Raw genomic sequence first — 72,089 nt, 5'->3', positions numbered from 1 at the left:
TAATTAAGCCATATTAATGCTAAGTATCTGGTAATCAAGAGACTGGGTGACGGACATGGACCTATTTCCCTACAGGTAACAGATTTTCTATTGTCCTGACTACTTCCTAGGACTTGTACTGTGTGCACAACAGAGTCAGGATAAATGAGTTAGATAAACAAATAACCTAACAAATAAAGCCCCAAAATCAGTTTCTGTATAAATTAAAGTTAGATTTATTGTAACCAAATGACTTTTTTCTATTTTCTGATTTCTCAAAATGCTTCTTTGATTTGAACTGGAATTTTTATTTATTTCTCTACATTATTTTGCTGAAATATTTGTAGTTTTTTTTTAGTAAAATCAATTGAAATAAAAACTAATTTGGTGAATAGTATCACAGCAAACTCTCATTTTGTTGCTAGAAAGTGGTAGGTAGGATGACCTTAATTTTGCTCATATTTTATTGTAACTATGATTAGAGAGGTTTTACTTAGTTTCTATAGATTTATCTCCAGATACTCCAGATAACAACAATAATTAAACCCCGTAGAAATTTATTAGTGCTATTTCCACTATAGTAGGGCTCTGGATTGAGTCTACCACCTTAAACTCAATAAGTGCCAGGTAAGAGATCAGCCCTGAAAAAAAAAAAAAGCCTATCCACAAAGCTGCAAAAGTTTATTTCACAGGAACCTTTCTACAGCTGTTCTCATCATTCATTCACTTGACTAGTCATTCTGTCTTCAAACAAATTGGATTATATATTGCAGTGTACTATATTAACAAATATTAATAATATATTAATAAATAATGTTCTGAGAATTTCATTTCCAAGTTATAACATAGAACCACTAACAAAGATATTCCTCTCTTGAACCAACTCTCCCATCTATTAGTGTGGACTAAGTGTCACCCAACATATTAGAGACCATTGTAAGAAAAGGTAAAATTAAATTAGAAATCATTTAAATTCAAAATAGTTTTGCTGAAAAGAAGCTGCATCTTCATGATCACACTGAGACACAGATGCATATATAAAAACTAATGATCATAAATTAATAGTAATAGATATACCTAATAAAGTTTGGTGGGGGTTCTTAGGCTCTTCTGGTGGTTAAACAATGTTTTTTTAAGTATTTAAAATAAAATAATGCTATTTTTTTTCTGTTCACTACCATAGTAATATTTACAAATACCTAAATTTAAAAAAATAAAGTTGAATTCTTTTTTTTTTTGTGGGTCTGGAGATGTAACTCAGGAGCATTTGACCTTCGAGCTACACCCTCTGCCCTATTTTTTATGTTCTTTATTTTGAAACTGGGTCTCACTGAGTTGCAGAGGGCCTCACTAAGTAGCTGAGGCCATCTGCGAACCATGATCCTTTAGTCTCAGCCTCCTGAATGCTGAGATTACAAGCATGAGCCACCACGCCCGGCTCTGACTTATTTTCTTAAATTCCTTTTTGTAAGAGCAAGGAGCTAGGGCTAATATAAAACAATGAGATAATAATGTGTGCAGTGAGTGACCCCTGACCATAGAATAAATAAATCAACCTCCTTAAACATCTGCTTTCATTGAAGACACACATCTTGACATATGACATTTGTCTTGTGCCCAAAGAATTAGCTAATTAGTTTGAAAGAATTAAATATGTTTATGGATTCATGCCTTCTCCCCTAGAAATAAACATATATTTCTCATTAAAAATGTCAGAGTCAAGCTGTTACATAATTTAAAGATATAGAGTAAAAGTCTAAGATAATTTTTCATTAGGATTTATTGTGTAAAATTTTCTAAAATGAACAATTCTTATTCCTACTACATCCTTAATTTTTGAATCAGGCAACTAAAGCTTTCAGATTGAAACAGGGAAGGAGGAAGGATCAACAGATAATCAAGAGAGGATCATGAAATGAAATGGTACCTTTGAAAGCATGGAACATTACCATTAGACAACCACTATTATTATTTTTATCTTCTTCATTATTGCCATTTTCATTATTTTTTAAGATATTGCTTTCACACTCAGGAGAATAGTGCCCTCAGTTAAAAAAAGCAAACCTTCAAGATTTGTTATTTGTTTGCACTCTTAAAACTCATTCATATCCCAATTTAAAAAAGCAAATATAAAAGCACAGGAAGGTAGTGCTACCAGGTTTAGTTAGGCAGAACCAAAATAAGTAAACCTTTTATCAGGTTTTTCTATATTTTTGGCACTGGTGATTGAACCCAGGGGCATTCTTACTCAAAGATACACCCACAGCCACTTTTATATTTTATTCAGAAATAGGCTCCTGGTAGGTGCTGAGAGTCTTGCTAAGTTGTTGGGACTGGCCTCAAACTTGTAATCATTCTGTCTAAAGTTCCCAACTACTAGAATGGCAGGTATGAGCCACCATGCCTGTTCAATTATTAAATTTGGCATAGTATACATCATACCAAGAGTGTATGTTATACCACTGAGTACTTAATATATAGGCCACTGTCTTTCCAATTCACCTTTTATTCCTTGAAGACAGTAATGATGTCTTAGGCATCAGTAGACAGATTATTTTTTAAGTCTCATTAATCATGTTTTTCAACTGTATTAAAATCAGCTGGTCTTTTCAGAAAGTATTAAGGGGCTATATGAAACCAAAAAATCTAGCCGGGCATGGTGGCGCATGCTTGTAATCCCAGCATTCTGGAGGCAGAGACAGAAGGACCGCAGTACAGGAATGGCCTAAGCTACTTAGTGAGGTAGTGAGATCCTGTTTCAAAAATAAAAAAGACTAAAAAATAAGGCTGGAGATGTAGCTCAGAGGTACAATGCCCCTGGGTTCTATCCACAGTACCAAAACAAACAAACAAAAATTCAAAATCTTGGCACATCATTCAAGAGATTCACTGTTACAAATGATAAATATGATATATACGTTTTCTGTAAAATCAGGTTTGTGTAGAAAATTTCTCACACCTATTTCAATGATATTGGTCACTTTCTTTGTGTTAAATACTCTCATTTCTGACATTTATTTCCATACACTCTAATACAGATGTTCAAAAAGCAAATAAAATATGCGAGTTTAATCTGAACATTAAATTTTGAATATTAAGAATAACTAATTTAAAGAAGTAAGGCTAGTGAAGGAAGCTCTTTGAATCCTCAAAATCATTACCCTAAATTCAGTGATATCTGTTCCTTGCTTATAATTCTCTGCTTTGCTATCAGGACATCTTAGTCACCCATATGTAAGCATTTGACTATCTTTACACTTCCCTCACACTATTCATAGTTTTATCAGGCTGGGCGTGGTGGCGCACACTTGTAATCCCCGCGCTTGGGAGGTGGAGACAGGAGGATCGTGCAGGTTCGAAGCCAGCCTCACTGGCTTAAGAGACTCTGTTTCCAAATAAAAAGTATAAAATAGGTCTGGGAGTGTAGCCCTAAGGTAGAAGGGCTTCCAGGAACCCCAGTGCCTCAAAAAAAAATCAGTAAATATTTCGAAAAATATTTTTCATTTAAATACCTCTTTTGTAGTGGAAAACTTAAGTCATGTATATATTAGATATGTTAGGGACACCTGAAGAAAGCTGTTTAACTTAGAAAAGCCATTGGAATTACTGTTTTTTTAAATTTCTTGCTATGAATTGAATGATCATAAAAAATTAGAACATTTCTTCTAATAAAGCTTAGACTAAAATTTCTAAAAAAAAAATACCTCTTTTGTCTACTTTTCATTTTCACTTTTAGCTCAACCTATCACATAAGGACCTCTCTTCTTTCTGAGCCACTGTAGAAACCTTCATGCCTTTTGTGTTTTCTCCATCTTAAGCAAAAGTCTTCATCTATTCAGCACAATGGTTCCAGAGTTATTTTCCTAATTATTACTTCTAATACCCTACTACTTTCCAGAAAAAAAAAATGCCCCAAGTTAGATTTCATTACATTCTATTTATCCTGTGAATCTGTTCATGACATGACTTCTGATAAACAAATGATAAAGATATAGATGATTATACACAAAAGTGTTAATAAATATGCTTCAACTATCACATGGGTTCTACTTAATGTTAAAAACATATTTATGTGAAATTTAATTTTCACTGAGTGTCCTGTATTCCTTTTGCTAAATCTGGCACACTATATCAGTGTCTATTTAAGCTTAGAAAAGTCATCAATCTGGAGCTCTCATGATTTGCTCCCTATATTTAGGATTGAGTTTTCTATCCTTTTCTATTGATAGAACGTTCATTATTATTCCATCTTTTTATATATATTCAAAACACATGCGTTCCACTTATTTCACTTATGCTAATATCCTATGTCTCACAAGTTACAACCTACTTATTATCTACTCTTATCACTTTCCATGAGCTCCCTCCATCCAACTGTTCGCATGTATATGTATATACTGTTTATCTCAAGCCATAATTAACTTAGAAGCAGAGTATATATCTGATGTACCTTTTAGTTTCAATCCTACTCCAGTTTAGCCTCATCCTTCAGCTTCCAGTGAAGCTTCCTCTCAAGATACAGCCCGATTTGAACCAATACCTGCAAACGCAGGTAAAGATTTTTCTGCCCCTTGTAAAGATAAATATGAAAGTATGGAATTAAAACCATTGTCAGAGAGCTCAGGATGTAGCTTAATGGAAGAGTGTTTGTCTAGCATTCAAGAACACCTGAGTTAAATCTGCAGTACCACCAAGTGCACAGGCACATGTGCAGATACACACACACACACACACACACACACACACACACACACACACACAAGGTGGACTTCAAGCCTACCATATTAACAAGGTTTTGTCTTCTTCTGACTCTTGACATATGACTCATCTAAAACACTTCAGTGGAAGATGGAGAAAGACCTCTCTTATTAACGCAAATTAAAAGCCCCAAGACATCTTTCAGTGTCCTGAATATACAATATTGTTCAAAGTGGACACTTGTGTTTTCATGACCATGACCAAATATTTAAGTGAATGATTTGGAGGAGGAAAGATTTGTTTTTGGCCCACAGTTTCAAAGGTTTCTCTCCATGATTGGCAGGAACAGCACCACAGAAAAAGGGCATGTAGAGGAAGACAGCTTCTCACCTCATGGCAGCATGGAGGCAGAGAGGTGTGCAGGATAGGGCCTGGAGAATAAATGTCCTTCTAGAGCAAATCCACAGTGACTTGTTTCCTCCAAAAGGGCCCTACATCCTACAGTTCTTACAATCCCCTAATAATGACTTCAAGTTATTAATCCATCAAAGGATTAGACCATTGATGAAATCAGAGACTTCACTATGATTACTCTCCAAGCACCCCACCTCTGAATATCACTGCACTGAGGATCAAATCTTCAACACAGGAGATGTTGGAAGATGTTAATGATCCCAGTCATTACTATACCTTTTATTTGTATTATCATCTAGAGGATGCTTTCTTATCCTTATTTTCTTCCAACTGCTTAATGTTATTGTCTACATTTCAAATAAAATATTCCCCTCCTCACTCTAAATTAGGTCTACCTATTTGCTGTCATATCACCATGCATTATTCTTTTTATGATTTTTTTTATCTCAAACAAAAGGTTAGGACTTATTTTTCTAATTAATGAATATACTTATCCGCCAATAGTATGTAAAATGTATGGCAACTTTATTTAGAAGAGGAACAAAACATTCAGAATGTTTATAAGTAGACTACATTTTAATATCCTCTTTATATAAGGCTAGTGCATCGTATCTGTAGTCTGCATTTTGTTAGTTAATTATTGGCAATTCAAGCTAGGTTACATTTTTGTACATGAGAAAAATTATTAATATAAATAACTAGATTGATATTACTTACACATCTTAGAGATGTGTTTTAACAATAATTTCTAAGAGTCCTTTAAAATTGGTTTAGGGAAAGCAGCACCAATAGAATGAGTATAATCACTTAATTTGCATTTTTCTGAAGGCTTACATTTAAAATTGAATGCCTATTTTAAAGCATCATTCTTATCTGGTAATAGTATACAAAAAGTAGTAATTTTTGTTTTTACATTCAGTCTAAGTTTAATTTTTATTAATTAGAGACCTGAATGTAAGTGGAGCTTATTTATACATTTTGCAATACCTTAACTCGCTGATAATGCTCTCCTAAAAAAATAAAATTATTTTGAGAAAGAAGTCTGCAAGAAACTAGGCATCTTAAATACTATATGATGATAACTAAAAGAGATGCCACATACAGGTAAAACTGACAAATGTTTCAGAATTACACGAGAAGACAGGTGTAGCGAAGCTATGTCATCTTCAGTTCCCAAGATATTTTGCATTTTTCTAGAATTGTCTGCTTGAGACATAAGTTAGCAACCAAATGATACCATTAAAATTCAGTCAGCATCTCAGGCTAGAATTTCACCCTGTGTTTAACTCAAATCCTTGGTAAAACTTTTGGATGGCATTTTTGCATAATTTCCAAATGTTCCCACACGCTCTCAGAATTTTAGTTTTCTATTTCCTCATCCCAACACTTTACTAACAAATAAAATAGACTAGGAAAGAATACTATAATTATGTGCATTTGAGTGAGCACTATGTCATTTTAATTTACTATGTCAGATAATGGTATTTGTCAAATTTCTCACATTTTCTATTACTTTCCATGTTTGAGATAACAAGGGTAAACAAACAGAACCGGTTGATGAAGTAAATATAGTTCACATAAATATGCACAGCAGCTAATGAGAGAGAGAGAGAGAGAGAGAGAGAGAGAGAGAGAGAAAGAGAGAGAGAGAGAGAAGATGCAGAGAGAGAAGCTATTTGGGATTTTTGGAAAGTAGATCATAATATTTTGTACTCATTTTAGATACCTCTGACTGATTACAAGACCAAATTAGTTGAAGGTTCCCAGATGACAACCCTTGCCAACCATTCAATGATGCCTATCACAGATGGTCCTGATATTAGTCAACTGAGAATTACTTAAACCACTCATCATCCTTTAGATTACCCATCATTTGGATTAAGAAACAAAATGATAATATCCTGTATGAAAGGAAGCCATGTCTTTTCTGAGAAACATTCCACAAGTCTCTACTTAAGCACAACTATGATAGTGTTGAAAAAGAGTTTTGTGAGAGTAAGCCTCACCAAACACTAATAATCCAGCTTCACAGGGATAAAGCCTTATATGAATTAGTAAGTGTTAGTTCAAAGGCTGAGAACTGGCCGGATAAGGATCAGGTAGAAAAGTTTTATTAAGTCATCAGCAAGTGGACAGGCTGAGGCCAAAACTCTGGCAGCTGCAAAACGCAGGGTGAGAGAACAATTAATAGGGCAGAAATCTGCAAAATTGGGAAGATCTGTAGAGCCTCGGAAGCTGTGCTTGAGAAATCAGAGTGGGTTTATAAGCTAGCCAGGTGAGGCCATCTTATATAACCAGGTGAGGTCAACTGCTCCTGGCCATTAGGTTTTCTTTAGCACAGCACAGCCCCTGCACACAAACAGGAAAGAACAAAGGACAATTGTCCTCTGGAGTGGGAGGTAAAAGATAGCTGCAACCAATTACTGCCACTAGGCTTTATTGTGATTGGATTATGATATATTTGTGTGCTTGCCAGTCTGGGGGTCTGGGGATGGATCCCAGGGGCATCCGGTCTCCTATCCACACTCCGGGCTCTATTTGTATGTTTTATTTTGAAACAGGGTCTCACTGAGCTGTGGAGATCCTCAAAAGTAGCTGAGGCTGTCCATGAAACACTATCCTCAGGTCTCAGCCTCCTGAATGCTGAGATTACAAGTGTGGGTCATCATGCCCAGATGGATCATAATAGCTTAACAGTATGAGGATGTGAGTGTGTGTGTACTTGCATGTATGCGTGCATATTTCTGTGTAGAAAAGATAGCAGCAGGAGAAAAAAAGAGACCAAACTTGCAGATAAAAACAGTGAATTTCAATATGTCAGAAACCTAATCCAGTTGTAGCTCATGGTAAGCACTGTGTTGGCACATAGGAGGTTTCAGATATAAAATATGGCTGTAATGAAAGAGCAAAAGATAATTTATGGTAGAGCAGGGACATTACAGGGTCAGTCATTTACCAAGAACATCACATCATAAGATAACATCCTTTTGTTGTCTAATAAAATGCATGTTAAAAGCCAAGAGATGAGTGCTTCTAGTTTGTAAATTGGGACTTTTATATGATGTTTAAGTTTCTTTGAAATTAGGCTCCAATAAAAGCTGTTTAAAATGAACACAACACTTCAAGAATAGTTGAAGAGAGTTATTTTAACTTTAAGCTGTCTGCAGATCAGGAATGATTCCCTTGTTAAACAATTGGTAGTATTCTAAGTGAAGCTATTTTCAGTAAGAATTTCACAAGTGAATATAAACAAGCTATTGCCCCTAAAGACAGCTTTTAAAAAATTCTGTCAAATGTTCTTTCTTTCATTCTCTTTACTGAGTGAATTATTTCAGCACTGAGCATTTTATACCTCATGTATCTTCATCTTCTAGGCTTAAAAAAGGTAATAATTTTCTGATTTTACTTCTGTTGAAGAGGTATACTTAACGTGTCAGGTGTTAAGTAGATTGATGAATATTTCCAGCTCTGCCTTATAATTATTAGAAAATGATCATAGAATCATTGAATCTTAGAATTAGAAAATAATCCCTCATGATCATTTTATTAGGGGAACAGTTTAGGCAAACAAAGCATTATGCATAGGCACAGTGCATGAGAAGAGCGGTATTTGATTAACATGAATGTATTTTATCAGTTCAAGTTAATATTTATTATGAAAGTAATCATCGAAAAAGAGAGTGTGCGTTTTGTATTTTGTCAGGGATGCTATGGCAACAAACAATTCCACAAATTCAGTGTATTAATAATCTGTTGTTTTGCTCTTGATGTTTTTGTTGTTGCTTTTCCTATTACTAGGGATTGAACTCAGAGACCTTCTACCTCTGATGAACACTACAAGCCCCTTGTTTTATTTCCTCTCTTTTTGTTTTCTTATTTTTAGTTTTTATACTTTTGTTGGTGCTTTATAGTCTCATATCACAATGATAGTGAAATACATCCACACAGCCCTTGGTGAATTTTCCCTGGCTCCCTCCCTACTCCCCCGCTTCCTATACAAATTACTGTGACTGTTACTGGTATTTTCACATATATGCATAACATCAGTGGAAGTGTTTTCTTCAGTAATTGTCTCTCCTCTACCTCCTCCCCAAAACCACCTCCACTTCACTGGAGTTTCTCATCCATTATCTAAAGATCCTCTTACATCCTAATTACCCCCTAGTTTCCCCATATGAGAGAAAACTTAATGACCTCTCACTTTCTGGCTAATGTGTGTGTGTGTGTGTGTGAGTGTGTGTGTGTGTGTGTGTGTGTGTGTGTGTGTGTGTGTGTGTGTGCCAGGACTAATCTCAGGGGTATTCTACCTCTGAGCTACACCCCTAGCCCTATTTTTTTTTTTTTTTGAAAGAAGATCTCGCTAAGTATCTGAGGCTGGCTGTGAAACTGCGATCCTCCTGTCTCAGCCTCCCAAGTACTAGGGTTATAAGCATGCGACAGACACCAAGCTTGGCCGGCTAAGCCCTCTTAATGTATCGTTATTTTTTATTTTTTAATTTTTTAGCACTGCTTAAAAGATCCAGTATTGTTATTTTTAATTTTTTATTGGCACATTGCAGTCATACATCTTAATGAGGTACAAGATGGTAAAGGCACACATGTATACATCACTCATTTAGCTCTTCTCTAATGTTCACCCCAATCCCTCCCCCCTTCCTCTTTCTCATGTTTCACTTAGTGATTCACGATGTTATGTTTGCAAATGTACATCATGTACATTAGGGAATTTGTCTCTTTCCCTCTCCCATCCCCCTCATTAGGTTGTCTTATTTGCTCATCTATAGTTTCTCCTTCTTCATCTAGAGTTCCTCCTACAACCATTTTCTCCCCAGTTTCCAAATATTAGGGAGAGCATCTAATTCCTTACTTTTTGTGACTGACTAATCTCACTTAGCATAAATTTGAAAGAAGGACTCACAAAGTTGATAATTCTGGCCTCAGATCTGTGATCCTCAGCCATCTGATTTTTTTTTTCATTCAAAAAATTGACTGCAGTTCCAGAGAATCTCTTAAGCAATTGTCTTCCATAAGAAGGCATAATGGTTCTGCTCTAGAAGCCTTATGCCAACTCCATGATCACTATAGTAAATGAAGTGAAACTCCATCTCAGCATCTAAGCGTCTCAGCAGGGAAGTGACACTTCTCAGTTTTACCAATCTAATAGGTACAAATAGTCATTTGAATTTGTCCAAGGACCAAGGAATGTAGAATTATATTTTCTTCCAATAATCAAGAAGCAAAGGAGACTTAAATGTATGAGGGGGAAAATAAGTCAAAGCAATTTTAGAATTAAAATTAGTATACAAATTGTGGTAACAAAATACATTTTAGTAGACATGTTCACAAATACACTATTTGTCACAAAAATTATTTTATTTTACATACTTAAGAAGCTTTGTTGCTCTTCAATGACACTGAATTCAGTAGGCTAATTCAAAAAGAATTTTATCTTTAGCCACATATGGTAGTATATATTTATAATCTCAGTACTTGGGTCAATGAAAAAGGAGGATCACAGGTTCAATACCAGCCTCTGCAACTTAGCAGGGCTCTCAGCAACCTAGCAGGACCCTGATTCAAACACACACACACACACACACACACACACACACACACACACACTAAAATGGGTGTAGCTCAAAGATAGAATGTCCCTAGATAAATTTCCAGTTCTCTCCCCAAAGTGAATAAAAGATAATTATTGTTATAATCAACAACTATTTAAATATTATTTTATATTCCTGAAAATAATTTAATTTTCTTCATAGATGTAGAATGATTTAAATAAAAATATTAAATTTATTATATTATGTATACTATCTTATATATAATATGAATATTATATCATATAAATTTATGCTATTCAAATAAGTATATGTCATATTAAAACAACAAATTTTTCATTTGCATAAATTTTTCCCAGATTATCATAGATATTCCAGAAAAATAATGCTTTTACTCAACATATTTCTTATTTTTTTATATTAGTAAATACTTTTTAATTATTTCAAGATTTTTTGTTTTAGTATTTCCCAAGTGAATAATTATTTCAAGCTAGAATAATGATCATTTTATCATTTTATTTTTCTACTTTGCTTTTTATGTTTAATTATATTGACCTCAACTTTCTCTAAAATATCCAATAATACTAGGTACATTTTTCTTTTGTCTCTAGCCTTTTCTGCTAAAATGAATTTAATTTTTGTTTTGGGTCCAATTTTTTACTAAAAGGACCCTCTTGATGTTAGCTTTGCCATTGGTATGGATGTTGAATGTATCAAATATTTTTCTAACATCTATTAAGTTCTAATAACTTTGTTTTCTTTCTGAAATCTTAACATAATGATTTACAATGATATATTTTCTAATATTCAGTCTTCTAATTTGTAGTAAGCCTAGCTGATCTTCTTACAATATTTTAATTGATTTTTTTTACTAATATTTTAACAAAGTTTGCCTCTCCATATGGAATATTAGGGTCAGATATTATCACTTTAAAATGATTTCTATAGCACTTTTTAGGTTTTTAAGAAAGATAAAAGAATAATTTTTACTTTTAAAGAAATTCCAAAAAATCCTACCTAATACCATGTAGTTTTGTTTTTAATTATGTTTTCAAATACTTGGTCTATTTATTTTAGTTTGGGAAATTATTTCTTTAGTCAATGCAAATAATTTAAGTTGTCCTATAAATTTATGTTCTATAAGTATTTTCCTTTTTGTGCTTTTATTAGTGCATTATAGTCTCAAATCACAATGTAAATCATGTTGACAATGACATACATGAACATGTTCTTGGTGCCTTCCCTCCACATTTTCCTCCTTTTCAATTTGGTGTACCCATTTTGACACTGGTATATATTCACATAGTCTATAGTTGTGTTTCTATTAAAAAACCTAAGTTTACTTCTAGCTCTGTCCTTGTATCTCCTCTCTGGCTCCTCTGAGGTTTTTCCTTGTCATCTAGACTCTCTCTTGTATCCCAGTTACTTCCTATCATGCACATATTAAAGGATCCTTCAGTCTCTGTGATTGGTTAATCTCACTACATTAGTATTTTCAACTTTATATCACAGATATGAATATAATAATCTTTATTTTTTCTTCTTTAGTGCACCAGTATTCTATTCATTCTTAATAATTGTGATGGTTTTCAAATAGAATGACTCCTAGCCCCCAAGTTGAAAACTGGGGTGGAGGTATTGATTTTAATGACAGTAGTAGATGAATCCAATGTAATGAATTTTTCTGGGTATGGCTCAGGATGGTAAGGTTTGACTGGAGAAGGTGGATCTGTGAAATGTAGCCTTGAGATTATATATCATTCCTCAATCTCCTGACTGCTATCTCTTGCTTGCAGGCTCCAAAACATGAGAAGCAAAGCCTTGTGGTCTTTCTCTCGCTTCACTTCCTGCCACCTCCATGCCTGAGAAGCCTGATATGGCCTTCACATGGACTGAACCTGCAACTATGAGCAAATATATTTTCCTTCCTTTAATTTACATAGTCAGGTATTTGGATTATAGCTATGAGAATGCTAATAATACAATAATATTTCAGTTAAAAAAATAACCTTTTTCTCTTTGCATTTTGATCTCTCTATTTAAGGAACTTGTACTAATTTACCAAGACTTGTTTTTTCTGTTGATAAAATATAAATTATTCTTATCAATGAATATGATAATTTATTTATTAAACTAATTTCATCTATTATTTTATACCATCAAGTACTAGGGAATGAGATTTGGTGGAGCAAGTTGGCTGTCTTTAGAACATTCTGCAAATATAGTCACTTAATGATACCTTCATTTCCCTACAAATAAAATAAGTTTGTTCTTTATGGCTGAGTAAAATTCCATTGTGTACATATTAGATAGTTTTGTAATACATTAATCTGTTGATGGACATCTTGGCATAGTTTGACAATTGTGAATTTTGCAGCTATGAACATAGATATGCATATATTAATTTTGTAATTTGGTTTCCATTCTTTTAGGAAGATACCCAGAAATGGTACTGCTTCTCCCTAGTATGTAGAAGCTAGGGAAAAAGGGTCATGGGAGGAACTCTATACTAGAAAGGAGAAACCATGGATGAGCAAATAAGTTGACCTAAGTGAGGAGAATGGGAAGGGGAAAGAAGAAAATTCCATAATGTACATGATGTACTACATTCATAAGCATGTCAAAATCAATCAGTAATTCAAACATAAGGAGGGAGGGGGAGAAAATGGTGTGGCAAATCGGGAAGAACTAAATACGTGGTGTTTGTATTTATGCCTCTAGAATCTTGTACCTTATTAAGATGTATGACTACAATGCACCAATGAAAAAAATTTAAAAAGATTTCTTCAAAATTCAAAACTACTTGCCTTAACTCCACTTAGTTTTCTTTTAAACAAAAAATTGCCAGAATCTTTGTATTCTATGACTTATATCTACTCTCCTCACAGGATTTTTTAAACCCATTTTATTTTAAAAAATGACTTCCATCATTTATCTTAAAAGGGTGAAGAGATAAAACTATCTGTAATCTTGTATTGAAGTATTATATATAAACTAACATACCTCCATCTTTTTTTCAGATTTTATGATCCTTCTTCCTCATTCCTCTTGCTCTAAACAGAGATTAAAAAGTGATTTTAAATGTCTAACCCACCATGTACAAGCTTTTATTCAATCAATGTTCTATTTTTTTACATTACCTCAAAATTTTACAGACATACACTCTGTGATTAACTCTTCTCTCTTCTCTCTCTTCTTTCTTTCTTTCTTTCTTTCTTTCTTTTTTTGGTGCATTGTAGTCATACATCTTAATGAGGTACAGGATGGTATAGGCATACATGCACACATCACTCATTTTAGCCCATGCCCAATTTCCATCCCATTTCCTTCCCCTCTCTTTTTCTCATTTTTATTTAGTTTTTATTCCCTTCTTTCACTTGAGTTTTTCACAGAGTTCTTTGAGCAAGGAAGTGAATTATGAAGAAAAGGTCAATTGCTTGCTCTTTTAAATTTGATTGTTTCATTCAGATTTACTGTTTGTTTTTAATTAACTTTATTTAGATATAATTTGTATAAAATTAAAGATACTCATTTGTAAGATGCAGTTGAATGAGTTTTGACAAATGTATACTTCTTTGTAATCACCTGGTATACAAGATACTGGATTTTCCACATTTCAGTTAGCCCCAAAATATCCACATACAATATTTAGTCCATCCTCTTTCCTCTCACTTTGACCCAGCTCACACCCAAAGTCTCTGACTTCTGGCTCAAAGAAATCATTTATTTATTTCTATAACTATTTATTAATTTAGCCTATATGGAACATAATATAAATAGACTTATGTGATATTTTGGAATTGAGTTATCTTTAATGCATTTAAAAATATTTTGGTGCATTATAGTCATACATCTTAATGGAGTACAACAAGATGGTGGAAGCATACATGCACACATCACCCAATTATATCTTACCCAATTTCCATGCCATTTCCTCTCCCTCCCTCATGTTTGACTTAGTGATTGATTTTGATATGTTTGTTAGTGTACATCATGAACATTAGAGAATTTCCCTCATCCCCCTTCCCATTCTCTCATTAGGTCACCTTATATCTCCTTCTTCATCTAGACTTTCTCCTATGACCCATTCTCTCCCTAATGTTCACATATTAGGGAGAGCATCCAATTTCTTACTTTTTGTGACTGACTAATCTCACTTAGTATAATGTCCTCCAATGCCATCCATTTTCCTGTAAATGACATAATTGTGTTTTTCTTTATGGCTAAGTAAAATTCCATCATGTACATATCCCAGAGTTTTGTAATCCATTCATCTGTTGATGGACATCTTGGCTGATTTTATAGTTTGACAATGGTGAATTGTGCAGCTATGAACATGGATACACATGCATTAGTTTGGGAGTTTGTTTGCTATGCTTTTGGGTAGATACCCAGAAATGCTATTGCTGGACCATATGGTAAGTTTGTTTTCATTCATCTAAGGATCCTCCATACAGTTTTCCAAAGCATTTGCATTAATTTGCTGTCCCACCACCAATGTAGTAGAGTTCTTCTTTATATTTTTGCCAGCAGTTGTTGTGTTTTGAATGATTGTCATTCTAGTGGGAGTGAGGTGAAATCTCAGGCTAGTTTTGATTTGCATCTCCCTGATTATAAATAATGTTTATTTTTTTTGTATATTTATTGGCCATTTGGTTTTTTTTTTTTCTTTTGTGAAGTATCTACTTAGTTCACTTGACCGTTTTTGATTGGGTTATTTGTTTTCTAAGTGCTGAGTGTATTGAGTTCTCTACATCTTCTAGTTATTAGTCCTCTTTTGGAGGAGTAGGTGGCAAAAATCTTCTCCCATTCTGTTGGCTCTTGGTTGAGATTCTTGACAGTTTTCTTTGCTGTACAGAAGCTCTTCAATTTAATGCAATCCCATATATCAATCTGCCTTTTAGTTTCTTGTGCTTTGGGGTCATGTTGAGAAAGTATTTACTTGTGCTGGAGCTTTGCCTTCTTCAAGGAGCCTCAAGATTTCTGTTCTAATTTCCAGGCCTTTGATCCATCTTGAATTGACTCGTATGCAAGGTGAGAAAATGATTTATTTCTATTTTTCTCCATATGGTTTTGACAGCACCATTTGTTGAAGAGGCTATCTTTTTCCTCAGTGTATTTTTTTGGCCTCTTTGTCATAAAATCAATTGGTTGTAAGTGTATGAATTTGTTTCTGAGTCCTCTATTCTGCTCCACTGTTCTATGTATCTGTTTTTGTGCCAGTACCATGCTGTTTTTATTACTATGGCTTTGTAGTATCATTTAAAGTCAAGTATTGTATTTCCTCCTGCATGGTTTTTGTTGCTGAGAACTACTTTAGGAATGAACTTAGTAATTTAATGAGTATTGCAACAAATCTGTAGATCACTTTTGGAAGTATGGCCATTTTGATGAAATTCATTCTGCTTATCCATAAACACAGAAGATCTTTCCATCTTCTAATGTCTTTTTCAATTTCTTTTTTTTTTAATGTTTTATAATTTCCTTTGTAGAGGTCTTTTACCTTTTTGTCTATTTTAAGTCTATTCCTAAGTATTTGATTGCTTTGTTAGATATCCTGAGTTGAAGTGTTTTCTGGGTTTTTTTCTCAGTGGATTTATGATTGGTATACAGAAAAATTTCCATTTTATGCATTTTAATGCTATTGATTTTTATCCATGATGGTATAAGAATACTAGCTATGTATATATAATGATCCTATACACATCTATTTCTAAATGTATGGCTATCTCAGAGTTTGCTTATCCATTAAATTATCAATGGACATTTGCTTGTTTAAATATTTGAATATGATGACTAATTTAAACTTAATATTTGCAAAAGTAATTAAATAGGAAAATATTCTTATTTAAGGGATAAATTCCAAAAAATAAAATTGAGGATTCATATAATAATATGTTTAACTTCATAAGAAAATTTCAGGTTTTCCATGTTGGTTGTTTAATATTTAACCATGATAATGTATAAGATAATTAGTTCATCCAAATGTGTGGCAATATTATTTTCAACTGTTTTTCTATTATTAGTTAATTTAATAGCATGCAGTGATAGCTCACTACATTTAATTTGAAATTCCTAGATTAATAATGATACCTATCACCTCATTCGTATGACTCTTTTTGTTATATGCCTCCTCAAAAGTTTTGGTCCACTTTTTAAATTAGTTGTTTGTTTTTCTATTATAAAGGTCTAAGCATTCTTTATATATTCTAGATAAAATGTTTTTATTGGGTATGTATTTAAATATTTTCTCTCACTCTTGGAATTGCTTTTATTATTATAACAGTATGTTTTGAAATATCCATGTTTTGATGAATTTTGACTTACCACTTCTTTTGATTATGTTTTTGTCCAATAGTGTCATATTTCTGCTTGTCAATTTTGGTCTATTTTCCACTTTGGGTTTTTGTTTGTTTATGATATGTACTGAATCAAAACTCACATTGCTATGTGAATATTTATATCAGTCTCACTTCTTTTTAAAATATGTCATTTCTCCCATTGAATTACAATAGTGCCATGGTAAAAAGCAATCAAGCATACAAGTGTGAATCATCTTCCAGTCTGTTATTTTTTCTATTGACATGTATATGTATTTCTCTGTGAATGTAATAATTTAAAATTTTCTATACATTTATAGTAAGTCATAGGGTTTCTTTTCTTTCATGAATACATACATATTTTGTATTGTTTTTACTTACAGCAATTTTTAGCTCTAAATCATCCATTTTGATTTTTCTTACAAGTTTCTTTCCTTGACCTTTCTCTTTGTTCTCTATCTCATATAAGCAGCTTTGTAACACCAGACAGGGAAGCCAAAATGCCCTGCCTTGCGACATGCCCAGAGAAAAGAGGCAGACTAAAACTTCCAACATGCTGAGCCTCAATAAACCTTTACTTTTTGTAAGCTGATTACCTTAGGTATTGTGTTACAGTGATGGAAAGCTAATCAACAGTGCCCATATTCCTAATTTTGTTTATTTTATTCAATCAAGTGGTCGTTTAGATTTTGTTAAGTGGTTCTAAAGTTAACTTCCCTTCTACATATTATGCATGCTCCTGAAAGGAGAATGCTGTGATGTCTCAGCTAGAGGTCCAGAATGCTAGTAAAGTACACAGTGGTTAGGAACTATTTCTCTTCACCCTGACTGTTGGTGAAAGTGATTTCTCCAGCATCACTAGGTGACCAGTATCTCTGTTTTTCTCGCAGCTGCATAATATGTGCTCTGGCCACCCCCAAGTAGTCTGAGCTCTGGACATAGGCTTCTCAGCCCTCACTAAGGACAAGTGTTTGGATAGAACCTTGCTGAGCTCCCTCCCTTCTATTACCCCGCATATCCAGGCTGCTTCAGTTCCTCTCCTGCATATCTGTGCCCCTCATCTTAGCATAACAGCTTTGTTATACTTGGATTCCATGTGACTACATTGCTATCAATTTTCTTTCCCCAAGCAGAGAATTGGAATAATATAGATACTTACTGAGGGGCCAACGTGACTCCATCTTGTATAAAACTCAGTGCTGTTACTCTGGAATATAAATACCTGCTGAATCCTGTTTAACCTTTGAACTGTTTTCCTGAAAGTGTAACTTTTTAATTATGCCTTCCTGAAATTGTAACTACCTCTTGAATGTAATCACTACTCTTTCTCTTTTTGTTTTGGGATAAACCGCAAACCTGCTCAGTACAAAGTTTGACCCCTCCCTTTGGAAAACCTAAAGAAGACAAACTGGTATCCAAATATAGACATACGTGGGGGCTAGCCAACCAAAAACTGATACCTGTCTCAGTTAAGGGGGCTTAGCCAATAGGAAAAAGGTCAAATATAGTTAAGGGTTTTATGGTTATTCCTCTATAAAAATGGGCCTGGCTGACTGGTTAGGCATGCAGCTCTAATAACTGGCCTAGAGATGTAGCCCCAGCTAGATAAATTATTATGCTAAATTCTTCAAAAATCCTTTTAATAATTTTTTTAATAATCTGTCAGTGTGTGGCTCTCTTCATCCCCGCATAATCCCAGACCAACATTACCTCTTCAGTTTCCCTTCTCTTTGAGGAGCGTTAGGTGCGGGCAGAAATTAAAGGGCATGAGAGAGACCAGGAAGTGCAGTAAGTTTTAATGTGGTCCTCTCGGGGATGGGGGCTGGACCTCCCAGAGACCTGCAAGCCCCTCTGAGGCTGGAGAGAAAATGCCTCTCTTTTAAGGCATATGTCTCATGGATGGGACTATGTGTGGGAATGCTGCCTCTCTTGTGACATCATCTGACTCATGATATCACCTGTGATATCGCCCAGCAGTCTCCTCCTTCTTTTCTGGGGTTCTGCTCCTGCAGGAAGGGGGAGGGACCCGACTTGTCATCCCAACCTTTTGGTGACAATAGGAGGAGATTCAAATCTTAAACTACTTCCTGCTGTCAAGGGGCATTATGCTGGGAGAGGTTGGGTCCTCCAGAAGTGGGAAGGTGGGAGTATGGCTGCAGCATGAGTCAGAGGTTACCCTGGACAGTTTGGTGATGTGTGTTTGAGGAGACTTTAGCAGATCAGGAGTTATGGCAATTTGGCATCTGAAGAGGGAGGGCACTGTAGTATGTAAACAAGTGGATCTGCTAAAATAAAAACATCAAAGAGAATTATGCCAAAAAAATGAAGCTTAGTAGGCCCCAACACTGCAAGAGAATTGGTCATGGGACTGTTGTAAAGGAGCCTTATTTATTTATTTATTTATTTATTGGTAGTACGGGTGTTCCTCGAAGCCCTTCTACCTCCGGGCTACACTCCCAGATCTATTTTATATATTTTTTATTTGGAAACAGGGTCTCTTAAGCCAGCAAGTCTGGCTCTGAACCAGAGCAATCTTCCTGTCTCCGCCTCCCAAGCACGGGGATTACAAGCATGCACCACCACGCCTGGCAAAGGAGCCCTTTTTAGCTGAGTAAGATGATGCCAGTTGGGGTCCCCCAGTAGTTTGGCTATGGTAGGTATGTGAAGATCACTGTGAATGGCCCAGTCCACCATGATTGGAGATATTTTGGTTGGAGCAACTTGAGGAGGACTTGATCCTCTGGATTAAGGGCCTTGACTGCAATGTGTGGGAGCTGCTTCTTCAGTACCAGGTTGGAGAAGATACGGGTCAGCATGTTCCCTAAGAAGGTGCCTATGAAAAGACCAAAAAGGAAGATAGGAAGACAAAGGGGGAGGGGGGTCCGAAGGGAGAGCGTGATTACACAGGAAAGGGCAACCATATAATAATTCAAAGGGGCTCATAATGGTGGGGCTTTTAGGGGTGGCCCTTACATAGGCCAGAGCTAGTGGCAGGAGTTGACGCCATGATACTCACAGCTCTTGGTCTGGTCAGCTGAGATAGGCAGCTGCAAGAATCATAAGGCCTTGACCAGGTCAACAGCTAGTTGTTGGGTGTTTGTGGGGAGATGTAGGCCTATATAGCACACCTCAGGCACTAATAACTGGGATTTATGTGAGGCTACCCTGTAACCCCTACTTCCAAGAAAATTAAGGAGAAGGGCAGTGTGCCATTTAGAAACTTCCAGCGAGGGACTATAAAGTAAAAGTTAATCCACATATTGGAACAGAGAACTAGGCTCCAAGGGGCACTGGAGGAGGTCCTGTGCTAGAGCCTGTCCAAAGAGGTGTGGGCTATCTCAAAAACCCTGGGGGAGGACAGTCCAGGTTAGTTCTTGAACAACCTGAGTACTGGAGTCCTCCCAAGTGAAGGCAAAAAGTGGATATGACTCAGGATGCAGAGAAATTGTATAAAACACATCCTTTAAGTCAAAAAAATGAAAAGTGGGTGGTATGGGGGAAATCTGAGATAAGAGGGTATAGGGATTAGGGACACCTGGGTGGATTGGGACCACTGTAGTATTAATTAAATGGAGATACTGGACTAAACAATAAGTCCCATTAGGCTTTTTAACTGGGAGAATGGGAGTATTATAAAGGGAATTAGTAGGGATAAGCAGTCCCTGGGCTAGGAGATGAGAAATAATGGGTTTAAGCCCACATTGGTGAAGGAGAAATATGGGAAAATGAAAGCAGGCAGGGAAAATAGTGGGGTTATGTAGGACAATCTGGACTGGGGTGTGGCGGGTTGCTACAATTTGGGTGCTGCTATCCCATACTATAGGGTCAACCAAATCTATTTGAAGGGGAGGGTTGGCTTATTGGTCATCAACTCTAGTTGCAGCCATTAAAATTATATTAGAGGAAACAGAAACCATGGGGAAATTAAATGAAAGTTCAGCCCCAATTTTTGTTAAAAAGTCTATACCTAAAAGGGGGCTAGAACATGAAGGAATAATCAGGAATGGATGGTTAAGCATAAAAGTCTCTAAATGGCATAAAAGGGGGCCTGTGGTACGTGGGCAAGAGAGCATGGTGTCAATCCCCTGAACCCCACAATTTGGAGAGGGAAAATTGGTCTTGAGAAGGAAGGGAGGACAGAGTAGGTAGCTTGCATATCAATCAAAGAGATTGTCATACCCACTACCTAGAGAGATACCCTGGGCTCAGCTTGAAGGTATAGTATCATGTGATTTCTCTTTTTTATTCCCTCACCACTGTCATTATTATCCCAGTGGGAATTCTCAGAAGGAACTGCACCTGTTCCGGTAGAAAGCTGTGGATTGGTTAGGTGAGCCTCATCGGCCCATTTGCTCTCAGCCTTAAGAATACAATCTCACTCATCTGGAGTTAAAGAGGAGGGTAGAATGACATGAAGATCCCGCCAAGTTAAATCATATGCTTATATAATATGTTGGAATTCCTTAATAAAACCAGAGGGACTGGCGGAAAAAGAACCCAGTCTCTTTACAATTTGAGCAAGGTCAGGAAGGGAAAAAGTTACATGGACATGGACCAAGCCTTCTGCACCTGCCACCTCACAAAGCAGGGCCAAGAGAGAAGGGGGTTCTCTGGAATTGGTATGGTGCCCTACAGGGGTAGGCAAGGGGGAGGTAAGGTTTGGTCCCTTAAGGGAGAAAGGAGTGGGTTAGAATGGGAGGCTTCCCTGGAATAAAATGATGACCACAGTGGTAAGGAGAGGTCTTGTGGGTCAGGGTCATTGGAAAATGGGTCCTGTAACTCACCCGGGTCAGTCTCCGGCATACACGTCATCACAAAATGGCGACCGTGATTCAGCAGAATTGCAGGCCTGTGACCCAGAAAGACTACTAGGTGGTGCCTGTGAGTTGCCACGTGGCGACCAAGATGGCAGCTGCAACTGGCGGGAATCCCCAGTGAGCATGACTCAAGCAATAGACCTGGGAGGGGGGGGAAGGGAAAGCCGGGAACGCATACACAGAAAAGCCTGTATGTACATAACCTCTGACCATTTACCTGCCCATTGGCAAAAGTTACTGAGATCAATCAACATTTTAAGATCTAATGTACCTATTTCAGGCCATCAAGAACCATTATCCAGTTCATAAGTGGGCCAGACTTTGTGCAGAAGAATATGAGCCGCAGCCAGGAGTGGTGGTGCACGCTTGTAATCCCTGCGCTTGGGAGGCAGAGACAGGAGGATTGCACAGGTTCGAAGCCAGCCATGTGTGCTGGCTTAGAAGACCCTGTTTCCAAATAAAAATGTAAAAAATAGGTCTGGGAGTGTAGCCCGGAGGTAGAAGGGCTTCCAGGAATGCCAGTAACACCAAAAGAAGAAGTAGAAGAAGAAGAAGAAGAAGAAGAAGAAGAAGAAGAAGAAGAAGAAGAAGAAGAGGAGGAGGAGGAGGAGGAGGAGGAGGAGGAGGAGGAGGAGGAGGAGGAGGAGGAGGAATATGAACTGCTCGAGGCATTTCCCCGGATAAACCTAGAGTCTGGAGATTAACCAGAACATGGCCTAGTGTAGATTAAGAGTCTATTTTTGATGGCTGACTTCCCTCCCATGACTAATCAGTGGGTGAGGATGAAAACAGGAATTTGGCATCTCAAGATTCTGCCTAATGTCTGGAAATAACGTGGTTTTTTAGAGAAGGATATCTCCGTTCCCTTTAAACAACCGGAGCGCAGCCTGGCTACTCCCAGAGAACTTGGAAACCAAATATTTGGGTTTTATTTAACAGCCATGAGCCCAAGTCTAAAAGAGGCTAAAAGCCAGAAACCACTTGTCCAAGGAAGGGGAAGCTTACCACAGCGTAGTGTTATCAGACAGTGCTGACTAGAACTGAAGCGCTGAGAGGCTGCAGAGCTGGGGGCACACTGGGGAGCTGTTGGCTATAATTAGGACTGGATGAGGTTTAAGGTGGCAGCCAGGGCTTGTCTGGGTGGTTTCCAGGACAGTGGCTGGCTCTCTGGGCTAGATGGAAGTCAAGATGGCTGCCAGCTGATCATAAGAGGAGCATCTAGCTTGGTGGTAAGATGGCCGCTGGCTCCCAGAGCGAGCATGCAGCTGGGGAAGATGGCCATCAGCTCTCAGGGAGAGAGTGCAGCCAGGGAAGATGGTCACCGGCTTTCGGCGAGCATTTGGCCAAAGAAGATGGCTGCTGGCTCTCAGGGAGAGCGTGGGGCTGGGCAGCATGGTTACTGGGTCCATGGTGTGAGAAAAAAACAACAACAAGAAAACAAAACAAAAAAAATGGCTACCAGGCGCCTGCCAGATGCTTAGGCCAGGCCACGTGGCATGCAACCCCATGGGTTTGACCGGGTGTGTGGTGTTACGGATTGAGAGAATATGGTTGTGGGGAAACTGTTCCTGGGGACCTTTGCTAGGGTCCTGGACACAACTGTTCCTGGGGACCTTTGCTAGGGTCCTGGACACACTTTCCCTCAAACCACAACAAAACCCCAAATGACCAAACACAGAAAAAACCGCGGGTTCTTGTCCTGAGCTAAGGATAAATACACATAGCTTGGACAGTTGCTGAAGATTTAAAGAAGTTTATTAAAAAGATAGAAATAGAGAAAATAGTTACAGCCCCATGCAAGAATAGCATGGGGGGAGGCTGGTCTGAGCCAATCCACCCCCCCCCAAAGATACAGCACATGGATGGGACTTTTTATACCCTTGACCTCCATCTTGTTTATGTAATTCTGACATAGTGAATGTCCCTGTAAGGTATTTCACCCAGCAAGGTGTGGCAAGGTGTCTCCTTTCATGAAGGTCGATACCTAACACTATCTTAGCTAGCTTATCTAATCATGTAGATCTGTCTTTAGACAGAGAAAGGCCTAGTTCTCCTCTCCTATTGACTTGTTAATTACTTTTAGATAGGTTAATTTACATTGGAATAGTTGCCTGCTTTTAGGCAGAAACCAAGTCCTTACACAGATTTGCCCCTCACCCAATTTTTGAAATATATTAAAAATCATAGCTTTCTCAATCTTCCTAGGCCATTCCCAATACTGGTACATTCCCGCCTCTGTCTAGTAACTTCCTGACACCTGTCAGGCCAAAGGTAGATACAGAAAATACATTTTGGCATTTACAATTTTACAAACATTTAACATGAGCTCAATTTCCATTAATTTTTCCCTCATTTTTTTTTTACATGAATACCCCTTAGCAAAGGAATAAGGATATCGAGTCAGTCATAAACTGCTTCGAGCTGAACAGGGAGGAAGTTGGGGGCCCCAGCTTTAGGGTAAAATTCATGCATATAGTTGGTATGGGGGAATCAGATGGGTCCGTGCCGTGTGTGTCTATGACCATCCATAGGGCCTTGATAGATGCCTGTCAGGTTCTGTCTGTAGGAAAGCTTTAACCCTATGAGACAACACTCACAAAACAGGTTAACCATGAAAACCCAAAATATAGCACTTAAATAAGAAATTAAAGCCTGTTTTGCTGACTTAGGCTGAAACACACAAAAGTGGGATGTATTTTTTTTTTTTTTTTTTTTTGCTCCACGTGGATCCAGAAATTACTGCTGTGGAGACCTGAAATAGGCTTTGGAATAAAGATTTTAGATGATTTTATGAGTACCAGGTCACCTGGACAAAATAGAATTTACCCTTTTCCTCTGGCACTGTTTAAAGTTTACTTAAAACTTGTTGGTGTGCTGACAACAGGGTAACATTGTTATCTAGGATTATGTCCCAGTCAGAAAAGACCTAAAAGTTTCCCTTGGCATATGAGTGAATCCAAGCTTCCAATCTTCACCTGGACATGTGTCTCTAAATTGCTTGCCTGGTGGACTTAACAAGCTTTTGGAATTAATTCCTAAAGCAAATTTCAAATCCCTGTATGATACAATTTAGTCTCCTGTAACTTTTCTTTTTCTGATAAACAATCTTGAAGCCAGTTTTAAAGAATTACAGACTTTGGTGTCTCCTGATTTTATTGCCAAAAGTAATCCTCTAGCCTTTCTATCTATAGTACACCCCTGCTGCTGAACTCTAGCACTTTTTTCTTGGGAATACACAAGATGTAGGCTTATTAGAAACTTACACCCTTTTAATAATCCATCTTCATCACATATGCAAACAAACATACCACAAACACTCTGCAACTTACCACAAACACTCTGTAACTTGCTTTAACCCATTTGATTTTCCTATCTTGGTCCATTCTTTCCCATTTGGGACAATCTTAGGATAAACCTTACAACATGCTTTCTTAGTCTCACAAAATTTCCTTTCGCTGTATTTACCAACATATAAAGAAATATATCTATAAACTCTCTATATCTGTCTTTTGTTGTTACATACACGCAAACAATAAAACCATACCATTTAATAATGTTGTTCATATACCAGCAATTAAAGAAACCCAGTTAAAACACTTAAGTCTTACTTTAAACTTTATGTAGTTAAGAGCATTTTAAAGCATTGCATTTTGCATTTTCCTAACTTAATAACTGAACTATAGATCACATGGAAAATTAAGACATTAGATAAATACCACTAGCACCTTAAAACCTTAATTTTGTAAAAGGAATAATATTAAAGACAACACATATCCTATTTGATCACACACCTTAAAAACTGTATTATAAATTACCACAAAAATCCATGACATCATGAAAGCATCCCTAGTGTCTTAAAACATTGATTGTGTCAAAGAAGAAAATAACTTTATTTAATCACATCTCACAGGAGTCTACATGGACAACTTTTCTGAATTTAACATTTTAGCTAAGACTGATTGAGATAAAAAAATATGTATATTTGAGCAATAACTTTAGTGCAGCCAGCAAAAGGAAAAAACAACTTTTGTTTTCTGACATTATGTCTCCTTGTTAGCAGAGGAGCTGAAATCTCTGGTATGGCTAGGAATGGGAGAACGGAAGGTCACCCTGGATGCAGCAGGCAGAATCTTGAGTAAAGAGATGGTTTAGGGCTGGCCTGATAAGTCCCCTCTACCCTGGCTAAGTTTTGAACCTTGGGCCAGGAAAGAAGGGCAACGCCTTAAATCTGGCCTCCAAGATCTCACTGCTATCGCCTAAGGCTCTTTTAGTCCTATTTCAGCTGGTGGTAGTTGGGAGGACTCACTGCGAACCTAGATCTAGGGACCCCAGTTTCTTCCAAGACTGGGGGTGCTCAGCCATTTAATGGTCCCCCTTTGCACCATGAGCCAGGCCTTGGAGGGCCTTTTTGGCCTCCTGGTTGAGAACATTTACTCCAGAGATGCCCTTGCTTTCCATCCTTAAACAGACTTGATCCTAGGCTTCTGTGCTTAGCCAGAGTCCTTTTATGGCTTTTGTCCATCTGTCTTTCCCTTTTCAAGTCCCTGTTAAACCGAATTGGCAGCCTGCAGTAGTAGACTTTGTCTGAGGATGGCCTCTAGTTCTACCGGGTAAAGATTTAAGAATGCCAACACCTATTGTTTGAGTTGGTGATATCGCTTAAACCCAGCCCATAAAAAGAAGAAAAAAACTGCAGAGTGACAGATTGAACTTTAAACTCTCTTTCTTCACACTACCTTAGCCAAGGTTGCCACAATTGTCTCAATCCTGCAATCATTAAAGAAATCTGGGTGGTCTCTGAAGTTAAAGAACAAGCTGAAGATAAGCTACTTCCATCTATCTTTTCTCCTTTTTACCAAATAGATCGAATAGTGTTATAATTTAACCCTCCCTCATGGGGCCACGTGTCTCTGTCCCCCAGTGCATACTGTGGCCATACTTGAGTGCAGAAAAAAAATGAGAGCTTTTTTTTTTTTTTTTAGCGTTTTGGGATCAAACTTTTCCCAGTTTTGGAGACCACATGCAAGTGGAGATCTGGCTTCCTCTTTGGAGTGCTGGAACCCCATCTGAGAGAGAAAGGGTGGGGTTTTAGTGGCCTGTCTGGGCAAGATCACCCCCCCTTCCCAGAGCTTCCCAATCTAAAACCAATTACCGCAGCATTTAGGATATTGCTGGAATCTCATCTTAAGACAGAGAGAGGTATTCTGTGCTCAGAAGATCATCCTTCTGTACCTGCACCCTGTGTGTGTGTGTGTGTGTGTGTGTGTGTGTGTGTGTGTGTGTGTGAGCGTTGAGGGTGGCCTCATTTCCCACCAGTTTGCTGCCCACATGTGGGATATGGAATGGCCAGAGTCTGGGCCAGGGTCTGGTTGGAGTTCCAGAGTCCGGGAAGGGCAGGACACTGGGCCGGGCTTGAGGAAGCACAGGCAGAGGGAGCAGGGAAAGGAACCCAGGTGCTTGTCCTGGTCTGCTGAAGGTCAGGCCTAGGTGGAGCAGCAGGGATGGAAAAGGGTGGCTTATGGTCTCCAGTCAGGGTGGGCCTGGGGTGGTGGAAGCAGTCCTGGAGTGGTGGCGGTGGCAGTCTAGTGAAAATGTGGCAGCAGGCAGGGGGGGGTGCATAGTCCCAGTGGATACATGCACCCTGGTGAATCTGGGAAGGCAGAGGTTTCTGCCAAGGCCGTACAGAGCATGCCAGGGCAGCGGCGGTGGCAGGGAACTTTTTTTTTTTTAAAGAAGAAAAAAATTTTAAACAATTAAATTAAATTAAATTTAAAAAAAATAATGGTCCCAGGGTGGGCACCAGATGTTAGGTGCACATGGGAAGTAAAAGGCATGAGAAAGACCAGGAAGCGTGGTAAGTTTTAATGTGGTCCTCTCAGGATGTCCCGAGACTTGCGAGCCCCTCCAAGGCTGGAGGGAAAATGCCTTTATTTTAAGGCATACCTCTTGGGGGTGGGACTATGCGTGGGAATGCTGCCCCTCTGCAACAGGGCCTGTCTCACCATATCACCTGCCATATCACCCAGAAGAGTCTCCTCCTTTTCTAGGGTTCTGCCCCTGTGGGAAGGGGGAGAGACTCAACTTGTCAAGGAGGAGGGAGCCTTGAAATCTTACTTTGCTACCTGTTTTTTGGGTTTTTTTTTCTGTTTTTGGTTTTTCTTCTCTAGTCTTTATGCTTCCAGTCTAGAAAATGAAAGCAGGATTACGGATTACTTTAATTTCTTTACCACTCTAATTTTCCATGAACCTTGATTACCTTGATTGCACATTTAACATTTGTTTTCTGTTTTCCATCAGACCCTATTGTGTTACCATACTAAAAACACAAAACAAAACAAAACAAAATAAAAATTTTTGTTTGTATCATCGTTCTGGGGATGTAACCCAGGGAGGGTTATGTTATAAAGCTAAATCCTCAGCTTTATTTTATTTTTTTAATTTGGAAACAGGCAGGGACTCATAAAATTGTTGAGAGCTTCACTAAGTTATCTTTTCATCTTAGCTTCCCATTTACTGGGATTACTGGCACTACCATGCCAAGGTAGGAAAAACTATTTTTTAATGATAAAACTATTGTTTTAGGATCTGGAGGGAAATTCTCCAAAATAGTGTGTACATGTATATATCTATCACTCAATAGCTCAATATAATTTATAATTGCAATCTACTAATAAAAGTATAAAAATAAAAACTGTTCACAACATATATAATCAACATGCATAGAATGTAACCCAAAAAAGTAACAATTTCTTGTATGATGTGTGTAAAGCTATTAACTGAAGAGGCAGTTGTGTTAAAAATTTATATTTTTTCCACTAGAAATAGCAGTATTATGTACTTAGCAATTATTCAGAAGACATTACACCTGAGAGGTTGAAGCAGGTAATTCCCTGGTTACTCAAGTGTCCTTAATATGAAATAGCAAAAAAAAGTCCTCATAATTAGAAGACTTCATCCTCATTTATACAAAAGTACAATCTTCAAAGATGCTTTTGCACCTGGATTCATACCTGTTATGAGAATTACAATAACAACACTATGTAAATTATTCATATGTAATAAAAACAAGTATCTGAGTCAAAAGCACCATACAGGGTGACAATTTTGGGACTTCTTTCTAGACCAAAACTATATAAAATTCTTTCCTAAATAGCATTTTAATAAATATCAATTTCACACATATTTTAAATAATTTCATTGCAATATGTAAGGTAAACATTTTTATAATATAGCAAGTATTGAAAATTACTTAAGGTGTGTTTGATGTGGGAAAACTTACTAGCAATTTCTGATAGAAAATGGGCAACTTGATTAATCTTTTTTATTTAACTTTCAATTAACCAGAGTACTTAATAACATCCTCTCTCTCCTCCACAAGTTCAGAATTTAAAATGTAATTGTCAATCAAATAAAGTTCAAAGGGTAAAAAGTGGTATGGCTGACGGGCATGGTGGTGCACGCTTGTAATCCCCATGTTTGGGAGGCTGAGACAAGAGGATAGCATAGGTGCAAAGCCAGCCTCAACTACTTGGTCTACTTGGTGAGGTTCTCAGTAACCCAGTGAGACCCTGTTTCTAAATAAAGTATAAAATAGGTCCAGGAGTGTAGCCCTGAGGTAGAAAAGCCTCTGGGTTTCACCCCCAGTACTACAAAAAAAAAAAAAAAAGTGGTAAGGCTTTCAAAGCATATTAAATCTTTGAAAGGCCTTAAAATTAGCTCAATCTCCCTTTGCAGAAGTTTGAAACTTTTTTTACTCTATAATAAAAATAAGTTTAAAACCCAGACTACACACAAGAATAAACAAATAGGTCAATTGAAGAGAGTTGAAAGCACATGAATAGTCATGGCAAATACACAGCTGGTCCTTGACAAAGCAGAAAAGGGAACAGGATCAAAACAGAGTATTTTCCCCCAAAATAGTGCTGGAACAACTCAATATCTAGGTACAAATATCAAATAAAAATTAACAATACAGACACAGATCTAAAACTTTCAATTAATATATGCTAAAATGGATCACCAACCTTAATATAAATACAAAACTATAAAACTTCTTACATATAACTTAGGCAAAAATATTAGTAAAATACAAAAGTGTAATGCATCAAAGAAATAGTTAATGGGTTGGACTTCCCTGAAATGAAAAACTATTACTCCGTGGAAAATGACTGTAGAAAGGAAAAAGAGGCAAGTTACAGCCTGGGAGAAATATATGCAAAACACATTTCTGAGGAAGGAGTTTTTCCCAAAATATGCAAAACACAATTTAAACTAAACAATAATAAAACAAAAAATCCTTTTTAAAAGTGAGCAAAATATTTCAGCAAACACCTTATTGAACAAGACATACAAAAAGAAATTAGGTATAGCAAAGGTACTCAACATCCCAAGTCTTTAGGCAATTATAAACTAAAACACTAACAGACCACTATATGCCTATTAGAACGGCTATAGTCTAAAGCACCAATATCACCGAATGCTGGAACACATATAGAATAAAGGAAGATCTCATTCAGTGCTGGTGAGAACATGAAATGGTACAGCAACCATAGAAAACAGTTTGACAGTTTCTTCCAGAATCAGGCATACTGTAAAATTAAAACCTAGCGATTGCATTTTATATTTACCAAAGTTAATAAAAATGCATGGTCCCACAAAAACTCACACACAAATTACTATAGCACTCTTTTTTTCATAGCTTCCAAAATTAGGAAGCAACATATGTGTGCTTCAGTTGGTGAGTGAATTAACTTTGGTACCCTGGGTGAGTAGAATATTATTCAGTGCTAAGCAGAAATGACCTATCTAGCATGAAAAGACATGGGGAAAAGTATGCTCCTAAGTGAAATAAACCAATCTCAAAAGGCTACATTCTGTGTAAATTCAATCCTATAAAATTTTAAAAAAGGCAAAACTGTGGAGAGAATATAAAGGTCAGTGGTTGCCAGGGTTAGGAGAGAGAGGGATGAATAGATTTTTTAAAAAATGAGGTTTTAGGATAGGGAAACTATTCTGTATGATACTATAAGGGTGGACACATACGTTTTTCACAATCTGTAGAATCAATTCTATTGTAAACTGTGTATTTGAGTGATGACAACTGTGTATCAATGTAAGTTCAGTAATTATATCAATTGCAGCACTCCAGTGTGAAATGCTGCTAGAGAGGGAGGATTTTTCTGTGAAGGCTAGGTTATGTAACAAAACTTTCTTTAAGTTCTACTCAACTTTTATATTAGCCTGAAAATACTCTAAAAGTAAAATATTTTTTTATGGAAAAATGCCTAGTCTACCGTCATTTTTCTTTTTTTTTATTGGTACACTATAGTTTCACATCATAAGGTGGGTCTTATTGACAATGGCATACATTCACACAGTACTTGGTGCCCTCCTCACCACCTTCCCCTCCGCCCTGTCCAGGAATGAATGTCCAGATTGACCATGATACATTCACACTTATACATATATTCTAATGTAGCTCTTCTGTTAATCAATCTCAGCCTTCTTCTTCTCATACACTTCCATTCTAGCTTTGCTGATATTTCCCCTCCATTATCGGAAGTCCCTCTGGTATCCCTAATACACCTTAGTTTGGGCATATTAGAGAAAACATATGTCCATTCTCTTTCTGTGCTTGGCTGATCTCACTTAACATAATCTCCAGGTCTTTCATATTTTTGCAAATGATCTGATTTTGTTCTGTATTGCTGAGTAGAATTTCATTTTGTGAATTTCCCATAATTGTGCAATCCATTCATTTGTTGATGGAGACCTAGGTTGGTTCCATATTTTGGCTATTATAAATTGTGCTGCTATGAACATGGGTATGCATATGTTACTGTAGTTCTCTGATTTCAACCCCTTTGGAAGGATACTTAGGAGTGGTATAGCTGGATCATATGGTGAATCCATTCCCAGTTTTCTAAGGAATCTTCACACTGATCTCCATAGCGGCTGAACTAGTTTGCACTCTCACCAACACTGTAAAAATAGTTCCTCTTTCCCCACATCCTCACCAGCATTTGTTGTTATTTGACTTTTTTATGCTTTCCACTCTGATTGAGGTTACATAGAATCTCAGTGTAGTTTTGATTTGCATCTCCCTGGTGGCTAATGATGTTGAATACTTTTTCATGTATTTATTGGCCATTTGTATCTCTTTTGTGAAGTGTCTATTCAACTCAGTTGCCCATTTCTTGATTAGGTTATTTGTTTTGCTAGTGTAGTGTCTTTTGAGCTCTTTGAATATTCTGGATATTAGCCCTCTATTAGAGTATGGCTGGTAAATATTTTCTATTCTGTAGGCTTTCACTTTAGGTTCTTGATGGTTTCCTTTGATGAGCAGGAACTTTGTAATAAAAACACTGTAGTAATTTTTCAAAGTAAATAATATGCTGAAAGATAAATAATAGATAATCTCTGATAGGTAAACTATAACAGATGAAATTTGTTTTGTGTATACTTAATATAAATAATATGACAGATCTCTAAAAGATAAGATGAGAAAAAAGAAAAATGTAGCAAATGGTACTAAAAATCTCTAATTGATTCTTAGATTCGATTAATTGAAGGTATTGGTCTGCTATTAAAGGGAATAGTACTTAGAATATAACCTGTGCTAGTCAAAGTATAGTGAAAGTTTAGCTTGATTCTACATGTTCACATGAATATGCAAAGTCACTCATGCCATAGTGAGCGAATGCAAGTTAATTATAAAACCCTTGGACAGAGTTAAAACTTAAGCTTGTATTACCAACAGAATTGCCTTTTTCATTGGGAGATGTTAAGACATTAGTTTTGTCCTGAGATAGAAGACAACTCCAAATTATTATTAGATCATATGCATATTTAGTAATAATTATTCCATGATTGATAAACTATGCAGTGATGACAAATAAACTCCTACTCAGTGGTCCAGTATGACAAAGGTTTCTGTTATCAGTATGTAATATCTAAAGAAGATTCCACTGAAGGTTCTGTGGAGCTGCTGTATTCCATGAGATGTTTCAGGGACATCAGCTGGATCTTTTGTTGGAAGGTCTAGCATTCACAGTTTCTTATATTCAGGTGCATGCAAAAAGATGGGAAACCACCTGGGAGAAGATAAATGAAATTACTAGATACAGAATTGACTTAGTTTTCTTCCACCCACAATCCATTGGCCATAATGAGTAACACTACCCAGCCTAAATACCAAAGGAATGGAACATGTAAGTGCCCCATGTGCTCAGGAGATAAATGATGTAATCTGAATACAATGGAGATTTTTTTCTGCCATAGATACCTCTTTTTAACATTTTATTTAGTAAAATTTATTTTTATAATAATAATTTGGAGCCAGTCATGGTGGCACACCCTTGTAATTTAATTACTTGGGAGGCTAAGACCAGAGGATCAAAGGATCACAGCCAACCTCAGCTACTTAATGAGGCCCTCTGTAACTTACTGAGATCCTGTTTCAAAATAAAGAAGAAAAAATAGGACTAGGGGTATAGCTTGGAGGTAGAATTCCCCTGGGCTCAATCCTTAGTACTGAAAATAATAATAATAATTTAGCTTTGTCTAGTAATTGGTTTCTACTTTTTAGATCCCATTTGTCTAATACTGTTTACATTTAAAAATAACATAAAGTAATGTTTAATTTACACTACCTCAATTATATTCAGAACTGCAATATTACTAGATTAGCATTTTAAAGATGCTCTTAAATCATTTATAAATACAAAAGAATGGAGGTCCCAGAAACTGTGACTTGTATTAATGTTTTTAACTACATTTAAGAGATTGGTGACTGCATCGATTGATAAGCATTTTCTGTCATTTGTTTGTTTGTTTTTAATTACAGTAGTTTATAGGAGACTGCCCTATAACATGGCATTCCTGGGGATTTATTTCTTCTGCTGACTTGGGTAACAGTGATTTCTTCAATTGACTCTGGGATTTATATAATCACTTGCTTCTGAACTTCCCTATTTTCTGCTCAGAAGCATATAATGTGTAATATTTTAGCATTCCATTATGACCATTTTCTCTGAAATCAAATGCATATGCATCTCCTTCCAAGCAGCATTGCTCCCTTTGTGATCATTCAAATATCTGAGGTCACACAGCATCCATTTGTTTCCAAATACTTCCATTAGTTGTGTGACTCAAGATTTTCAAGTATTTTCATTTTCCCTTCCTTTCAGCCTATACAATTGCTTGTTTTTCCTGAGCCTATTGCAGATTCCAAATTTATCCCTTTCTGAGGTAGAGGTCTCAGAGGTTTTAATGTCACATGGCACATATGTATACTGGTATTTCTCTCTCATCACCTTGAATCTTCATGCATTATTCATACTGCATTAATCTTTCAAATTCCTTCAACTCCAATTTTCTGTCCATGAAGAACTTTCAATTTTCGGGGGCTGCTCTAGGTCAAAATGTAAACCAAACCAAGATTTTATTCAGTATCCAACTACTTGCATCTCTATTTCCTTAACCCTGTGTATAGTTTTCATTTATTCAGGTTATTCCTTGATTCCTTTACATTACCATGCTCAAAACCTTTCACCAGCCAGGCTTTAATTTAACCATCAGCCAGAATCTGAGTCTAAATAGTCACTTGCATATATCTTATTCCATTCTAAAAGTATCTTAATTGTAAATGATTATACAAGTGCGCTGTTGCCAAAAATAGATAGTAGATAGGAGGGTAGACACCACTTTAATATTACCATATTTCCACAGTTCTCACACAAAATTATTTGGTAGATTTAGTACATTGTGATCTTAACACAGTCCAATTTGTGGGGAAAGACTTATTTTGACCCCAAAGACAGGGACCAGTTAGTACTATTTTCATGGAAGCGAACCCCTGTAACAGCAGGAACCAGATGTTACTATTTCTTTATGTCTTCATGGGCAAAGAGATAGAGAGAAGTGCGCAGATGAGAAGGAAAGAAAAGCTGCGAGTATCAATGGGATTCTCTGCAGAGCACCTCTTTATAACTAGTAGCAAGATTGGCAGGTAAGAGGCAAGCAGAATTTCCTGTAATAGACTACAGGAACCAGCCAAAGAAGCACTATTTCTTGCTATTCATTTGACTTCTAATTTAGCAATTATAATCTGGATAAAAAAGCATAATGTTTATCTTCAAAAGTGATTCTAAGTATTAGTAAGCTTCAATAGTTTGCAAGATCATGGGGCTGTTTAGTGTATCTTGTTTTCTAGCTTCTGTGCCAGTATGTTTATGATGTCATGCTGCTGCCAAGCCTCCAAACTCTCCCAAGACATCTTCTGTGGTAGAAGATAGACACAGATGAAAGAATTTTATTTTTGAAGACAAGTTTGGAATTGCCTAGACTGGCAGGTGTACTATATATTGCACAGCAGATCCTCCTCCATTTTTATTCTAGCCCCTTGGTGTCATATAGGAAGTTCTTAGCAGGATAAATATTCAAAAGCAGCACAACACTTGCAGAGGCAATGCCAGGCTTTAGTGTGAGAATTACATCCATAGCATAGACAGAAAAGGCAGCAATAAACATGTTCTGGTACCTTTCCAGCAGAAAATAGACAACTTTTATAATTTTCACCATATTACATAAGCTAAAAGATATTCTAAACAAATAGGCTTGCAGTCAAAATCAAAGACTTTATGTCTTAACTATATCTCATGTATAATATAAGATATGATTACTACTAGCAAAGATAACTTGAAATACTAGTAATTATCAATGAGACTTATCAGAGAAAGGCCAGGCTGATATGAGGGCAATGATATGGGGGTCTAAAGTAAAATAGTTGGGACATAAATCCAGGCTAGAGCTCTGATTAACAACTGTGTGATTTTTGAAGTGTCATTTAGTCTGTGAAAATCACAGCATTCTCATCCTCAAATAAATACATCCAACACCTAAAGATTATATATATCCATATATATATATATATATATATATATATATATATATCCATATATATTAATTTTATTCATATAGCAGGAAGTGACAGGAATATACTGCAACCCAGATTCATAGAGGACATATGAATAATGTTTTTCCATGAGAGACTTGAACAGAATGAATCAGTTTAATGCATTTACCACAAGTGTGGCTTAAACTGTCATTTTTTATTTTTTATTTTTTATTGGTGCATTGTAGTTATACATCCTAAAGAGGTATAAGATATTAGAGGCATACATGCACACATCACTTACTTAGCTTTTCCCCAATTCTTGTCCTATTCCCTCCCTCTCCTTCCTTCTCATGTTTGGCTTACTGATTGACTTTGATATGTTTATGAATGTACATCATGTATACAGATCAATGGATTATAAAACTATGGAATATGTACACAATGGAATTTTACTCACTTATAAAGAATAAAATTATGTAATTTACAGGGAAATAGATGGAACTGGAGAACATTATGCTAAGTGAGATTAGTAAGTCACAAAAAGTAAGAAATTGGATGCTCTCCCTAATATATGGAATCTAAGGAAGAAAAGGGACATAAACTGTCATTTTTTGTTTAATCTGATTAGAACTTCTTTGATGCTTTCTTTTTTTGTGATATTGTGGATTGAACTCAAGTTCAACACCTCTAGCCCACTGCATTTTTTAAAAAAATTGAATCAGAGTTTCAATAACTTATTGCACACTGGCCTTGGATCTGTGATCCTCCTGACAGACTGCCAAGTACTGGGATTATAAGCATGTGCCACTACATCTGGCCAGTATATATTTTATTTCAACTAAGTCAACCACTCTAAGTAGGTCAGAAAATTTGAGATGAAGAAATGACAATAATAAATGGCTCTAATTTTCTGATATAAAACTACAGAAATGATCAAAATCCAAGTTTATACAGAAGCCTATGAACATTCCTTTCCTGGGAATATCTAAATTCCCTTTTGCAGCATTAATAGTTTGATGGAGCTTTGTTTGTTTTTAATAAGGACTCCCAAAAAGTGTTCAGCAGACTCTTTGCCTTGTATATTCAATAAATAATTCATCTTCCAATATTGTGTCTATAAAAATAAAAGACCTCAATCAGAAGCAATTGTTTTTATAAGCCTTGAGTGGAAATATCCTGAAGATTATTTCTTTTTCTATATTATGACTTTCTCATAATGTGGCACTAATCAGAAAGGCTCCAGTGTTCCTGACATTCTATTTATTGCTTAATTTTTCCTCCTGCCCCAATAAAACATTTATTCCAAACAGTCACTATTGAATAATGGATACTCTGAGTAAAGCTGTTTATACTGATTGAAGGACAATTATTTTAATATTGCAGCTGCTGACAGTTCCATCTCAATCTCCAATCATGTTGGGTTTTGTTCTGATATATTGTATTATTTAGACTCTGTTCTTATACACGTGAAATTATCTCTCATCTCGGAAGTTAGGCCAATGGACAGTGGTGTTGTATAATAGAAAATTCTAGCACTGTGACCAGTCGCAGTTACCCAGAACTTCATGTGCAAGCTCCATCTGTGACCTCCAAGTGGATTTGAGCTACCTAGAGAAGGACTATTTATATGTCCATCTTTGTTTCTGATCTGATCATATCACTACAAAGAAGGAAAACTTAATTAATATATTTGCATTTATCAACATTTCTTATAAAGAATGAATTTTTCTAAAATAGGTTTCAGAAGCCAAGCATGATGGCGCACACTTGTAATCCAAGCATTTGGGAGGCCGAGACAGGAGGATTGCGGTTCACGGACAGCCTCAGCTACTTAGTGAGGCCCTCTGCAACTCAGTGAGACCCTGTTTCAAAATAAAAAGAATAAAAAATAGGGCAGGGGGTGTAGCTCGGAGGTTGAATGCCTGCCCCTGGGTTTCATCCCTAGACCCACACACACACAAAAGCAAATATTTAAAATAGGTTTCAGATTATCATTAGATATCACTGTAAACTTCTTAAATTTGGTCATCATGACTAAATTTATTGAGAGTCCAATAAACCAATCAATAAAAAGCAATACAACAAAAATATTTGCTAAGGGTTATATACTCAGCACTGGGGAAAGTATCACAGAAAGTAAAAGCATCCTCCTTTTGAAGAATTCTCTGTGAACTGGAAGCAAATTAAAAGCAAGATCAATGGCATGATTAGAAAAGATATTCATACAAAATAACTCTCAGAAAAAGAAGAGTGCAAGCTTCAGTAACTAGGTAAGCTGTCTTGTAACAGATGGTTCTTCAGACCTGTGTAGGATTGGATTAATCAGAGAGAAGGAGCAGAAAGCATGTGGCTGGGGTATAAGTATGGAAAAAGTAAAGATATTTTAGTTGTGGATGATTGGAGTAGAAGATTGAGGCTTTCTGGCTCCGTCAAAGGGATTTTGAGTGGAGGTATAGGATGTAAGTTGACAGAGAAGACTTTTAATTATTGTAGAAGGTTTTCACTGAGTGTCCAATCAACTGGAATCCACACATAGTATCTAAATCTATATTCAGTCTAAAATATTAGAGACACTGATTATGATACAATTAAAATAAAACTTAATATGGTGTGGCAAAAAGATCACTGATCTAAAAAAAAGAAACTAGTTTGGTCATGATTTTTTTTTTTGTTGTTTGTTTGTTTGTTGCAGTACTGAGGATGGAACTCAGGTGTATTCTACCTCTGAAAAACACCCCCAGCCCTACTTTTCTATTCTTTATTTTCAAAACAGGTTCTCACTGAAGTGTAAAGGGTTCACTAAATAGCTGAGTCTGTCTGCAAACCAAATCGTGGGATTACATGCATGCACCACAATGCCCAATCTCATGATTCTATTTTAACTGGCTTCTAAATATTTGGGAAGTTCATTAAATTTTAAGTACTTGAATTTTCTTACATAAAAAATGAGAACATCAAAAATCATATCCAATGATGTTCTACCTATAAAAATAGTATCAAATTATTAAAATATCTTAAGTGAGGAGAATATTTTTCAAATAAATTACTTATTTTCAAAAACTTTTAAGCTGGGCATGGTGGTGCATGCTTGTAGTCAAAGCATTTGGAAGGCTAAGACAAAAGAATCACAATTCATAGACAGCCTCAGCTACTTAGTGAGACCCTGTTTCAAAATAAAGAATAAAAAATAGGACTGGGGGTGTAGCTCAGAGAAGAATGTCCCTGGGTTTCATCTCCAGTACTGCAAAAACAAAACAAAACAAAAACTTTGCTTTGTTTTAATACTCTTATTGATAACTGATTTGCTCATAGAATAAAAATCACATTTTCCATCTTGGTTAACATTGCTGAATTTTCAAATTTTCTTCGAATATTTTTATCTGTATTTTGGAATTTACTATTTTTTCATCTATTTAAAAGTTAAGGGAAACTAGCAGGTCATGGTGGCACACACTTGTAATCCAAGTACTTGGGTGGCTGAGACAGTAAGGATTGTTGGTTCAAGGCTAAATTCAGCTACTTAGTGAGGCCCTTTGCAACTTAATGAGACCCTGTTTCAAATTAAAGAATAAAAATAGGGCTGGGGGTATAACTTGGAGGTAGAATGCCCCTGGGTTCAATCCCCAGTATCCCCCAAAAGTCATAGAAACTATGCAATAGAGTATGCTATATTCTGACAAAGTAATGGAAAATATTTCATGTTGTTCTAAGTATCATAGAATTTCAGTCTTTTAGATATAAGAAAAAAAGGCAAAATTAAACACAAAAATAATATATATATATATATATATACTTTATATATGTATACTAAAATTAAGAAAGTGTACCAAAGCAACTGGTAGAAACCTATAACTGACAATATGTTGAAGGGTGCTGTGTAGAAAGTGGCCAGGGAGAGTGCTTGAGAGGGAAACACTTGAGATGGGACTTGAACATTGAAAGCAGCCAACCATGGGAATATCAAGGAGCGAATTACAGAAAATTGAACAGTGTGTTGTGTGTGAAGCTGGGAAAGACCTTAGCATGTTCTAGAAATCAAAGTGGAGTAAAAACAGAGCAACTGAATAGAAGAGTGACCTCAAGCAAAATTGACATATAGACATCAGTAAGGATTCATCAAGGATCAATCTAGGGAGCTAAAAGGAATTCTTCTAGATATATTAGAATCCCAACTCAAACTAGACAAAGTAATTCACATGTGGTGAAGCATGTCTGTAATTCCAGTACTTGGAAGGCTGAGAAGATCACAGGTTCAAGGACAGTCTCAGCAAAGTAGCAGGTCTCTTGGCAACTTACTGAAACCCTATTTTTTTGGCTGGGTTTAATCTCGATTACCACCCTCCCTCCCACACACATATCCACCTATACACACACACACACACACACACACACACACACACACACACACACACACAAAATAGGCACCGTGATAAAGGGGATAAATTAATATACATCATTGAAAATTCCCAAGTGAAATTGGTTTATAAGGACAATACGATGTATGGTTGAAAAACAGATTGTTAAAGCTGCTTCTCTCTCTGTTTCTCAGGGCAGCTTTCCTTCCTTCCTTTTATTCTTAACTATGCTTGCTACGCACATACATTGAAAAAGATGGTCATCCATAACTCTCACCTTAAAACTTCTTTTCATTCTCAAAAAATAAATCTAGAGCCGGGCGTGGTGGCGCACGCTTGTAATCCCCGCACTTGGGTAGGCGGAGACAGGAGGATCGCGCAAATTGGAAGCCAGATGCGGTGGCTTAAGAGACCCTGTTTCCAAATAAAAATATTAAAAAAAATAGGTCTGGGAGTGTAGCCCGGAGGGAAAAGGGCTTCCAGGAACTACAGTACCACCACCCAAAAAAAAAAAAAAAAAAAAAAAGAGAGAGATCCTGTTTCCAAATTAAAAAAAGTATAAAATAGGTCTGGGAGTGCAGCCCGGAGGTAGAAGGGTTTCCAGGAACCCCAGTACCACCAAAAAAAAAAAAAAAAAAAAAAAAAAAAAAAAATTATGTATGTATAAGTATATATATAATAAAAATAAATAAATACATAAAAATAAAATAAATAAATCTATACATTTTCCATTCTAAATGATGACATTCATTGTTTAATCTCTGTTCACATACACATTGATGCAACCTTGGTTGTGGCCATGAAGCTGGTATGATCTGACAGAGTAAGTAAGCCTCACATGCTGCTGGGAATAAAATCATCCTGCCTCACTGCACCTGCTCAGATGAAGGAAGGTCTACATTTCCAACAAGAGAGAAGAAAAAAAAAATCATAGAAAATGTAGTAGAGTTTCACTTATGGAAAAATGATCAGATTCATTGCAATAGAAAAACTCAGAAGGATTTTTAACAAGGAACTGTCATGTTATTTTTCAAATCATGTTTTCGCCTTTAGTTCATTGGATTCAGTCTATAAATAGATCTGTGAGGAAGCATGGGTTCTCTTTGTGGAGTATTATAAAACATATTCTCATCACTGACAATTATAAAGGAGATAGAAAAGTACCCAAGTTCCATAAGCATTTGTGGTCTCTGATACCCAAAATGTTTGAAATTATGATTTTCAGACAATTATTTATTTATTTGGTCCATATAAAAATTACATTGAGCCTAATGGCTGTGGGAATCTATACTGAGATTACAGGTGAGATTTTTTGTTATTTCTTTTACTTTATTTTTCACATTATAAATCATGAAGGTGGGCATAGGGAAGGGAAATGGATGAAACCAGAGTGCATTATGCTAAGTGAGATTAGTCAGTCACAAAAAAGAAGAAATCAGATGCTTTCCCTAATATGTGAAAGCTAGGGAGAAATGGGTAATAGGAGGAACTCTAGATAAAGAAAGGAAATTCTATAGATGAGCAGATAAAGCAAAGTAACTGAGGGGATGGGAGGGGAAAAGAGGGAAATTCTCTGAAGCACGTGATGTACTTAAACATATCAAAGTCAATCACTAAGCCAAGCATGGGAAAAAGGGATGGGGAGGGAATGGGGTGGAGATTGGGTAAGAACTAATTGGGTGATGTGTGCATGTATGTGTCCATCATCTTTTATCCCATTAAGATGTATGGCTATAATGCATCAATAAAAAATTAAAAATAAATAAGTAAATAAAATGAGGAAAGCATCCCCTATCTTTGGTGGTAATTAAACAGCAAGAAAATGACACAAACACAATTCAAGGTTTAGAAGACCTGGATATGAGACTTTAGGGAAAAACATTTACTCTGCCTATAACTATTTAGAACTTTCAAGTAAGATGACTAAACATTCTAACCTCATGTCTGACCAATCCACGGGGGTGAGAAAATATTCAATGTGATAGAGCTTTTATCATGCTTAACATCATAGTGAACACAGCATGAACAATTAACAAATGTTCCCCATCATTACTAATTGTTAATTGATGCACTTGTATCTAATAACCCCTAAGGTTTCTTTTTCAGGACAAGAAGTCATGGATTCTATGTTAATTTTTCTGTGGTACAATACTGTCTTGTATAAAATACATAATAATGTTTACTAACATAAAACTAGAAAGAGAAAACATATATAAAAATTACCAGGATTTTTTTAAATGAACTGAAGAATTTTCAATTATTAATATTGTAAAATTCTTTATGAAATTGGCTATGCTTTCTATTCCCTTTTAGAATCCCTTCATCACTCATAAGCCTTAACTTTAATATAATACAAAGTACACCTTGGAAATATTGAAATAGTATAAAATATAATGAGATACTGTGTGTGTGATATAATGGTAAAAGTGTGGGACCTAGATTCTTAAAGTGCTACTTTTCAATCTGCTCTATCATGTATTAGCCATGAGATTTTGCATAAATTACTTAACTGCTTTGTTCATTCATATTCTTATCTGTAATAAAGAGAGTGGGGAGATATATGGCTAATAATATCTTTTTTATGGCTGACATGCTGATTAGAGATTTTTTAAAATCCCTAACAAAATAGAGATTCACCAAAATGGTAGCATTAATACTAGACATTGAAGAATTTTAAGCTCATAAAAAATAGTGCATTTCCTCAAGTATATTTCAATCTATAAAGAAAATAAGAACATACACTCATCTCTCTCCTACATTATTACTTCACAAAGTGGAACTTGTGACATTTTTCAGATCACTGGAGAACTGCCAAAATCAAACATCATGTCAGAAATAAGTAACTCCATGCTTCTAGTTCTTCATCAGTATCTTTAGCTGTCGAGCAACAGTAACATTATGATGATGTCCTCTGCTTAGTTACCATTATCTCTGGGGAATTCAAAGTAATTTGTGGTGGAAAATTAAATGATGCAGTACAAGATAAAATTAAATTTCAAATAACTGTGAGAAAATTAAAATGCAATTGAACAAAAATTCTAATCAGGTGTGAATCAAAGCATGTTCACGATGAACTGTGAAGAAAATAACCAACATATTCAATGGGTTTAATGGGCCTCTGTGACATATATTTATAGCTTTTCTCATTTCAAGAACGCTGGAGTGGTAACAATATCACAAAAAGCAGAAAGTTCTTTGCCATTGATTAATTGTGTAAACCTTGAACTGTCATTTGCCCTCTCTGGGGCTGACTTCTTGCAAATTACCATTCATTCTCTACTAAATGATGAAGTTATAATCCTAATCAAATCAAAGTTTTATCTTCTTCATACCTTTAATAAACTAGGCTACTTAGGTACAAATGCAAATTGTAATCAAAGTGAACAGATATAGACACCAAAATTACCTTTCTTCTTGTGTGTGTTGTTTTATTTTTAATTATTTTAATGGTTCATAAAGTTGTATATATTAATGGAATAACAGATAATGTGAAATATATATTTTTTTCTGAATAGAAAAAATGTGGCTGAATATGAGTAAGCCCCCTTGAGAGGACAGACCAATAACCAACAAACTTTGTGGAAATAATATTTGTTCAAAACCTTGTTGGGCAGAGTGTATTAAGTGCTTAGAAAGAGAAGTCTCACCTCACACTATTTCCCTTTACCTCATTTTTTATTTCTAGTAGGTCAAAAAGGAGGATGTGGTGGCATCTCTATAGCTGGAAATGACCATGTCCAAAAGCAAGGTATATTGCATTAACTTTCTCTTTGGTACCAATAATTTTAGTACTGCTTGCTTTCAATACGACCCTTCATTCCCAAGGGACACAATTTGCTGCTAAGCAAAAACACTCTGTAGCTTATTATAGTTCTTATAAATAGAAACATACACATTCCAATAATTCTTTAAATATGAAGACAGAATAACACAAAGCTGTCATTTTTCTTCTTCTTCTTCTCACAGGTTACCATAGATACCAAAATTGTAATGGCAATCTTGGCAAATTCACCTAATTGGATTTAGATAAGGGTTTTAAAAATGCAATTACCAACATATAGGCATGTGGTTTTATTGTGAAATAGTTAATTGCCCTCAATTATTAGCAAGCTTTTCTATAGTTCCAGGCATTGTTTGCAAACAGCTTTTCCATTTATTTTTCCTCATTATGCTTACACTAACTCTCAGTGCTGTCTCAGAAAGAGCAATGAACATAAAGGGAAATGGAATCTGGAGTGTGTGTATGTATGTGTTCAGATAACAATAATGAGGGCTGAGTTCACAGTAAATATGCCCCAAAAAGGAGGTGTAGAGAAGAGTCACAGTTTGCAAAGACCTTTTCCTAGCTTTAGCAAAACATGATCTACTTTATTTAATCCAATTTTCTTTGGATTTCTTGGACTGTCTATAGTAATGATATGTTAAGCTTTAATTGCCTCAATCTTATTTTCCTTTTGAAAACAGGAATATATAAAAATGATGACATAAAAAATCACAACATGATTGGGATTTAAATAATTTGGTCCCTTTTTTTTAAGGAGTCATTCTTCTCTGATGAATACTTTAGCTTCTACCTAGAATAAATTAATTTAGCTGAGGCAGGAGTATCACAAATTCAAGGACAATTTCAACAAGTAGAGAGGCACTCATCAACTTAGTGAGAGCCCGTTTTCTAATACAAAGGCTAAGGATGTATCTTAGAGGGAGAATACCTTTGTATTCAGTTCCTAGTTAAAAAAAATACTTTAAAAAGGAGAGAAAACAAAAGTAGAATCACAAGATAAAAATGAATATTTTATAAAATTCAAGGTCAAAAGATACATAATGTGTACATTTTTGCTTCTTGCTTTCAGTCTTATTTTGGTAAATTGATTTTCCTGAATTTAAAATTTAGAATTTTGCATATTTTCATTTGATAAGTGATAGCTTCTCAAGAATCTAGCATTAATTTCTGCTTGGTCTCAGTAGTTTGTGGCTTCCCCAGATAATACAATCTCCCCAGTAACTGTCTCAACTCTTTTATTTTCTTTCTTTTTTTTATTCGTGCATTTTAATGACACATCTTGATGGGGTTCATGGTGATAGAATTTTACAAGCTCACAGTACTCATTGACCCCTGCCCCATTCCCCACCCCACTTCCTCTTCCTCCTCACCTTCCCATACTCAGCACAGTGATTGTCTTTGAGAAATCTGTGTATGTACATCATGTCCATTGAGGTGTCTTCCTCTTCAGATATTTCTCCTCCTTTCTCCCTCAGGTCTCCTCCTTCACTTCACTAAAAGTTTCTCCTTGTCTGTAGTTCCTCCTGTGTCCCATTTTCTCTTTATCTTCCACATATGATGGAGAATGTCCAACTCTTCATTTTTTTAACTGACTAATCTCACTTAGGATAATATTCTCCAATTTCATCCATTTTACCTGCAATTTATGTAATTTTGTTATTCTTTATGGCTGAGTAGAATTCCATTGTGTTTGTGTGTGTGTGCATATGCATGTATGGAACATATGTGTATATTTATGTATATATACATACATGTGATATATATGGGATATATATGGAATATATATACATTATATATAGCATGTATATGTATATATACATGAGATTATATATATATATCCCATAATTTTATAATATACTCATTTTTAATAAATACTTCAACGATTCCATAGTTTGGCAATTATGAATTGTGAAGCCATAAACATACATATATACAAATATATGTACATATGCACACATTATGTATACACACAGGCACACAGACACACAGACACACACACACATATATATATGCATTATATGCATGAATTACTATGGTAATCTAGTTTCAATTATTTCGGGTAGACACCCATAATTGGAACATATGGTTAGGTTCATTTCTTTTCCTTCTGAAGACCTCCCACATTGTTTTCCAAAGTGGTTGCACTAATTTGTAATCCCACTAACAATGAATTAGAATTACTATTTTCCACATCCTCTTCAGCATTTATTATTTTATTTTAAGTATTTTCATTCTAATTGGAGTTAGGTGAAAGCTCAGAATAGTTTTAATTTTCATCTCTCTGATTACTAGTTATTTTGAACATTTTTCATACATTTATTGACCATTTGTATTTTTTCTTTGGTGAAGTATCTAGGTTGTTGACTTTTTCTTTTCTTTTTTTTTTTTAAGTACTAGTGATGAAACCCAGGGGCATTCTACCTCCAAGCTATACCCCCAACCCCATTTTTTATTCTTTATTTTGAAACAGTGTCTCAATGAGTTGCAAAGGGCCTCATTAAGTAGTTGAGGCTGTCCACAAACCATGACCCTCCTGTCTCAGCCTCCCCAAATGCTGGGATTACAAGCGTGCACCACCACACCTGGCTAACATGTTCATTTTTTGATCAAGTTATTTGTTATTTGGTGATGAGTTTTTTAGTTTTTCTTTTTATCATAGATATGAGTTCTCTACTAGAGGAGTAGCTGACAAAGATGTTCTCCCATTCTGTTGGCTCTCTCTTGAGGTTCTTGCAAGTTTTCTTTGCTGCACAGAAGCTCTTCAGTTTAATACAAAAACACATATTAATCCTTGTTTTATTTTATTGTGTCTTTAAGGTCTTATTGGGAAGTTTTAACCTGTGCCTGTATATAGGAGTTCTATTCTTTCTACAATTAACTGCAAAATCTCTGGTCGTATTTTCAAATCATTGATCCATCTTGAATTCACTCTTGTGCAGATTGAACTTGTGGGATTTTCCCCATTTCCCACATATAGATAACCAGTTTTGCTAACACCATCTATTGAAGAAGCTCCCGTTCTTCCAGTGTATACTTTTGACCCCTTTATAAAAATTTAATTGGCTATAAATGTGTGGATTTATCTTTGAATCTTCTATTCTGCTCCATTAGTCTATATGTCTGCTTTAGTATTAATAAAGTGCTCTTTTTATTACTATAGCTCTGTAATATAATTTTAAAATTTTTATTGGTGCACTGTAGTTATGCATCTTAATGAGATAAAAGATGGTGGAGGTATACAGGTACACACCACCCAATTAGCCCTTCCCCATTTCCTACCCTCTTGAGTCCCCCCTCCTCAGGTTAGCTTAGAGATTGACTTTGCTATGTTTGTTAAAGTACATCATGTGCTTAGAGAATTTCCCTCTTGTCCCCTCTCATCCCCACAGTTAGGTTGCCTTATTTGTTCTGATATAGGATCTCCTTCATTTAGAGTTCCTCCTGTTACTCATTTCTCTTTAGTGTTCACATATTAGAGAAAGCATCTGATTTCTTAGTTTTTGTGACTTACTAATCTCACTTAGCATAATGTCCTCCAGTTTATTCCATTTCCCTATAGATTATGTAATTGTGTTTTTCTTCATGGCTGAGTAAAATTCCATTGTGTACATATCCCACAGTTTGTAATTCACTCATCTGTTGATGGACATCTTGTCTATTTCCAGAGTTTGGCAATGATGAATTGTGGGGATATGAACATAAATATACATGCATTATTTTTGTAGTTTGGTTTCCTTTCTTTTGGGTAGATACCCAGAAGTGGTACTACTGGATCAAATGGTGAATTTACTCCCATTCTTCTGAGGATTCTCTATATTTTTTTCCAAAGTTGTTGCACTAATTTACAATTCCACCAACAGTGTTTTAGAGTTTCCACTTCTCCACATCCTCACCAACATTTGTTGTTGTTCATGTTTTGAAGGATTGCCATTCTAGTTGGAGTTAAGTGAAATCTCAGTGTAGTTTTGATTTGCATCTCTCTGATTGCTAATGATGTTGAGCATATTTTCATGCATTTATTGGCTATTTGAATTTCTTCCTTCATGAAGTGTCTATTTAATTCCCTTGCCCAATTTTGATTTTGGTATTTGTTTTCTTAGTGCTGAATTTCTTGAGTTCTCTGTATATTCTAGGTATTAGTCTTCTATCAGAGGTTTAGATGATAAAAATCTTCTCCCATTCTGTTGGCTCTCGGCTGAGGTTCTTGACAGTTTCCTTTGCTGTACAAAAGCTCTTCAGTTTCATGCAATCCCACTAATTGATTCACCTTTTAGTTTCTTGTTTTCTGTGCCTTCTGTATTATGAATTTAAGGATATGGCTATGGTATTTTAATGAAAATTACATTGAATCTGTAGATTTGTTCTGGAAAGATGATCATTTTGATAATATTTGTGCTTCCAATACAAAAGCATGGTGAATCCTTCTACCTTCTAAGATCTTCAGTTTTGTTCTTTAATGTTTTATAGTAACTATTTCAAATCCCTTTTACTTTTTTTGGTTAGGTTTATTCCTAAGTATTTCATTATTTTTGAAGTTATTGTGAGAAACTGGCTCAGTTCTAACCATGAAATTGAGAAAGCTTTTGATTTTAATAACTGACAAATTATGTTAACTTTATTTTAATTTTTTGATTCTCAGTCTTCCTGTTTAATTTAGGCTTCTGTTTAGTCTCCTATAGTGTAGATTCTTATCATAAACTCCTAACTTGTCTCCTTACCTCTATATTCAACTCAGTTCTTCTATTGGCTAATATCATATATACATAATGACCAAAATTGTGTGTGAGAGAATGTCTGTGTATATGTGTGTTCCAGTAAATAATAAAATAGGTTTCCAATAATTTTGTTGCCTCCTGAACAAATTTCAAATCTATTCACAGTAGTATAAAAGAATGAGTCTTTCTTCTTTCTTTCTTTCTTTCTTTCTTTCTTTCTTTCTTTCTTTCTTCCTTCTTTCTTCCTTTTTTGTTTTGATGAATACTGGGGTTTTCTACATCTGAGCTCTACCACCAGCCCTACTTTATATTTTTATTTGAAAACAGGGTCTTAATAAGTTTCTAAGAGCTTCACTAAGTTGCTGAGGTTGGCTTTGAACTCCTTGTCTCAGCCTGTCAAGTACTTGGATTACAGGCATGTACCACTATATTTGGCTAAAACTTCCCTATTTAAATTTTTTGCAGGTCTGGGGATAGAACCCAGGGGAATTTGAACTCTGAGCTACACCCCCTGCCTATTTTTTGTTCTTTATTTTGAAACCAGGTCTCACTGAGTTACAGAGGGCCTCACTAAGTAGCAGAGGCTGTCTGTGAACTGTGATCTTCTGGTCTCAGCCTCCCAAACGCTGGGATTACCAGAGTGTACCACCACACCTGGCTTAAAACTTCCCTATTTAAATGCATTTATTATTTATTTATTTATTTATTTATTTATTTATTTATTTATTGTGGTACTGGGGATGGAACCCAAAGGCCTTCTACCTCTGGGCTATACTCTCAGACCTATTTTATATTTTTATTTGGAAACAGGGTCTCACTAAGTTGCTGAGAGCCTCACTAAGTAGCTGAGGCTGGCTTCGAACCACTGCGATCCTCCTGTCTCAGCCTCCCAAGCACAGGGATTACAAGTGTGCACCACCACTCCTGAATGCCTTTAATTTTTTTTATTTATTTATTTATTTATTTATTTATTTATTTATTATTACTTTTTTGTGGTACTGGAGTTTCTGAAAGCCCTTCTACCTCTGGGCTATATTCCCAGACCTAGTTTATATTTTTTATTTATTTAGAAACAGGGTCTCTTAAGCCAGCAAGGCTGACTATGAACCTGCTCGATCCTCCTCTCTTTGCCTCCCAAGTGCGGGAATTACAAGAGTGCACCACCATGCCTGGCTAAATGCCTTTATATTTTTTTCTTTCTTTTATTTCTTATTTTTATTTGTACTGAGTATTATACTCAAGATCCAAGAGTACTCTACCACTCAGCTATGCACTAGCCTTTCTTATTTTTACAACTATTTATGTGCTTACTGAAGAAGCATTTAGAAGACAAAAAGACTTCACATGTTCCCAGAAAAACAGAATAAACATTATCAAAATGGACGTAGTTCCCAAAGTTATTTACAGAGTCAATACATTTCCTATTAAAATACTAATGACATCCTTTATAGAGCAAAAGGGGGGGGGCTTAAAATTTATATGAAAGAATAAAATGGACAAAAATATTCTGAGAAATAAAAACATGCTGGAGGAGATAGGGAAGATGCCAAATGAGTAAAACAGCGCCTACAAGTACTGCTGACACTCAGTCTCCACAGCTTAAAAAATAACACCTAACATAGCCAGAAAATACTGTCAATTGAGAAATAAAAGCTAAAAATAAAAGAGAAAAAGAAAAAGAAGGCTAGAAGAACAACAGAAAAAGCAGAAAAGAATCTTGCCTGCCTTGCAACACCGGCCAACACACTGACACCATCTTGCCTAAGAGATCCAGATTCCAGGGATGAAAAGGAACACAAGGAGCTGAAGTCACTAGTTGCAGTCCAGTCAGTAGTAATTCAGCAGTTCTTTCAACTCAAAGACTGGCTAAAATTTCCAGTGGCCAAGCACATCATGCCCTTTAGGGATTCAGAGAAGAGATCAAAACCAGAAAAGAAATATGCCAGCAGCGGCAGCGAGTTTACCAGGCCTGCAAAAGCTCCAGTCCAGTGTGCACCACAATCCTAAGTGAAATTGCAGCCCCTACAGGAGAAATCCCAGTGTTGCACTCCCAGGGACTTGCACATCTTTGATAAACTCCCTGGGTCTGAGACTTTGCGATACAACCCAGGGAAGTAGTGGTGGCTGTTTTTACCACACCCTCCAGAGATCCAGAGCACAATAAGTGAAGTTGTGGTGATCTGGAGAAGAACCCAGAGAAGGTAGGATTCAGATCTGCTATTGATTATATCAGAAGCTCAGACAGACTACTAGAAGATGATCACTACAAAAATGAACGCATAGTTTATAACTTAGAAAAAAACATTTAGACAGCAGGAATTGAACATTGAAGAAATATGCTCCCAACTTAAGAGAGCTAACCTAAGAATAATCAGCATAGAAGAGGGGAAAGAAGGGATCAAAGGGATCAACAATCCCTTCAAAGAAGTAATAGCAGAAATTTTTCCAAACATAAAGCAAGAGGTTGAAACACAGTTTCAGGAAACATATAGAACTCCCTTTAGACAAGATCTGAGAAAATGTTCCCCACACCACACAATAGTCAAAATAACCAATGTAGAAGCCAAGGATAGAATTTTAAAGGCAATAAAAACAAAAGGCTAAGTGACATTCAGAGGCAAACCAATTAGAATCACTCCAGATTTCTCAAACCAAGTCATGAAAGTCAGAAAGGCCTGGATTAACTATTCCAAACTCTGAAAGACAACAACTTACAGCCAAAAACCTACCCAGCAATATTATGTTTCAAAATAGATGAGGAAATAAGAAGCTTCCGTTACAAACAGAAGCTGAAGGAATTTATGTCTTCAAAACTAGCACTAGAGAAAATACTCAAAGAGATTAACTACAAAGAAGAAATAAGTAATACATGCCAGAACCATAGAAACAATTATTTCCATCCAGCAGACTACTAAGCAAAAAAGAACAAGCAGTATTTCAAACTGAAGTTAAATCTTAACATGTTAGAAATTAAAATCATCTCTCAATAATAACATTGAATGTAAATGGCCTCAACTCCCCAATAAAAAGACATAAAGTAATGGATTAAAGCAAAATGGATTAAAATGCAGAACCCATCTATCTGCTGCTTGCAATAAACAGACCTTACAGGTAAAGATAGTAACATACTTAAGGTAAAGGGCTGGAGCAAGGTAATCCATGCCAACAGAACTCGAAGGCAAGCATGATTAGCAATTATGATATCAGTCAAGTTAGACTTCAATTCCAAGCTTACTAGAAGAGAAAAAGAAGGTCAGTTTTTACTAATAAAAGGCGCAACCCAGAAAGATGAAATAACAATAATCAACATTTTTGTCCCAAACATAGGTGTGGCTACTTTCATAAAACAAGCTCTCTGTGACATTAAGTCACACATAAATCACAATACAATAATACTAGGAGACTTCAACTCCCCTCTCACACCATTAGAACAATCTTCTGGACAAAAGCTGAGTAAAGATACCTCAGACCAAAAGAATATCATTATTAAAATGGACCTGTTAGATACATATAGAATATTTCACCCAATTACAGCAGAGTTCACATTTTTCTCAGCTGCACATGGAACCTTCTCCAAAATAGATTACATCCTGGGCCACAAAGGGATCACTATTAAATTTTAAAAAATGTGACATAATTCCCTGTGCCTTTTCAGACCATAATGGAATGAAATTATAAATCAATTATAAGAAGACCTACAGAATCCACATAAACATGTGGATACTGAACATCACACTTCTAAAGAAAAAATGGCCTCGTGTAGTGGCACACACTTGTAATCCCATAATTCAGAAGGCAGATACCAGAAGATCATGTTTTGAGGACAGTCTCAGCTACTTAGTGAGGCCCTCTGCAACTTAGTGAAACCCTGTTTCAAAATAAAGAAAAGAAAGAGAGAGAGAGAGAGGGGAGAGAGAGAGCGAGAGCGAGAGCGAGAGCGAGAGAGAGAGAGAGAGAGAGGCATAGAAGAATTAAGGGGTGAAATCAAGAAATTTCTAGAAACAAATGAAAATAGAGATACAATGTAACAAAACATCTGGGACACTTTGAAGGCAATGTTAAGAGGAAAATTTATAATAATGAGTGTGCATATAAGAAAAACCGAAAATAGTCAAACAAATAACCTAATGACACACCTCAAAGCCCTTGAAAAACAGGAACAATCTAACCCCAAAGTCAGTAGAAGACAGGAAATTATTAAAATCTGAGCAGAAATTAATGAAGTAGAGAAATAAAAAAAAAACAATTAAAAGATACAGAAAATCAACAAAACCAAAAGCTGGTTTCTCAAAAAACTTAACAAGATAGACAAACCTCTAGCCAACCTAACTTAAAAAAGAGAGAATCAACCCAAATTATAAAGATAAGAGAGGGAAAAGGTAATATTACTATAGACAGTAAAGAAATCCAGAGGATTATCAGAAAATACTTTGAAAAACTATACTCAAAATAAAAAATCTGGAGAAAATTGACAACTTTCTAGATAAATACAACCTTCTTAAACTGAGTGAAGAAGCTATAGAACACTTAAACTAACCAATAACAAAGAGATTGAAACAATAATAAAGAGCTTACCATCAAAGAAAAGCACAGGACCAGATGATTTCCCAAGTGAATTCTATAAAACCTTTATAGAAGAGCTAATATTAATACTTCTCAATCTATTTTGTGAAATGTAAAAAAACAAATGAAACCCTTCCCAATATATCCTATAAAGTCAGCATCACATTAATACCAAAACCAAATAAAGAAAGTTCAAGGAAGAACTACAGGCCTATATCTTTGATGAATTTTGATGAAAAACTGCTAAACAAAATACTAGCAACATTCATTCAAAACCACATAAAGAAAATCATCCATCATGACCAGGTAGGGTTCATCCCAGGGATGCAAGCCTGGTTGAACATACAAAAACCAATCTATGTAATTCATCACATAAACAGAACCAAATACAAAAATCACATGATCATTTCAATAGATGCTGAAAAAAATATTTCATAAAATCTGCCATCCATTTATGATAAAAGCAGTGCAGAGAATTAGAATAGAAGGAACCTAGCTCAAAATCATAAAGGCAATCTACAATAAGCCTACAGCCATCATATTAAATGGAGAAAAACTTCCAAGATTTCCCCCTAAAAACAGGAACAAGACAAGGATGTCCATTAATCAGCACTTCTCTTCAATATAGTACTTGAGACTCTAGAAAAATAAGGCAAGAAAAGGAAATCAAAGGAGTACAATTAGGGAAAAAAGAACTCAAATTTTTACTATTTGTAGATGACATGATACTGTATTTAGAAAACCCAACAAATTCATCCAAAAGACTTATATATCTGATCAACAAATTCAGCAAAGTGTCTGTATACAAAATCAATCTTAAAAAATCAGAAGCTTTTCTGTACACCAACCATAAATCCACTGAAAAAGAAATTCAGAAAACACTTCCACTCAGGATTTCCAACAAAAAGTAAAATACTTAGGAATAAACTTAACCAAGGAGGTAAAAAATCTCAACAAAAAATTATAAAATATTGATAAAAAGAAATTGAATATCGTAGAATATGGAAAGATCTGACATGTTCATGAATAGGCAGAATAAATATCATTAAAATGGCCATTCTTCCAAAAGTGATCTACAGATTCAATGCAATGCCCATTAAACTATCAAGATCATTTCTCACAGACATAGAAAATCAGTCCTTTAATTTATTTGGAACAACAACAAGACCAGGATAGCCAAAATAGTTCTCAGCAACAAAAACTATGTAGGAGAAATGACAATACCTCACTTTAAACTACACTACAAAGCCATTGTAATAAAAACAGCATGGTACTGGCAAAAAAACAGATACATAGACCAGTGGAGTAAATAGAAGACCCAACAACAAGTCCACACACTTAAAAAAAATTAGCCAATTGGTTTTTGATAAGGAACCAAAAATATATACCAGAAAAAATGATAGCCTCTTTAACAAATGGTTTTCACAAAACTGGTAACCATATGCAGAAAATTGGAAATTAATCCCACTTTCTCACCCTACAGAAGAGTCAAATAAAGATGGATCAAAGACTTGGAAATTAGACTGGAGACCTTGAGGCTCCTTGAAGTGGGTATAGGTCCAACACCATTATACATAAGCACAGATAAAACTTTCTCAACTAGACCCCAAAGGGACAACAAACTAAAAGGTGAATCAATATGTGGGATTGCATGACACTGAAGAGCTTCTGTACAGTAAAAGAAACTGGCAAGAACCTCAATTGAGAGCCAACAGAATGGGAGAAGATTTTTGCCACCTACTCCCCCGATAGAGGGCTAATATCTAGAATATACAGAGAACTCAAGAAACTCAACACTAAAAAATCAAATAAATCAATCAAAAAATTGCCAAGGGAACTAAATATACACTTCATGAAAGAAGAAATTCAAATGGCCAATAAATGCATTAAAAAAATGTTCAACATCGTTGGCAATCAGAGAGATGCAAATCAAAACTACTCTGAGATTTCACCTTACCCCAACTAGAATGGTAGTCATTCAAAACACAAACAAATGCTGGGAAGAATGTGGAGAAGTGGAAACTCTAAAATACTGTTGATGGGATTGCAAATTAGTTCAGCCACTTTGGAAAACAGTATGAAGAATCCTCAGAAGAATGGGAACAAATTCACCATTTCATCCAGCTATACCACTTCTGGGTATCTACCCAAAAGAATGGAAACCATATTGCCAAACTAATGCATGTGTATCTATGTTCATAGCTGTGCAATTCACCATAGCCAAACTATGGAACCAACCAAGATATCCATCAAGAGATTAATGCTTTACAAAACTGGGATATGTACACAATGGAATTTTACTCAGCCATAAAAAAACACAATTACATTATTTACAGGGAAATGGATGGAATTGGAGTACATTAGGCTAAGCAAGATTAGTCAGTCACAAAAAGTAAGTAATCAGATGCTTTCCCTAATGTGTGAAAACTAAGGTAAAATGGGTCATAAGAGAAACTCCAGGTGTAAAAGGAGATCCTGTAGAGGAGGAAATAAGGCAATCTAACTGTGGGGATGGGAGGGGGAAAGAAGGAAACTCTTTAAAGCACATGATGTACTTATTCATATCAAAGTCAACCACAAAACCCAGCATGGAAGGAAAGCATGTGGAAGGAGTGGGGTGGGGACCAAGCGGGGGCTGGCTGGGTGATGTGTGCATTTATGTCTACATAAGTTTTTACCCCATTATAATGTATAAATACAATGTGCCAATAAGAAATTAAAAAAAAAATGACGGACACATCACATACCTAATTTCAAATTATACTACAGTGATTTAGTAAAACAAACAAATGCATGTTGTTGGCATAAAAGCAAATACAGAAAGGAATAGAATAGAAGATACAGATACAACCTTTCAAACTTATAGTCAGTTGTTTTGGCAAAGGAGTCAAAAACTTATGCTGAAGAAAAATTAGCCTTATCAATAAGTGGTTATGGGAAACCTAGATATCCATACACAGAAGAATGAAATTAGAATTGTTTCACCCTCCACAAAAGTCAACTCAAGATGAGTCAAAGACTTGGAAGTTAAACCAGAAACGTATTAATTATTAGAAGAAAATATAAGGCTAATTCTCCCTTGTATAGGCAATAATAGAGACTTTATTAATAAGATCCTCCTAAAGCCCAGAAAAGAAAATAAAGAGTCAATAAATGGATGGAATCAAATTAAAAAGCTTCTAGACAGCTAAAGAAACAATAAGGATCTTGAAGAGAGTCTGTAAAATGGGAGAAAATCATTGTTAACTACTCTTTTTTTGTGTGTGTTAGTGTGGGGATGGAACCCAGAGGCATTCGACCTACAACTACATACCCTGCCCAATTTTGTAGTCTTTACTTTGAAACAGGGTCTCGATGAGTTGCAGAGGGTCTCACTAAGTAGCTGAGGCTGTCCATGAACCACGATCCTCCAGTCACAACCTCCCAAATGCTGGGATTACAAGCGTGCGCCGCCATGCCCAGCTCACTAACTACTCTTTTGATAGAGGACTAATATATAGAATAAATAAAGAACTCAACAATGAAAAAATAATAATATAGTAAAAATGAGTATTTGATCTGAACAGAATTTTTTTTGGTGGTACTGCATAGAATGAACCCAGGGGCAATGTACCACTGAGATATACCACCAGCCTTTTCTTTCTTTTTTTTTTTTTTTTTTGGTGGTATTGGGGTTCCTGGAAACCCTTCTACCTCCGGGCGGGCTACACTCCCAGATATATATAATTTTTTTTTAAATTTGGAAATGGAGTCGCTTAAGCCAGTGCAGCTGGCTTCGAACCTGCGTAACCCTCCTGTTCCCACCTCCCAAGCATGGGGATTACAAGCGTGTGCCGCCCTGTCCTGCAGTTTTTTGTTTTGTTTTGTTTTGAAACAGGGTATCACTAGATTGATGAGATTCTCACTGTTTTCTGAGGTTGTCCTTAAATCTGCAATCCTCCTCCCAAGTACTGGGATTATAGGAATGTGTCACCACCCAGTTTAGACACTTTTTTGTTGTTGTTGAACGGGAGATGGAACCAAGGGACATTCTACCTCCAAGCTACAACCCCAGCCCTATTTTTTAGTCTTTTTATATTTTGAAACAGGATATCACCTGAGTTGCAAAGGGCCTCATTAAATAGATAAGGCTGCCCACTAACCTCAATCCTGTCTCTACCCTCCCGAATATTGGGATTACAAGCATGCACTACCACGCCTGGCTTCCTTAGACACTTCTGAAAAGAATATGTTCAACATTACTAGAAGTTAAGAAATAAAAAGTACCCTGAAATTTTATCTAGCTACAGTTATAATGGCAATAATGAAGAATACAAACAATAACAAACATTGGTGAGGATGTGCTAAATAAAAAACTGTAAACACTGCTGATGAAATTGTAGATTATTACAACCACTATAAAGATCACTATGGAGGTTCCTCAAAGTACTAAAAATGAAACTACCATTTGACCTATCTTTAATTCTTTTGGAAAGGTACCCATATTACCTTTCCAAAATAATTAAAGTCAGAATACTATAGTGGTTAATGTATGTCCATGTTTATAGCAATAGACTTCTAATAGGCAAATTATAGAATCAACCCACGTATCAGTCAAAAAATAAATGGATAGAAAAAATATGGTATATAAAAACAATGGAATTCTAAAGAGCCATAAATAAAGAACTAGATTATATAATGTACAGGAAAATGGATGAAACTGAAAAATATTTTTCTAAGTGACATCAGCCAGTTTCCCAAAGTCAAGGGTAATATGTTCCCCCTCATATATGGATGATAAATAGAAAACAGAAAACACAAGAGGCTGTAATGTGGAGAGAGATCTGTAGAATTACATTAAGGGTTTGGGAGAGAGAATTGGGGAGGGATAAAAGGAGGACTGAGGAAGAAAATAGTTCAAATAATACTATGGCACTATATGAAGTTATTGCTATCAATATTACTAACCTGTATGGGGAGAGAGAGAATAGGATGGGATTTGAAATAAAATATACCAGGAGCTTTATGCGTATATGCTTGTATCACATTGAACCTCACTATAATGTATGATTGCAATACATTCAGAATTATTTGTTTAAAAAAAGAATGATAATACAGAAATGACTTTAAAGAAACCATTTAAAGATGCAATCAGCTTTGGGTTCACTTTAACTATACTTATAAAATGAAAAATAGCCTGTATTGGTATTTTTCTTCATGTACCTTGGAAGGAATTTCTGCAGAGGAAGCCATCTCTTTCTGAAAAATAACTTCATATGTAATGCTTGTCCAGGAAAAGCACTTCTTTAGCACTCTTTCCATTTGATTCTATAAGAAGTTCGTATAATAGTCCATTCTGCGAAGCTTGTCTTAGACAAAGCAAGGTTAATAAATTCATGAACAGAATATGCTTTTGCAGCTTTTTTGGAAGAGAAAAGTCTTTTGTATTGAAATAATTTCCATAACATCATGTCTTGTTTAATTTCATCGCAGAATGAAATGATTTGTTCTTCAATATTTCAGAGTTTCAAAGATCTAGAAATAATTTATGAATTAAAACTCTGCTGCTCTGACTTTGGTTCGGTTTCTTCTGGCTCTCATAATAGAGTTTGCCAATGATTCATAAACCACATTGTTCTTTCTGTAATATATATCTTCTCCTATAATTTGCTCAAAGTTTTTGAAATTCAACAAAAGGATAAAACAGGAGAACTTGCATGCATTCAGCTGAAGGAGTGGAGTTTTATTTTTGCTCACTAAAACTGTCTTCTCTTTTCTCAGAAGCAGTTTGCTATTCCTAGAGAATGCTGGCTTAAAAAAAAGACTAGTACTTAATCCTGGCTTCACCTTCTCATAAGTTTTGTGTATTTAAGAAATTGCTAATCATTTTTTAGTTACAGGTTTATTACCTATGTAATGGAAGGCTTTAATGAGAAATATAATATTATTTTTAGAGGATTAAATTAGATAATTAGATAAAATTAGGAAAGAATGAGTCCTCAATTTGACTAAATTCCTCAAAAAATTAAAAATATACTGTCTCAGAATAATAACATAGCTCCTTTTGGACAGAATTCATTTCCTTAATTTCTATGATAAATGCCTGAAAGAATACATCTTAACATTACATTTTGTTCATTAAATATTGCTGCTTCTTACCTAGTGGCTTAATTTAAAACTTGAATTTCTAGTTTATACAGGTGTGCTATATTGCATATTCTAAAACTATACATGTTTTATACATTTCAGAATATTTCAACTATCCACAGAAAATGTCTAAAATATAAGTGTAAATGTCAACAAATATTCAAAAACACTCAAAATAATGATTGTATATTAATTGTGATCTCAGGTGACTGGAATAAATGATCCTGACAGAAACTATTAAAAAAAGAGTGAAAACAGAGAAACAGAGGGCTAAAAACAAGTCATAGCTGGGTGTGGTGGCACATTCTTATAATCTCATTACATGAGAGGCTGAGACAGAAGGCTCATGGTTTCGCAGCTAGCCTTAACTACTTACTTAGTGAGGCCCTCTGCAACTTAGTAAGATCCTGTTTCAAAACGAAGAATAAAAAACAGGGCAAGAGATATAGCTTGGAGGTAGAATGCCCTTGAGTTCAATCCCCAATACTGCAAAAAACAAACAAAATCCTAAAGAACAAGTCAACTTGAATATTGCCCTTATGTCCTGAGGCCCTGGTCCTAGAAACAGGAACACATGTATCATTGTCCATGAAATGGGGGAGGGGGGACCAAAAGATAAGATAGACAGTGGCCATAGTCATACTTAAAATATATGAAAAACAAACAATATTCATATGAATGAAAAAAATCACACAATTTTTTGAAGAAAGATCTAATGCATTAAAATTGGAAAAGGATCTGAACAAGATATTCAGCGGAGAGAAATGTTTTGAAAAATAAAAATTAAAACATATGATGATGTTATCTTCACTACTACTATGGAAATATAAATTAACATAATATTTATATTATAGTCTCTCTCATTGCATTGACAATCACATTGCCAATAATGAAAATAATGTAAATAATGTAAAATTTTACTGAATATTGACCAAGATGGCAAAAATTGTCAATAAAGACAATAATATAAAATATTATTAAATGTTGAGTAAGATAAAAAAACCCATATTCCTTAGTACACTATTATTGTATATAAAAGATAGCCATTATTAGAAGCACTTTGAATGTATCTAATAACTCATAACCATCCTATATGACAGAAATAGAACTAGATCTGAGTGTGTTTTCTCGAACAATTGTTCTCATAGTGTTGTCATGAGACCAGCAGTAGAAACAGTAACAAAAACTTGTTAGAAGTGAAAAACTTGAGATCAGTTCCTTTCTTAAAGTTATTAGAATTTGTATGTGATCCTTAATCATGCTGGAATTTGAGAACCGCTGGTTAAAGAAAACCTCTAAATTCACATAGGGACAATTACAGATATGCTCATTACAACATTATAAAAACATTATAAAACATTATTAAAATGTATTATCAAAACTTTAATAAAAGTTGCATATATATTTTCTTTATAGATTGTTTATATGATTTTAATATTAAATGTCCCCCAATCTGTCATGGGTTGAAGGCTTGTTCTCCAGTGTAGAAATGATCAGAGGTGAAAGTTTTTGAAGTAATTGGGTCATGTGGGTTCTGACATCATTGATGAGTCAATCCTTTAATGGGTTAATAATTTGCATGGTCTAATATGAAATGGCATAAAATCTTGGAGAAAGTAGTTGACTGTGGGCATGGCTCTGGGGACTATATTTTGTCTCTGTTTCCTTCTTAGTCTCTGCTTTCTGGCTGCCATGAGTTGGACAACTTAGTTGTACCATGCTCTCCTGGAATGATGTTTGGCCTGGCTTCAGTCCCATAGAATAGATCCACCAGAACAGGACAGACACCTCTGAAAACATAAGCCAAATAAATCTTTTAAGTTGTATTCTCAGGTCCTTGTCATAGTGATAGAAATCTGACTAACACATATATGTGTGTGTGATAGGATATATATATACACACATACATACATATATATAAATGTATGTAATTAGATAAGCACATATATGCATATATGAACATATATCTATATATGCATATATATTTATATGATTAGATGATATAATGTCAGGGTATATATGATTAGAATATATGATTAGAAACATAAAAACAGACTAGAAGAATATTCCTTAAATTATCTATATTTCTTTATCTGGGAATAATAATGGAATAATAAGAGAAATAAAATATTTATTTCATACACACAAATATAAGTTTAAATATGTTTATCAAAATATATGAATAAATATTGACAAAGATTAAAATTAATACACAAGAAATGTGCATATCTGTCTCACTCTTTTCTCATGTGTCTACATAATTTTTAAATTTAAAACATTTAAAATAGAGTTTGTGATACATCAATAGGTTAATTTTATAAAGCTAAGGATCTAATTTAGATATTTCTCTATTTCCTAGTTTTCCCATAAGAAGTCATCACTAGGATTAAATTTTTATTAATTTTGAGTAAATGCTTGGATAATAGCATTTTTTACATTTAACTTAAATTTTATCATGATATTCAAATCACTTGGTAAGTGCTATTATTTTCCCTTAGCACTATATGTTGGCAATTTTCTATGTCAGTGCATATTGATGAACTGTTTATAAAAATTCTAATTTTTTTATGGCATAGGGGATTGAGCCCAGGAGCATCCTAACTCTGAGCTACAGCCCGAGCCTTATTTTTTTTTTTATTGATGCATTGTCATACATCTTAAAGGGGTACAAGATAGTAGAGGCATACATGCACACCTCACCACCTCACTTATTTAAGACCTATTATTTATTCTTTATTTTGAAACAGGGTTTCACTACATTGTGGAGATCCTCATTAACTAGCTGAGGTTGGCAATAAACCTGTGATCCTTATGTCCCAGGATCCCAAGTACTGGGATTACAAGCATGTGCCATCACGCCTGGCATATTGTAGTTTTAAATTTAAAATATTGAATTTTGTGAATGTTTGTGTTTTATACATTTTACTAAAACATTTAATGTTCTACTCATCTTACTGACCAAGCATTATGATAAATTTATATTAACAGCATTAATGAGCCACGTTTATTAGGTTGGCATTTTGAATAGAAGGATCCTAGGCTTGCCTCAAATGTAAGGAGTTGTACTTAGTCATTTTTCATTCAATAAATGTTTCAAAACAAAAGCTTTGTGCCTATCCTAACACTATAACAAGTTCTTAAAAGTGAAAATCTGAGTATGTTTATTCCACTGATTTTGAAGTAATATGTACTAAATAACAAGAGACAGCCTCTTTGAATAACTGATAAAGTTTTATAGGATTATTCAATAAAATAGAATTGTTTCTAGCCTAACATTATGTCATCTAACTAACCTAACCCTTCTTGATAACATATATACACACTTTCAAGAATGCTCGCATACATGCATACACACTTCTTTGGTAAAGGGTAAAACACATACTCCTTTAGATGCAACAGGTCTTAGTTATTTATCAGTCCACTTGTAGGTAAAGATTTTCTCTTTTATATATTGGCTACGTAGGATCTTCACTGTTGTTTTGCTTAGTTTAGCTCTCAGCAGATTTATCTGATACAAATTCCTTTCAGCCTTTGGCTTTTCATACTTTGCAGTGTGAATCAGTTCACTGTTGAATATATTTTCTCTTTATTTTACAGATAAGATCATTTCTCTTGGTGTATGTTCAAATTCTATGATAATTAACTTTGCCATCTCTATTCTTATGTTATACTCATCCAGTTAGTTTTTTTTTTTTTTTTAATTTTAATTGCTAGCCGGATGTGGTAGCACACACTTGTAATCCCCGCACTTGGGAAGCAGAGACAGGAGGATCGCGCAGGTTCGAAGCCAGCCTCCCTGGCTTAAGAGACCCTGTTTCCACATAAAAAAAAAAAAGTATAAAAAAATAGTGTAGCCTGAGGGAGTGTAGCTGGAGGTAGAAGGGCTTCCAGAAATCCCAGTACCACCAAAATAACAAAAATTTGCTAAATAAATATTGGATGTATTCAAAGTGTACAATGTAATGACTTTGGGTATGCATATATTGTGTAATAATGATCACAATCAAATTAGGTAATGCATCCAATACTATTCATGTTTTGAGTATATTAAATCCCTAGGGAAGAAGAGGAGGCAAGGATGACCCCCGGACAGATCAAGCCCCTCCGCCTCTGCATCCCGCATCCAGCACCTACGTCCCTCCGCGGTCGCCCCCGTGCCCAGGAGAAAGTCTGAAGGGGATACTAAAGGAGATAAAGCCAAGGTGAAGGATGAACCACAGACAAGATCGGCAAGGTTGTCGGATAAACCTGCTCCTCCAAAGCCAGAGCCCAAGCCTAAAAAGGCCCCTGCAAAGAAGGGAGAGAAAGTACCCAAAGGGAAAAAGGGAAAAGCTGATGCTGGCAAGGATGGGAAAAGCCCGACAGAAAACGGAGATGCCAAGCCGGGCGTGGTGGTGCACACTTGTAATCCCAGCATTCAGGAGACTGAGACTGGAGGATCGCGGTTCACGGACAGCCTCAGCTACTTTGTGAGGCTCTCTGCAACTTAGTGAGACCCTGTTTCAAAATAAAGAATAAAATATAGGCTAGGTGATGTAGCTCGGAGGTCAAATGCCTCTCGGTTCCATCCTCAGACCCTCAAAAGAAGAAAGAAAGAAGAAAGAAAGAAAGAAAGAAAGAAAGAAAGAAAGAAAGAAAGAAAGAAAGAAAGAAAGAAAGAAAGAAAGAAAGAAAGAAAAGGAAGGAAGGAAACAGAGATGCCAAAACAGACCAGGCACAGAAAGCTGAAGGTGCTGGAGATACCAAGTGAAATGTGTGTATTTTAGATAACTGTGTACTTCTGGTAGCTGTACCATTTGAAATACTATTTTTATCAAGTTTTATAAAAATGCAGTATTTTTTTTTACTTTTTTTTTAAGTTATGTTGTTAGCGCACAGAACACTTCATTGTTGTATTTGGGGAAGGAGTATATGTCACTAATACAATGTCTCCAAAGATGGGATCCTGTGAGGGAAAACACAGCTCCCTACTTGTTTTGAGAGATTTCCTCTTGGGTTCCAGGAGGAGGGATTCTCTGATGTCGGCACACATAGCCACCTTGGCACAAACGCCATGTGGTGTGGGAAAACTCAAACTCATCATTTTGTGCCTTCCCTATCCACTATCAGCTAGACTTAACTCCCCTAAACCCAGAGACTGTGAGGACGTAATCCCAAAATTGGTTTTGCCAGTATGTCAGGCAGTCTGGACTTTGCAGTGACATCACTGAGATGGTGTCCTTCAAAAAAGCAGCAGTTCAGCAGGGCCTGGTGATGCACGCTTGTAATCCCCTCACTTGGGAGGCTGAGACAGGAGGATTGCGCAGGTTCGAAGCCAGCCTAAGCTGGTTTAAGAGACCCTGTTTCCAAATAAAATATAAAAATAGGTCTGGGAGTAATAGCCTGGAGGTAGAAGGCCCCTGGGTTCCATCCCCAGTACCACCAAAAAAAAAAAAAAGAAAAGAGCAGCAGTTCCTTTTCTAGACTGTGGATCTTCAGATTGATAATTTTACCATTTTCATTTCATTTCTGGAAGTCAGGGTCGGCTTGTGAAAAGTTGTTAAACAGCATGCTAAATGTGAAATGTCAACCCTCATTCTAAACTTCCCCTATCCAGAGCATCATATGAAGACTTCATTGGGTTTTATAGTGGCTTTCTGATTTTGGTAGTCCATCCAAGAAGGGAATTTGAAAGTTGTTGCATACTGCTAATGATTGTCTGCCCATGTCCAGCCTGAAATACCGTGATTGCTTATGAAAAGTATCTTTAATAAAGCTAAATACAGTTTGGCTCAGAAAAATACCCAGAACCAATTCATTTTCTTTTCAGTTATTATAATTTTTAGTTTTAAAATAATTACCATCCTTCTACTAGAATTTAATCTTTTTCTTCATTATGAGAATATTTTCCTTTTATTTTTTATTAAAAAAAGAACTCTGGTGTTTAATAGTTTTAATTATTAAAAAATGTAACCCTGTATAGCAGTCATTTAAAAGATAATTATTTAATGTTCCCTAATTAAATTTTACACATCTCAGTCTTGGGACACAGAAGCCAGTGAATTGAGTGTGGTGCAGTACCAAGAGTCAGAAGTAAGTTCTCTTTGGCATTTTTTTCTCTTTCTGTTCATGTGGTTTATTTGGACACTTGGCATAATTTGGCTACATATATAAGGAGATTTGCACTGGAGAAAAAAAAGAATCTGTACCTTGTATCCTCTTGCTTTCCCTCTCCTATTTGGCCTCATTCCTCAAAATCTTTCAATGTCTCCAATTTCTTCCTCTACCTGGTCTTTAAAGAGCCCCTGGTAGGAAGGTCATCTGAGAGTAGACCACTGGCATTTAGTCAAACCACCTGGAAAATGCAATTATGGAGTTTTGTTGCTGGGCAAAGTGGTCAGGATTTGCCCAACAGGAAGATGGAGAAGTCTGCCCCATCGTTGCTCCTTGTACTGCTTTTCTGGGCCAGTTTGATTGGAGACAATCTTGTCACTGCAGATATGAGAAAATTCATGAGAATGTCCTCAAAATTGGCCAGATGGTCCACCATTTATTTTCTTTCTTTCTTTCTTTCTTTCTTTCTTTCTTTCTTTCTTTCTTTCTTTTTTCTTTCTCTCTTTCTCTTTTCTTTCTCTTTTCCTCTTCTTTCCCTTTTTTCTTTTTTCCTTTCTTCCTTCTTTCCATTTTTATTTTTTATGTTTTGTGGTCATGGAGATTGAACCAAGAGCCATTCTACCTCTATGCTACAACCCTAGCCCAGTTTTTACTCTTAATTTTGGAATCGGGTCTCACTAAATTGCTGAGGGCCTCACTAAGTATCTGAAGCTAGCCTCGAACCTGGATCCTCCTGTCTCAGCCACCCACGTAATGGGATTACAAGCGGATGCCACCATGCCTATTTCTTTCTCTCTTTGTTTCTTTCTTCCTTTTCTTTCTTTCTTTTCCTTTTTTTTTTTTTTTTTGTGGTACTGGGGATTGGTCCCATAGGCATTCTACCTCAGAGCATCCCCAGCCCTATTTCTATTTTTTACCTTTTCTTTCTTTCTTTCTTTCTTTCTTTCTTTCTTTCTTTCTTTCTTTCTTTCTTTCTTTCTTTCTCTTTTTTCAGTACCGGGGATGAAACCCAAGAACATTCTACCTCTGAGCTACACCCCCAGCCCTATTTTATAGTCCTTTTTTTAAATTTTTGAAATAAGGTCTCACTAAGTTGCAAAGGGCCTGGCTAAGTAGCTGAAGCTGTCCATGAACCATGATCCTCCAGTCTTTGTTTCCTGAATACTGGGATTGCAAGCATACACCACCATGCCCAGCCTCCCAGCCATATTTTTGTACTTCATCTTGAAACAAGGTCTCACTAAGTTGCAGAGTGCCTCATTAAGTAACTGAGGCTATCCATGAACCAGCAATTCTCTTGTTTCAGCCTTTTAAGTACTGGAATTACAAGCATGAGCCACTGTAGGACCCCAGTACCCCAACCACCTTGGCATTCGGAACTTTCCGCCCTAGTGCCCCTGTTTGCAGGTACTGGGACTCGCCGTTACTAGGACTTTACTTCCCTGTGTTCCAGGAACTAGCTCCCCATCAACCGTTGTTAGAAGACAAAAGTAACAATTCAGGGACTTTCCACTCACCAGAATAACAGGACCTTGGTTGCCACAAACTGTCATTAAAGCTAAAAAATGATATCTCTGGCCAAACCACCCAATCCTGAGACAGGTTAAAAATAAGAACCAATGATAATAAAACACCTAATGTTAACCACACCTCTGTAATTAAAGTGTATAAAAGCTGCCAACATCTGTTGCTAAAGGTCGATTCCTCAACTTGAGAGGCGACCCCAGTGCTGGACATAATAAAACCTCTTGCAAATTGCATCGATTTCTGCCTGTGAGTGATTACTGGGAGGGTGTGTGCTTCCTGGGGGCCGACAGGTCCAACATTTTGTGCGTTGGCCGGGAAGCTCAGCTGCACTCCCCCGAATCCCACACTCAGACTTCGGAGGTTAAGATATGCTCAAGCTGTCTTGTTGTCTTGTCTGTCATTCTTGTTCTGTTGCTGTTAAGGTTTATCTCTGAAACTGTGGAACCGGTGTTTAAGAGTAACTGCTTTGGGGGGCTGCCTAGTGGGCCCCAGCTGGGGACTGCCTAGCAGATTCTGACGCTGCCTAGTGGGTCTCAGAAACTGCTGAAGTGGGTCCCAGGGACTGCCTAGTGGACTTGGACTGGCTTCTGTGTGGCGGTCGACAAAAGTGGGACAGACTGACTTTATGTGAATTTGAGTGGCCGATTCTTGGAACTGGCTAGCCAGCCACAGAGTCTTTTTCATCTGCCAAAATTAAAGAGATCTCATTCTTTCTCCTCCTCCTTGGGTTCGGCCCTTTGTTTCATTTTCAGGTAGGGAGAGAGCTGGGAGGCCCGGCAGCAGCCAACTTGGGACAACTGCCAGCAGTTGTTGCAGGCTCTCTTCACCACGAAAGAGAGACAGCGTATTCTACTGGAGGCTCAGACAAACATCCCCAGGACCGACGGGAGGCCAACTCCCCTACCTAATGAACTCAGCAGAAGGTAGGGAGAACCTGAGAGTCTACCGCCAGGCTCTAATGGCAGGTCTCAGAGGGGCTGCAAGGCGCTCCACAAATATGAGTAAGGTAAGAAAAGGGGGTGCAAGGTGCCCCATAAATCTGAATAAGGTAAGAAAAACAGTTCAGGGGAAAAGCAAAAGCAGAAAGAACAGGAGGCATGAAACTTAAAGCGAGGTCAAAAGCATAAAAAATTTTTAACTTGGATCCTGGCCACTGTAAATAGGAACAAAAGGGCAGAAAAAAAAGGCACCTGGCAACAGAAGGAGGCCCTTAGATACAAACCAGTGCGCCTACTGTAAAGAAAATAGAGACATTGGGCCAAAGGCTGCCCAAAGAAAAAGGGGGGAAACTCTGGCCCTAAGAAACCCGATGCTACTTCTGAACTGAGTTCCCGAATACTGATCCTGGGTGAAGACAGTAACTAGAAAATACGGGGCTCGGATCCCCTCCCCGAGCCTGGGGTAACTCTAAGAGTGGAGGGCAAACCTATTTATTTCTTGGTGGACACCGATGCCTAGCACTTGATCCTGCTTCAGACTTCCAGCCCGCTCTCTGACAAAAAGTCTTGGGTGCCAGAGGCCACTGGTAATAAACAATATTCATGGACTACCCGAAGAACAGTGGACTTGGGAGTGGGCTGGGTATCCCACCCATTTAACTGGGGCGAGAAAGAGCAGATAGCCTTCAACAATTCAGCACCCGCACTCAGACTGCCAGATGTAACTAAACTTTTCTATCTATATGTTGCTGAAAATAAGGAAATAGCCAAAGGCATGCTCATGCAGCAGCTGGGGCCCTGAAAGCGACCAGGGACCTATTTATAAAAAAAAAAAAAATCTTGGCCCTCCTTGGAGCCCTGCATCTGCCTACCAAAGTGAGCATCATACATTGCCCCAGACATCAGAAAGAAAAGCCTTGATGGTTGCAGAGGATGAAAGTCCAGAGCAATCTTTTAACTAATCCTGCCTAAAAAGAAGTGAAGCAGATGATACAACAAATGCATCAATAGACCCACCTTGGGGTAAACAAACTGACAACCCAATCAATTGGCCTAACCCCACTGCTCGAGGAGACGGTCCACAACTGTGTCCCCTGCCAAAAGGTGAATGCTGGCAGAACAAAAATTGAGCCAAGAAAACGCCTGTGGGGAGACCACCTGGAGTCTATTGGGAGATAGACTTTACAGAAATGGGTCCAGCCAGGTATGATTATAAATACCTCCTAGTTTTTGTAAACACTTTTTCAGGATATATAGAAGCTTTCCCAACCAAAAAGAAAAAGGCCATGATAGTTGCCAAGAAGATTCTGGAAAAAATCTTTCCTTGGTTTCGCACACCTAAGGTAATAGGATCAGATAATGGGCCTGCCTTCGTTGCCCAGGTAAGTCAGGGAATGGCCAGGTTTTTGGGGACCGATTGAAAACTTCATTGTATATATCATCCCCAGAGTTCAGGACAGGTAAAATAAATAAATAAATAAATAAATAGAACTCTAAACGAGACCTTAACTAAATTAATCATGGAGACTGGCGGAACAGACTGGGTGGTGCTCCTTCCCTTGGCCCTCTTTAGAGTCAGAAATACCTCCTCAAAATTTAATTTAACACCCTTTGAAATTTTATATGGGGCCCCTGCCCCCCTGGCCAGTCTGGGCGAGGGTGAATTATTCAGTCACAATAACAATGATTTACGTGCCAGGTTAAGAGGACTACAGGCAGTGCAAAAGGACCTATGGTCACAGTTGGCAGCTGTCTACGAGCCTGGGACCCCTGAGACCGCCCATCAGTTCCAGCCATCAAGGTAGACGGCATTCCAGCCTGGATCCACGCGACACACACCAAACCAGTGCCTGAATCCCAAAAAGAACTGTGGACGGTGCGGCGAACAGATCACCCCTTCAAACTAAAACTCCAGAAGCTGCCTCTCCAACGAGATGAGATCCCTCCTGATACTGATGCTGTGTCTAAATCTAGTTAACACCAGGGCTCCCAACCCTCATCAACCCCTTAACCTAACCTGGCAAGTGATAAGTGGGGCGGGTGATGTTATCTGGAGCAGCTCCAACATTGCTCCCCCGGGGACGTGGTGGCCAGACCTCTCCTCTGATGTCTGCAAACTAGCTATGGGAGCCCCGGCCAACTGGGACCTAGAGGGATATTTTGATTTACAACATGCGCCCTCATCTCCCTCCCCTCCCAGGCGTTTGGATTAGACCCTTGGGGAGGTTATGGAAATCCTAGCCATAGGAACAAGTTAAGGGTATTGACCTTTTATGTATGTCCCGGGCTCCACCGAGACCGGTCACTTAATCCTAAATGTGGAGGACAGGCAGACTATTTCTGCAAAAGCTGGGGACATCTACTGAAAACCTTCCTCCAGCTGGGACTTCATTACAGTCTCTGCTAATTACACACATCACAAACAAGGAGAAAAATATCCCTTGGTGGGAAATATCCCCAAGTGCTCTGACTGGTGTCACCCTCTAAAGATTTCATTCAGTTAACCGGGAAAAAAGGTCAGGTCAAGTTAAATTAAGGGCTAAAGGATATACATGGGGCCTCCGGTTCTATAAAGAAAAAATGATGATGGACTCCTTTTCACTATTAGGCTTAAATTAGAGCCCATAAGCCATCACATGGTAGTAGGGCCTAACCAAGCATGGCAAATTAAACCTCCTGCCCCTATAGCCACAGTCCGACCCTCCCCTGGAGCTAGATTTACTAAAACCCTAAAACCAGCAATAACAAAAGTCTCTTCACAATCCGATGAGGTCAGATGGTCCAGAGGGCTTTTGAGGTTTTATGATGTGGCACCTCCCTATTACAAAGCAGAAAAAATCATGGATAAATTCACCCTGGGAGACTTATCAAAATGCCGCTGGAAGACAGCGGGGGCCAGAATTACCCTGACCACTGTATCTGGGCAAGGTACATGCCTAGGCAACATACCCCGCACCCACCAACCTTTGTGTAGATCGACCTACCATGAACCTCCAGGGGTAAAAAACTCAAGTTACATAATTCCACCAGAATACGGATGGTGGGCCTGTGGCTCAGGACTAACTCCCTGCATTAATGCCCAAGTTTTAAAAAAGACCCGAGATTTCTGTGTTATGGTCCGATTAACACCCAGAATGATATACCACCCAGAAACTACTTTGTTGGATGCTTATGAAAACCAATATCCATGGGTCAAAAGAGAACCTGTCAACATAACTATCTGTCCTTTTAGGGCTGGGTGTTGCGGCAGGAGTAGCTACTGGAGGGGCGGCTTTGACTCAATTGCCTCATTACTACCAGAGTCTTCAAGCTGCAATAGATAGAGATATAAGAGACATAAAAGAAACTATCTCTAAGCTAAAAGAATCTCTCTCCTCACTCTCGGAGGTTGTTTTACAAAACAGGAGGGGATTAGACCTCCTCTTTCTCCAACAAGGGGGTCTGTGTGCAGCTCTTAAAAAAAATGCTGTTTTTATATCAATCACTCAGAGGTCATCAAAGCCTCGATGAGCAAATTAAGAAAAAGGCTTAACAATAAATCGCTTGCTTGCTTTTATTCGAGAGCGCATTAGCACTGTCCAGGTTCTCATGCTACAGCAGAGATATCAGACTATGTCCTTAGAAGGAGAAGAACAGTAATTCCAAGATTGGAATTACCCAAAGAAAAAGGGGGGGATGTAGGACCCCAGTACCCCAACTGCCTCGGCATTCGGAACTTTCCGCCCCAGTGCCCCTGTTTGCAGGTACTGGGACTCGCCGTTACTAGGACTTTACTTCCCTGTGTTCCAGGAACTAGCTCCCCATCAACCGTTGTTAGAAGACAAAAGTAACAATTCAGGGATTTTCCACTCACCAGAATAACAGGACCTTGGTTACCACAAACTGTCATTAGAGCTAAAAAATGATATCTCTGGCCAAACCACCCAATCCTGAGACAGGTTAAAAATAAGAACCAATGATAATAAAACACCTAATGTTAACCGCGCCTCTGTAATTAAAGTGTATAAAAGCTGCCAACATCTGTTGCTAAGGGTCAATTCCTCAACTTGAGAGGCGACCCCAGTGCTGGATATAATAAAACCTCTTGCAAATTGCATCGTTCTGCCTGTGAGTGATTACTGGGAGGGTGTGTGCTTCCTGGGGGCCGACAGGTCCAACACCACCAAGCTTGACTGGTCCACCATTTTCTTCAGGCTGGCTGGCAGTATTGGAAGTAGAGGTAGTGATAACATTTGTAATAAATAACAGCTTCTATACACAATCTGGAGTGGCCTTTTTTCCACTTAGATGTGTATCCTC

General features: G+C 36.6%; 1 protein-coding gene across 1 annotated transcript; it reads left to right on the top strand.

Moving 5' to 3' along the window:
- Window positions 1–34,691: 34,691 nt before the first annotated feature.
- LOC308276102 (non-histone chromosomal protein HMG-17-like) lies at window positions 34,692–64,103 on the top strand (the record flags this gene model as incomplete). Its single annotated transcript, XM_080714696.1, has 3 exons — window positions 34,692–34,801; window positions 63,326–63,623; window positions 63,947–64,103. The coding sequence occupies 3 exons, from the start codon at window positions 34,692–34,694 to the stop codon at window positions 63,980–63,982; spliced, it is 444 nt and encodes a 147-aa protein (XP_080570822.1). The 3' UTR covers window positions 63,983–64,103.
- Window positions 64,104–72,089: the final 7,986 nt, after the last annotated feature.

The sequence above is a fragment of the Muscardinus avellanarius genome, assembly GCF_963383645.1.
Source record: "Muscardinus avellanarius genome assembly, chromosome: 17".
NCBI classification, from domain to species: Eukaryota; Metazoa; Chordata; class Mammalia; order Rodentia; family Gliridae; genus Muscardinus; species Muscardinus avellanarius.
Note: the sequence above shows the minus strand (reverse complement) of the source record. Positions and strands in the feature narration are given on the sequence as shown.